The sequence below is a fragment of the Thamnophis elegans genome, chromosome 3, assembly GCF_009769535.1.
Source record: "Thamnophis elegans isolate rThaEle1 chromosome 3, rThaEle1.pri, whole genome shotgun sequence".
In the NCBI taxonomy this organism is placed as follows: domain Eukaryota; kingdom Metazoa; phylum Chordata; class Lepidosauria; order Squamata; family Colubridae; genus Thamnophis; species Thamnophis elegans.
The window spans coordinates 132,559,586-132,631,674 of NC_045543.1; the positions used below are offsets into that span (position 1 = coordinate 132,559,586).

Here is a 72,089-nt window from a genome sequence, read left to right on the forward strand (position 1 = left end):
TTTGTATGTTAGTTCAATTATTGAAAATTAGCCTGTTTTATTTTAAACTCCAAAGCATACTTAAAAAAAAACCCTTGATCCCTCAATAGTCCAGATGACTTCAATTCAGGCCCAGCTTTCCAAGGTCCAAATGCTCAACACCTCACACCATCCAGAAGAAACCAATGATGTATATAGGATGGTGAAAATGTACATCATTCAGTATCAGGAGACAGTTTCTAATTCCCCTCCCCCTCCCCTCTCCTTTCCTTTCCTCCCCTTTCCCTTTTCTTTCCTCTTCCTCCTCTCCCCTTCCTCCCCTTCTCCTTCCCTCCCCTTTCTCCTCCCCTTCTCCTTCCTCCCTTCCCCTCCCTTCCCCTCCCTTTGCTCCCCTTCTTTCCCTCCCCTTCCCCTGTCCTCTCCCTGACTTCCCCCCTCACCTCTCCTTTCCTCCCCTTTCCCCTCTCTTTCCTTTTCCTTCCCTTTCCCCTCCCTCCCCTTCTCCTTCCCTCCCTTCCCCTTTCTCCTCCCCTTCTCCTCCCTTCCCATCTCCTCCCCTCCCTTCCCTTTGCTCCCTTTCCTTCCCTCCCCTTCCCCCGTCCTCTCCTTGACTTCTCCTTCACCTCTCCTTTCCTCTCCTTTCCCCTTCCTCCCCTTCTCCTTCCCTTCCCTCCCCTTTCTCCTCTCCTTCCTCCCTTCCCCTCCCTTTCCTTCCCTTCGTTCCCCTTCGTTCCCCTTCCTTCCCTCTCCAGTCCCCTTTCTCTTCCTTCCCTTCCATTTCCTCCCCTCCCACTCCCCCTTCTCCTCCTCCTTCTTGTATGCCCTCTTCTACTCCACATTTCCTTCCCTGCTTAACAAATCCCAGCATACCATTCAGTATAAAGGGGTATTCACTATACAGATGTTTTGTACTGTCATTCTCGTTGTTTCCTAATTACTGGCCATGCTGAATGGGGCAGATGAAGTTAGGAAAGCATGTTTTCTCCATTAAAGCACTGAATATACCCCACGTTTTAACTTGGTAAGCCCTCAAAATACGTTTTCTAAAATTCTTCCCGGGACCATAAGTTTTCACTATGTATGTTTCTTTTTTACTGGCTCTGCTTTCAGAATCATTCCTATTTTCCTTATTCATCGGCCCAAGAATAACATCCCTTATGCAACAGTGGAACAGGAACTCATTGGAGAATTCGTGAAATACTCTGTTAAGGATGGGAAGGAAATAAACTTCATGAGAAGAGACTCGGAAGCTGGCCAGAAATGTTGCACGTTTCAGCACTGGGTGTATGAAAAAACCAATGGAAGCTTGCTTGTAACAGATATGCAAGGTGAGAATCTTGCTGTTATATAGTGGTTAATGGTAAATGTAGTATTATAGCTGGTATACCCACAAACAGGCCCACAGGGAAATAGTGATTCTCAACTGATGATTGCAAATCTGGGAGTTGAAGTCTACATGTCTTAAAATTGCCAAGTTGAAGAAAGACTGCCATAATAGTTGGCATTCAGTTCCTACCAGGGCCATTCGTCAATTGGGTGTAGAAGTAAAAACAGTCAACATGACAGCCACAATTATATTATTGAAGACTTCACCTGTGTCATATACATACACAGTGGTCAAGGCTGCCATATTGGCCCTCCAGGAATGCCCCCAGTTCCCGCTATTTCCCATAGTCCTTCAAACTGGTATGCATGGTTGTGAACTTCCTCAATGCATCTATTAAAAATGCCATTAATATTCATTTTTTTGGATTCAGGTTTTAATCTAAATATGTCCCACGATTGTCAGGCTTGTTGAGGATTCTGTTCACAAGTCTAAGACAGTGTCAGTTTTTTGGGGAATGTCTGAAGTCTTCTTCACAAAAAATCATGACATATTTATTGTACATTTTGAAGCTGAACATATATATAAAGCACAACCAGTGACGTGCAGTCAGGAGAGGCAGGGGAGGCAGGGCCTCACCACTGTCATCATGAAAAGAAAAAAAAAATTAAAAGGAAAAAGGCTGAGGTAGTTTCTGCCAGAGTCACAGTGGATGACTCTGCTTAATGCTTAACTGTTTAAAAAAGCCTCTAAAAAAAGTGCCCGCTACAGGAGGAGGCGGGAGAACCACTTGCCTCATTTAATCTATCTTTATGATCACTCGAGCAGAGTTAAGCAAGGGTTAAAAGCCGAAAAATTCCTTATGTAGATGAGGCACTTGGTTCTCTCGCCTCCTCCTGTAGAGGGCACTTTTTTAAGAGGCTTTTTTAAAACAGTTAAGCAGAGTCATCCATTGGGGACTCTGGCAGCAGGTAACCCAGCCTGACCTCAGCAGCTCTTACCTTTTTCCTTTTACATTTTTACTTTTTCATCATGGCAGACAAGAGCAGAGTTGAAATCCTCTGTGAAACAGCTGGAAAAGGTATGTGGGTCGGAGGGAGGGGGAGGAATTCAAAATTAATATTATTTGTAAGTAATTGTATTATTGCAAGTAATTTCTCTCTGTGTGTGTGTGTGTCAGTGACGTGCGGTGAAGTTTATGGCTGGTGAGGCAAAAAGAAAGAAAGCATCCCGCCTCTAAAGTCGGACATAGCGCCAGAGCGGCCAAAAGCCTCTTTCTTGACAGCGGCCAAAAGCCGCTTTCTTTCATTTTGCATCACCAGCCATAAACCTCACCGCACGTAACTGATCACAACATAAAAGCAAAATATTTAATAGTAGTAGTAATAGTAATAATCATAACAATTTTAAGAAGATACTTGGTTGATGCTGGTAGCAACCCCTATCAACCATCAGCGCCAATCCATGATATTTGTGATATGTTTTTAAATGTTCAGTTGACTGAGTTTCATGTTTCATGAATAAAAGAGATAACAACAACAACAGCTCTTGCGAGCAATATATTTATATTGAATTTCATTCCCAATAGCAATAGTACTTAGACTTATATGCCACTTTACAGTGCTTCTACAGCCCTCTTTAAGTGGTTTACAGAGTCAGCATGCATATTGCCCCCAACAATCTGGGTCCTCATTTTACTCACCTTGGAAGGATGGAAGGCTGAGTCAACCTTGAGTCTGGTGGGATTTGAACTACCAAATTGCAGGCAGCCAGCAGTCAGCAGAAGTAGCCTGCAGTACTGCGCTCTAATCACTGCACCACCATGCTCAATGATCCCAGGGATACCACCTCGACCTTTTCTTGACAATTATATGGAGAGAGTTTATCAGTAGGACATTCTCAGCTTACAAACATGGGAATCCCATCCAAGTCGTATACAGAATTGGCCTGCTTAGCTTCCCAGCTCAGAGAAGGTCAACTAAGTTCTCCCACCTGATGAGGCATTTAACATCTCCGTGTACCGTTAAGCTACTTGTTTCCTATGTATAAATTACCTGGAAATCCCTTTCTGAATGTCAGGTTGTTTACCATAGTCCTGATTGGTGAATTTCTTGCTTTCCTGCTCAGGAAATATAGACAGTAGCAGAGGTTACCCTTTTTCCTCCCCCGTAAAGGAAGAGTGGCAGAATTCTTTTCAATTTCATCTGAGTCTTTGCCTATTTCATCAGAGAACCTCTTAAAAATATAGTTTTCAGCTGTGCCAGAGCTGTGGATTGCTGATCCCTGTATTAGTGCAAGGAGGCTCCTTGGCTGATTTCCCTGGGATGCCATCCTATGGCCTGACTTAAATGGCCAGTAGAATCTGAAAATGGCTACCATCAGGTTACATTTTCATTTGCCTATCCAGGGTTTGAGGTCTGCAAACAGAAAACCACCTACATAGCAATAGAGACCCTTCCTCAAGATAGTTGGGTATTTCCTTTATTTGGACCCACTCAAATTTGTAACAACATTCAGAATGTGTTGCCTACTTTATTGGCAAAGAAAAGGAATCAATTAGCTGCCTACTGTGTCAGATATTCACTCTCCCACTGATACTACATTGAACCAATATAACAAATGCAGCAATTCCTAAATTATGCCCCTGCTCGAAAGAGATTGAAAACAGGATCAAATACTGTAATATAATGTGTGCCTATATTAGATATGCAGTGTGTATTTCAGCTCACTTGCTATTCTTCTGTTAACTCCTTGAAATAATCAGGGGATACGGTCATGGAGATACTAGTTTTATATATATTTTAACGGGAAATGGAACTATTCTGTGACTGAATCTCTCTCTCTCTCTCTCTCTCTCTCACACACACACACACACACACACACACACACACACACACACACACACACAGCCATTTCTAATTAAGATGGATTGGAGATAAATTGCAACTAATTTTTAGTCCACTATTGATTAGTGTCTAAAACAATCAATGTTCTGTAATCTTAGAGAGATGGAAGGCTGCTGGTTACAGAATGTTGGTGTCTATAAATTTAAATGTTATGTGTGAGAGGCACTGTGGCTCAATGGCTTAAAAGACACCGAGGAAGGTCTATACTCCGATAGTTTGAATCCTAGCACCGTGTGACAGAGTGAATACCCGTCACTCTCCCCAACTCCTGCCCACTTAGCAGCTCGAAAACATGTAAATGCAAGTAGATAAAGAATACCACTTTGACAGGGAGATAACAGTGTTCCATGTTTCAGTGTATGTTTTGCACTGCAGCGTGAAGCCATATGACTGTGGAAACATCTTTGGACAGCGCTGGCTCAGTGGCTTAAAGAAACAGAGGAGCACCATCCCCTAATGTTGGCTATAACTAGAAGAGTAAAACCCATAGGGACTCCATTACTTTCACCTTTTTCCATGCTATGTGTAGCCCAGTGACGTGTGGTGAGCTTTATGGCTGGTGAGGCAAGCGGGCAAAAGCCGCCCTATGTCGGACACAGCGGCAGGGCGTTCGGACGCCCCGCCGCTGTGTCCGACATAGAGGCGTCCTGCATCTATAGTGGACACAGCGCTGGGGCTTTCGGACGCCCCGCCGCTGTGTCCGACATAGAGGTGTGCCCTCTACAGGAGCAGGCGAGAGAACCACGTGCCTCATCTACATAAGGAATGTTTTGGCTTTTAACCCTTGCTTAACTCTGCTCAAGTGATCATAAAGATAGACTAAATGAGGCACGTGGTTCTCCCGCCTCCTCCTGCAGTTAAGCACTAAGCAGAGTCATCCACTGTGACTCTGGCAGCAACTACCTCAGCCTTTTTCCTTTTACATTTTTTTTCTTTTCATGATGACAGTGGTGAGGCTCTGCCTCCCCTGACTGCACATCCCTGGTGTAGCCAATATATTAAGCTGGGAGAGATACAGCATCCACCATTCCCTGTGCTTTGGATCTTCCTGGTTTGGGAGATTAGTCTTCTGTTTACTCTAGCATCACTTATCATGAGGGTGGAAGTCTATCCAGAGGTTTAAATGTTTTTGGTGGCAGAGAAGATGTGTAGCTCAGGGTTGAATGTTGAGTTCTTGGTCTTCTCTGAGCTGGGTTGTTATGAAATCTGGGGCTGAATTGCAGGACGAAGGAGTGAAAAGACAAATCAGTGTTGAGTCATTCTTATGTAGGAAAAGACCCAGAAAATATCTTTCCTAATTCTGCACAGCATTTATTGGATAATTACGTAGTCTGGCAAGATTCCTGTGCATAGGCAAGCAGCAATAAAGAAAGTACTTTGAGTAATTCATCACGTTGTTTTTGCTTTCCTTGTGCCAGACAGTTGTTTTCTTGCAGATATTTCTTACAAATAGATCTAGAATACATCCTCTCTAGCAATAAACACCCCAAGAATCAAATAAAGAATTAGGAAAGAATCAATATTGTGATCATAAAATCATCAAGATAAAAAAAAACATACATCCCAACTGAAACCATCAGGGCTACCTAAACCACTAGTAAATTCCTCTCTTCCATCCACTGATGATGTTACCCAGCCTGGTAATGAAATGTCTTCAGGAATATAAGCAAGCTCAAAGAATACCAAGAACCTAACAAGTTTAAATGTGCTTATTGTTTGTTTGTTTCTTAGAAATGGGATCCAGTCTTCTTCAGGGCAGTTTGTAAATAGCAATCAACCATGCTGGAGTGTTATATATGCTTACATGGAAATACGTTCTGCGAATGAGTTTAGGATAGATTCCTAGAGTGGCAGCGGACATCCCAGGGGTGGGCTACTGGGGTTTTTCAGGGGTTCGGGAGAACCTCTAGCTAAGATTCTGCGCAGCTTGGAAAACCCCCAAATCTCACTCCTGGATGGCCCTGCCCACCTCTCCCCTCCCATGAGTCCCCACGCAGTCCGTTTTGGATGCAGGTAAGTGCAGGGCACGCACGGGGGCTCCGGGAGGGTGACAAATTGGCCTACTGGAAGTTCGGGAAGGCCTCTGGAACCTGGGGAGGCCGTTTTCGCCCTCCTGGAGAATTGAGGAAAACCTCTGGAGCCCAGGGAAGTCAAAAATACCTCCCCCCCCCGCTGTGGTGCAGGAGGCCAACTAGGCCACGCCCACCATGGCCATGCCTACCCAGCAACCTGGCAGAGAACCCCTTGCTAAAATTTTTGAAGCCCACCCCTAGATATCACTGAATATAGCACATTAAGTTCAAGATTGGCCCTTTGCTAATTCCCTCCTTAGCTATTATGAAACAAGCAGTAGAGAGGGCTATATCTTGTTGGTGGGCTACGGAACCAAACCTGGCCTACTGAGTTTTTTCTTCTGCTTATTCATTTCTTGCTTCTCCACCTTGCCTCTCTTGTCTGCAGTGTTCTCACACTTTCTGTGATTTATTCTGGTACTAGCCAATAACCCGGCATTGCCTGGATATTTATTTATAAATGTCTGGATATTTATTTATAAATGTCCAGACCAAACGTAATTTCTACTGTTGGATTTTCCCCCTTACCAGAGGGAGCCCCCTTGTGGCGTATTGTGAAGCAGTTACCATGGCAAATCCACTGGGCTGTACAGTAGAAGCGATTTTACGGCAGTACAATAGAACCATTTTACGGCAGTACAGTAGAAGCCATTTTGCGGCAGTACAATATAAGTCATTTTACGGCAGTACAGTAGAAGCCATTTTATGGCAGTACAGTAGAATCCATTTTATGGCAGTACAGTAGAAGCCATTTTACGGCAGTACAATAGAAGTCATTTTACGGCAGTACAGTAGAAGCCATTTTGCGGCAGTACAATATAAGTCATTTTACGGCAGTACAGTAGAAGCCATTTTACAGCAGTACAATAGAAGTCATTTTAAGGCACAACAGGCTGTAAAGCAGAAGACACATCCCGAGGGGTGTTAGGGATGTCTTACCCCCCCCCCCACAATATTTTTTCCCAGCAAGTAAGTCATCTGTATGGTTGAAATTGCTTGAGGCGTTCCAGAGTTATGCTGGAACATACACACAGCCATTTATATACTGTATATATAGATTCTAGTTTGGAGACTTTTTGCCATAATCGTGGCACTGTGACATGGCTGTGCTTTTGAGAGTAGCCAGTTCATTACTATCTTGTCTTAAACTACATTGAGCACATATTGGAAAACCAATATATACATGAAAATGAAGATAATGGCAATGGAGATAGCGATCATGCATTTTGGGCAAAAGTAATAGATTAGTCAAGCTCCTGCTTAGAACCCAGAAACAGCAATGGTTGGTTGCCAAAACTGTAGAAAAAATGCCAACACTGCATAGAAGCCGTGTTCAGTAGCAGCTCCAGACAGTAGGACCTTAAATAAGAGATATTGAGTAAATTAAAATATGACCGTAGTCTTCAAACAGACATGGATTAGCTCCCGAAGTTATAAATAAGATTGCAAGAAAACTATTCAGTGCATCCAGCCATCACAAATCATAAAACACCTCCATAAAATCCAGGACAGGTTGTATAGAACAAGGTAGGTGAACATCAGTCTGCAAAATTATAACTTATATGGCTCCTGTTCCCCCCCCCCCAACCCCAAGTAATGCATCTTCCATGCCTTTTTTTTCCAGCAAAGCGCTAAACTGAGAGCAAAATAAATTACTTGCCCTGGAGGAATTAAATATTTGTGACAACTGATACATCATATAAAAAAAGCAATGGATAGCATCTGTGATCAGTAGCAAAACCACTAAAAATGACATTGATGCATTAAATGTTTTTTGTACCTGATCTACTTTATGATAATGCTAATTTGCTGTTTGGTTTTTCCAGGTGTAGGAATGAAACTAACGGACGTTGGCATAGCAACACTGGCCAAAGGGTGAGTGTGAGGGAAAAAGCACATTTCTCCCAGGTCTGCTTTGTGAGTTGGGCATCAGTCTTGTGATGGTGTGTAGACTGCAAAATGTAAAGGTTACAGCACAAAGCATCCATTTCGTATCCCAGCTCTTAAAAGCAGGCAAAATCTCAGCCAGCTTTTCCTATCAACTATCAGTTGATCAAATGCTAATGGGATGGATGCTGAAAGTTAAGTCTTCTGGAAGTGGGGTAATGATACACACAGCACAAAGAGAGTTCATATTTATCACATAGATTTATTTCTCTGCTCATTGAAATGACGAGTAACTTAATTGGCAGGCTTCCTTGGAAGACAATGAAAAAGAGAACCAAAAGAATTGGTTTTATTATTTGACTCAAGTTATAATCTATAATAAGAGTGAATGCTTAGATAAAGGTGAAGTTCCCCTCGCACATATGTGCTAGTCATTCCTGACTCTAGGAGGCGGTGCTCAGGGGTGAAATCCTCCCAGTTTGGTCCAGTTCGGCCGGGACAATTGGCACCAGTTCTCCAAACCAGTGGCAAAACTCCCTGGTGACCCACACCCGCTTGGTCGCCGCTCACCTCTTCTGGCCGCTTGACCCGCCCACCCAATCCAAACATTTCTCCCTCCATTCACAGCAGAGCTGCTGCAGCCTGTCCCTTTAAGATAGTCCCCGGGAGGGAGGGGGCCGGGTGGGGGACCATAAAGGGAGCAGCAGCTCTGCTGTGAATGGACTCATACACACATTTTTTCATTCCGGGTTCTGTGGGCGTGGCTTGGTGGTGGGGGCATGTGACTGAGTGGGCGTGACCATGAGTGACATCAAGTTGACCTTTTTGATCGACAAACTCAGCCACTGAGCCGCCACGTCCCTTGAATACTTAGAAGTGAATGCTTAGAAGCATGCAAAAATCGAAATCATACGTATTTGAGGCCCAGCACAGACTCAAATCCTTGTTTATAAACTGTAATAGGACGAATGTACAAAACAGTCTGAACTTAAACCCACCAAAACACATTTTGAATTCATTGAAAATAAATGAATATCTTTCTGATAATCGGATTATGGGTTTCTTGCATATTTAGCACTTGATCAATTTAGACCACAATTGGGCTAACCTTAAATTGTGGCAATGTTTTCATTGCCACAATTGATTTTCAGATCTTCAATGCACCATGATGGGGATGTGGAAAAATGCATTCAACATGCAATCTAATCTTAGTTTCTGAACTCTTATATTTATTATACATTATTTTTGGGGGTGAATTTACAGAGCGAACAACGTTCCACATCTATACAACTGTTCAGATTAGTTTTAATTAGTTGATGAATGACAATTTTAATGAAAAACAGATTTTGGGGAAAATTCGGGTATTAAAGCAGGCTTCTGATCTATTTTGATAAAGAGCCAGAAATGTTCACAGGAAAAAAATACTTCATTGTAAAAGTTGTTTTCGTATACTGCTAAACAGTTTCATCAACTGTTTTATCAATTGGAGACACAAAACTTACATCAAGGTCTCTGCCATTACTGTAAATTTTTAGATTCATCAGCAGCCTTACAAACTGTGATAAGAAAATAGGAAATATTTAAAGATTTAGATTTATTGGATTTATATGCCGCCCTTCTCCCAAAGGACTCAGGGTGGTGTACAACATAAAAAAACAACACATATTACAAAAGTTAAAAAGGAAATTAAATAAAGTATCCAAAAACAAACCCAATTAATATTAACAATAAAATTTTAAAAATTAGATTAAAATTAACAATTAAATTAATCATTTATTTTATGCTGTTCAGGCCAAGCCAGCTTGCTGGAAAAGCCAACTTTTTAGGGCACGTCGGAAGGACCGGAGGTCGGGGATTACGCAAAGCATAATTGTGGCTGTAATGTGTGATATTTCTTTTTAGTTGGTTTCTACAATTTGCTTCCATTCTGGAAAAAAAAAAAAAAGCCCAGTGGGGAAACTTGTTTCACTTAACAACAACCATATTTGCTTAGTGACCACCATGTTCATGTAACAACCATAGTGTTTTCTTAACAACTGCTGCAAAAATTGTCAAAAAAATCATGTCCAGTCAAGCAGTGGAGGAGCTTGGTGGATGCTCCATCGTTGGAGATTTTCAAGAAAAAATTGGACAACCATTTGGCCAAAATGATCAGTGGTGGGTTCCTACTGGTTCGGACTGGTTTGGCTGAACCGGTAGTGGTTTGGCAGCCTGGGTCACTGGAACCGACAGCGACCCAGGCTTGCCACGCCTCCGAATCGTTTTTCCCGGTGGCGTCATAGGCACTGCCATCTTGTTTTTTGCTTCTGCGCATGCGCGGAGCAATTTTTATTGCATTGTGCATGTGCTCACATCAAGTGCGTGTGTGTGGTGCGGCCATAAGCGAATCAGCAGTAATGACTGCCAGAACCCACCCTGAAAACGATACAAGGATTCCTGCCTTGGGTTGGACTAGAAGACCTCCAAGGTCCCTTCCAACCTTACAATTCTATGACTTCTCAATTCCTAGTTCATCATTTTAACCGTAGCAGCACTGATAAATCACCAGTGTCCTTGATGGAGTTCAGAAAGCTACAATGAGAGAGTGAAATATATGACGACAGCCCTGAAACCCATAGAAGGTGATATTTCACCCTGGATCTCTGGAACTGCCTCGGCTCATTTCCATGCTGGTGACTTAGAGTGTCTTTAAAGTACTATATATAGTATCTTACCATAACTCATTATTCACAGATATACCGAAAGCATTATGAATAATGCCTGAATATTTATTTTCCTTTCTCTGATGTAATACATTTCCAATAAGCACATGATAGAGAATTACTCTAATTAATATTCTGTATGTTATTCCCAGCAGTAGCCAGAGGCTATTAATCTCTTCCTAAAGCAAACAGGAGTATTCTGGGAATGCAGAAAGTGATTGTAGAAGCAAACTTTTGGTGGCTCATTTTTTCCCCTCTCAAATCTCTCCCTCCCTCTCTCTCCCCTCCCTCTTTCTTCATTCTTTCCCTCTCTCTCTCCCTCCCCCTTCTGGTCCTCCCTCCCTCTCCCTCCCTTCCTCTTTCTCTCATTCTCTCTCTCCCCCTCTCTTTCTCCTCCCTCTCTTTCTCTCATTCTCCTCCCCCCTCTCTTCACTCTTTCACTCATTCTTTTTCTCTCTCCCCCTCTTTCTCTCTCCTGCCTCCCTCTTCTCTCACACTTCCTCCCTACCCCTATCTCTCATTCTCTCCCCCTCTCTCTCTTTCTCCCTCCCTCTTTCTCTCATTCTCTCTTTCCCCTCTCATTCTCTCTCCCTCCCACTTTCTCTCCCCCTCCCCTCTCTCTTTTTCTCTGTTTCACCCAAAGATCTATCTATCTATCTATCTATCTATCTATCTATCTATCTATCTATCTATCTATCTATCTATCTATCTATCTATCTATCTATCTTGCTAATCTCTCTGTCTATTTATCTATGATGCATTTAGTCCTCAACTTAAAACAGTTCATTTAGTGGCCATTCAAAGTTATAGTGGCGCTGAAAAAGGCAACTTGTAACCATTTTTCACACATATGACTGTTGCCGCATCCCCAGGGTCATGTGATCAAAGTTCAGACAGTTTGGCAACTGACTTATACTTACGATGTTGCAGATTTGAGTTCCAGAGTTGAAGTGGAGACCTCCAAAGGGACACCTGTTTGAAACTATAGCAATAGCAATAGCAGTAGACTTATATACCGCTTCATAGGCCTTTCAGGCCTCTCTAAGCGGTTTACAGAGAGTCAGCATATTGCCCCCAACAATCTGGGTCCTCATTTTACCCACCTCGGAAGGATGGAAGGCTGAGTCAACCCTGAGCCGGTGAGATTTGAACCGCTGACCTGCTGATCTAGCAGTAGCCTGCAGTGCTGCATTTAACCACTGCGCCACCTTGGCTCTTGAACCTTTGGGTGGTAAAATGTAAAGATACTCTACTAGACCAGACTTCATTCTTGAGAATGGAAATAAGAGAAGCATGTGGCGGTAGTGATGATGGAGACTGGGGCCCTTGGTGGGCCCATGGTGGACAATCTTCTTTGATGGCCTTGGTTAAGTGCAGGGAAGGGCGAAGCCATGCTTTCATGTCTCGAGAGCCCTCTCTCCTATGCCTTGGCGTAGTTTATTTAATGCATGATCCTATGTGGTGCTGTTGCACTCACATATGCAAAGAGAGGTTTTGCATCATGAGGGCACAACACTTTTGAGCTTATTAATGCACCAAAGGTGCATTTTCAAGAGGCAACTTGTTTTTCTTTGAAGACATTTTGCTTCTCATCCAAGAAGCTTCTTCAGCTGTGACAGAACAAGGAAAGTCTAGTTGCCTCTTGGAAAAGCATCTTTGGGACAACTATGACCTGGATGAATGAGAATCTCCATAGATATTAAGCTTATTAATACATTTAAGCATGGTGTGGAAACAGTGGTGGATCCTGCTGGTTTAACAATTGGTTCAGTGTTCGCATGTTTTCAGGCGCAGTTTTACCAAAACTTACCTTCCACAATACATCTTGGGTAGTAACACAGCTGAGGTGCAGCAATCCATTCTGCTGTGCTAATCAGCTGAGAGGATATAGTTAAGGTTGTATTGTATTGTATTATTGTATTTGGTTTATTTGTATGCCGCCCTTCTCCACATAATTAAAATACACGAAAATCACACAGCCATACCAGTCGAGAGGGAAGGGGAACTCATCAACCCCAGGCCTGCCGGCACAGCCAGGTTTTGACGGCTTTCCGGAAGGCCTGGAGAGAGGTGAGGGTCCGGATCTCCACGGGGAGTTCATTCCAAAGGGCCGGAGCTGCTACAGAGAAGGCCCTCCCCCGGGTAGTAGCCAGATGGCATTGGCTGGTGGATGGAACCCGGAGGAGGCCGACCCTGTGAGATCTAATGGGTCTTTGGGAGGTAATTGGCAGCAGGCGGTCTCTCAAGTACCCAGGTCCAATACCATGAAGGGCTTTATAAGTTACGACTAGCACTTTGAAGCGTATCCAGAGACCGATCGGTAACCAGTGCAGCTCGCGGAGGATAGGTGTAACGTGGGTGTACCGAGGTGCACCCACAATCGCTCGCGCGGCTGCATTCTGGACGAGTTGAAGTCTCCGAATACTCTTCAAAGGCTGCCCCATGTAGAGCGCATTGTGCATTGGTTGGGCAGGTGGGCCAACCTGATCATCAGAGCAAACCAGTTTGCTCTCACCTGATCGTTGGAGCGACTGGTTCACCCGAATTGGTCCAAACCGACCGAATCCCACCCCTGCACAGGTTTTACTTGCCTGCATGGCCCAGTTTCTGGCATGCCACGTCCCAGTCTGGTCCACAGACTGGGCTTGGGGACCCCTGATCTAGAGGATAGTTGGGGGAACCTATGTCCATTGCTGACCTACAAATCAGGCAATCAGAGACAGCACTGCTAATGGTGAGGTGTTCTGACCCCTCTCCATACACCAAAGCACGCCGAGACAAAGATACTTCAAGGATTTATTAACACACAGACTAGACCTTGGCAGCAATCCAGCACAGACTGACCTTGGCAGCAATCCAGCCTGCCAAGCTAGCCACGATAGCTTCTCCAGCTCTAGTAAATATGTTGATTCCTGCGACGAGTGTGTGGAAAGCCATTCCTTTTATAGTCTTGAGAGGAGCCTAATTACCACCAGCTGAATTCAGTTATCTCCTGTAACTGCGTAACTGTTCTTTACGCCTGTTAGCCCCCCGTTGCCGGGCATCCAGGACCAACTCCCTTGTCTCCTCCCCACTGCTCCAATGCATGATGTCAGGATCACACTCTCTTGTCTCCTACCCACTGCTCCAAGGCTTGACTTCGGGATCACGCTCCCTTTGGCTCTCACCACTGCTCCAGGCCTCAGGCGCCTCCTGGTGGCCAACTAGCCTCTCTGCGCCATGCTCGGAGTCGGAACCCTGTCCAGGGTCCTCCACATCTTCCAGAGCTGACTCATAGGGCCCCTCGCTGTCGGAGTCTGGTGGTAGCTCCAACGGCTCCTGCTGGGCCACAAAAGTGAGGTATATTCAGTTTTGTAGTTAACAAATTTAGAAGGCTATAACAGAGAATCAAAGCACCTGAGTTGATGAACTGGAAGCCTTGTAGGTATCTTCTCCATGCAATCAATGCCTACTGTTATGAAGAAAGATGTGCTTGCGAAAGCTTCCTCTTAACAGTTCATTGACTGCCAGCTGGCAATTCTTTGTTGGATGATTGTTGAATGCAATTATTTTTATGCCATTGATGTACATATTTTTCTCCTTTCCTCCTGGGTCAACACACACATCCTTTTGCTGGTATAAACGTGAAAGATCTGCTTTAGTTAATTTAAATAGAGATTTAGTCTATTTCACCTGTTATCTGGGGCTTCCTTTTAAATTGCTTTGAGGATTGGAATGTTTCTAATATAAATGGAAATGCCTCATTCAAATGTTATCTTTTGAACTCAAATGGATTTAGTAGAAGAAAGTTTGCCAACTTCCAAATCTGAGGATTTCAGCTCCCAGAATTCCCCAGCATGGCTATTGCTGAGGATCCTGGAAGTTAAAGCTTTAATTCAATTGGAAATATTCAATATTGATAAACAATGTATTAGGCCATGTTTACTCTTTCTAGAAGAAAGAATTAACAGCTTGCCAAAGAGAAGTTTCTTTCCATTCAGCAGAGGGCATACTTTCTCCCCTTTTAACAAAAAGCAGTTAAAACACTGAGCAGCAAGTGTTCCCAGGTGTTGGGAAATCAAACTTTTATTAACCAAATTACTAATGAATTTCACTCTGCTAAGTCTAAACAGATGGATTCTTGCAAGGGCCAAATGCTATATAGGAGACAGGTCACTTCCAAATAGCTCATGTAGATCACCGTATCTACTCACTGCTTAGTGCTGAATCTAAATGGAAGCTCTTGATTGATGAACGTCCAACGCAGAACTGGTTCTAATATTGAATTATTTACTGTTTGGGAGGTTTTTCTTCATGCTCATTGAGAGTCTGCTTTCCTGTAATTTAAGACGATTATTCTTTATCTTGTACTCGCTGATAACCTGGCATTGCCCGGGGAATTTATTTATCCCAATCCTGTATTAGACAGGAAAAGGAATGAATTACAAGTGACAATGTAAATGTGGAATGGACTGCCTCCCTCCTTCCATTAACGTCTCCGCAATTCCTGAAGACCAACTTCTCCCTGAACCCTGATTTCTGCGACAATTAAATTAGTTAAAAATGTTGTCCCTGTGCCCCCAGAAGCGTCAAGAAAAATGATTCCACCGTGTTGAAAATGTGTGGAACAAATGTAATTTATAATGTTGGATTTTCCCCCTTACCAGAGGGAACCCTCTTATGAAGTACTGTAAAGCCGTTACCATGGCAATCCATTGTGTTGTACAGTAGAAGCCATTTTACAGCAGTACAATAGAAGTCATTTTAAGATACAACAGGCAGAACACACACTCCAAAGGGTGTTTGGGGTGTCTTACCCCGGCAGTATTTGTTTCCATAGAGTAAGTCATTTGTTTATCAAGTTTGGTTGAAATTGTTTGAGGCGTTCCAGAGTTATGCTGGAACACACACACACACACACACACCTCTACCATAATTTGTTATACTTCTTCATAATGGTCTGTCCTTGCAAGCCTTACTTCAGCCATAGCTCCATAGATGACCAACAACTTCCCACTGTATTTCGCTCTTTAAATTTCTCATGTCTCTCTTCTCCAAAATGTCATCATCTCTTTCCATCTTCCATTTCATTTCCCTTTTCATTTCATTCTCTCCGAACCACCTCAAGCCACTATTTTTATATTGGTGGTCAGTCAATCATTTTGATGTTCAGTTCACATTCTTTAATCTTATTATTCTTGATCCTTTATCTTCCTATTTTACTACAGATGGTTCAAAAATGTCCCTTTCCCGTGGTACTCTTGACTTATCCAACTCACACTTCCCTTAGCATGTAAGCACAAACTTGCTCTTCAGGCAAATGCTCGCTCCTTACAACTATTGTTAGTATGTGTTATTAGCCTTAGTGGTACTTATGCCACATGCAGTAATCTCGGGTAGTGACATCGAACATAGAACCTAAAATATCAGAGTTGTAAGGGACCTTAGAGGTCTTCTAGTCCAACCCCCTGCTCAAGCAGGAGACCCTATACTATTTCAGACAGGTGGCTGTCCAGTCTCTTCTTAAAAGCCTCCAGTGATAGAGCACTCACAACTTTTGAAGGCAAAGTTGATCCACTGGTTGATTGTTATCACTGTCAGGAAATTTCTCCTTAGTTCTAGATGGGATCTCTCTTTAATTAGCTTCCATTCGTTGTTGTCTTGAGTTCTGGCGCTTTGGAGAATAGGTTGACTCCCTTTTCTTTGGGGAAGCCCTTCAAATATTTGGAACACTGCTATTCATGTCAGCCCTGGTGACATGAACAATATCAGCCAATTTTAGCACATTATAATGTTAACTTTGTACATTAATGTAAGCAAATATTAATGCTATCCAAAGCATGCTGATTACTGAAAACTAGGATCTCTGATTTAGGAATTATCTTGCAAGCCAAAAAACTGTCGGCTGCATCCCACCAACTAAGAAGTATATGGTCATGACCAGGATGTACTGTGCTCTAAAAGCATAGTATAGTATAGCCTTTAGAGACAGAGTGGCTCAGTGGCTAAGAGGCTGAGCTTGTCAATCAGAAAGGCCGACAGTTTGGCAGTTTGAATCCCTAGCACCGTGTAATGGAGTGAGCTCCCGTTACTTGTCCCAGCTTCTGCCAACCTAGCAGTTTGAAAGCATGTAAAAATGCAAGTTGAAAAATAGGGACTCCTTTGGTGGGAAGGTAGCAGCGTTCTGTGCGCCTTTGGCATTTAGTCATGCCGGCCACATGACCACGGAGACGTCTTTGGACAGCAATGGATCTTCGGCTTTGAAATGGAGATGAGCATTGCCCCCTAGAGTCAGGAACAACTAGCACATATGAACGAGAGGAACCTTTACCTTTCGTATAGCCTTTATTGTCATGTATACAACAAAATTGGTTTCAGCCTCACGGGTGCAATCCATGACAAAAAATACAAGCAACATAAATAGTATAAAGAATAATCCCTATGCAAGTAATTAGGGGGGAGAGAAAAAGAAAGAAAAAGAAAAAAAAGAAAAATGCTCTGTGCACAGTCACTCATGCCCTCGTCCTTTCTCGCCTGGACTACTGTAATGCTCTCTACATGGGGCTGCCCTTGAAGAGCACCCGGAGGCTTCAACTGGTCCAGAATGCGGCTACACGGGTGATCATGGGGGTCATAGGTGCTCCCATGTTACACCCCTTTTAGGCGGCCTGCACTGATTGCCAGTTGTCTTTCGGGTGCGATTCAAGGTACTAATTATGACCTTTAAAGCGCTCCATGCTCAGGGTACCTGCGAGACCACCTACTGCCACTGGTAGCCTTCCATCGTCCAGTGCAATCCCACAGAGTTGGCCTCCTCAGGGTGCCGTCGACCAGACAGTGTCGGCTAGCGACCCCCAGGGGGAGAGCCTTCTCTGTGGGAGCGCCTTCCCTCTGGAATGAGCTGCCCCTGGAGCTTCGCATAATCCCCAACCTCTGGTCCTTCCGACGTGCCCTAAAAAGTTGGCTTTTCCAGCAAGCCGGCCTGGCCTGAATAAAATAAAATATAGGATTAATTTGGTTGTTAATTTTAATTTAATTTTTAAATTTTTATTGTAAATATCAATTGGGGTTTTTTTTTTGGATACTTTATTTAATGTCCCTTTTAATTTTTGTAATATGTGTTTTCTTTTATGTTGTACACCGCCCTGAGTCCTTGGGAGAAGGGAAGGGAGAAGGGCGGCATGTAAATCCAATAAACCTAAACCTAAAAAGAAAAATAATTAAACGTTTCGTGTGTGTGAAGTGTAGTGTGGAGTGGTTGTGTTTAAGAGTTTTGACAGCCCATAAACTATTTTTTTAGCAGTCTTATACCATAGCCAACTCCGTTAAGATAATGCTCAGCTAAATTTCAAGGACTTTTCACAGAGACCCTTATCTACCTAGTTAGGGTAAATATTTATTTTTCTTATGTGAAAAACCTGGCACAGGTTTTTGGTTAGATTTCATTCTGTGGCTTTCGGCTCAGTCCTTTGAGCTATTAGAATTATTTTGAATTTTGTTTTGTTCGATTAAACACTCCCTGCATGGTCTAGTTTTATAATGGCAGGGAGATGGCCGTAGTTCACTTTAGGTCTGTGGAAGTGCCAGGAATCTGCAGAGTGTACAGATGTTTTTCCATTGCAACCTGCCCCATGGAGAGCTTGCCTTGGTAGGAGATTGTTCAAATGACAGGCATGTTCTTTATAGGAGATTTGTCTTGACAGAACTGGGGGGAGGAGAAAGAGAGATTTCTTACAGCTGTTAACATCAAACTACATTTGTAGCTTTCGTTTCCCCTGGATTTGTGTACGGCATCGTCTGTTTTTGTCACAGAGTGCTGTGAATGTCTCTGAAAGAAGAGAGATGGAGAGAAAAAGAGGAAATATTAAAGGGAAAAGTAAATGCAATTATGATATTTCAAGAAGTGTTTCCCTAATATTGTTGCCTTTCTAAACAATTGTTATCCCTCCTCCCATTCCTGGAGTGTGTGGGGGGGGAAAAAAAGGAGGGGGTGGTGAGAGCAAACAACAAAAGATTTTCTGCTTTCCAGCATGATTTACGGTATTTTTCAGAGTATAAGAGGCACCGGAGTATAAGATGCACCAGATTTTGAAGAGGTAAATTTTTTTTAAAAAGTTTTTGCACTCTGCAGATCTCCCAAACCCTATGCATGCCTCATTTTTGTAAAAAACGGGGCATGCATAGCCTTTAGGAGGCTTGTAGAGTGCTCCTGGGGGCTAGGGCAAAAATGAGCAAAAAATGGGTCGTTTTTCGCTTGTTTTTGCCCTCCCCAGCCCCAGGAGCAATTTGCAGGCCTCCCAAACCTCTGCATGTCCATTTTTGTGAAGGGGGCATGGTGTTTAGGAAGCCAAAAATGCTGCATTCAGTGTATAAAGACGCACCCAGATTTTTACCCTCTGTTTGGGGAGGGGGGGGAAGGTGCATCTTATACGCCAAAAAATACAGTAGCTTCAGCTAGGAAAAATGTGAGCTGCCTAATTTCCTCGTCACAAATCCTGGATGGTTTTTGGGTTTGTTTGTTTTTCGCAACAGTCACCACAACGCTTGAATAAAGACTTCTTTTGGAAAATGGAAATGTTGAATGAAAATTAACCTAGGTAAAAATGAGATACCGCTGTTAGTTCTATAACATAAGCTGGTTGGTGTGGCTTGGTGTGGTGATGATTACCAGCAATGGCTGGTACAAAGAACACACATTTTGTCATTTCAATCTAAGAAGATTAAGCATTTTTGTGGAATCATTTTAAAAATAAATAAATACATGAAGCTAGAGGATTTAAATCCATTTTTTTGTGTGTCTCTCCTTTTGGCAGGTACAAAGGTTTTCAAAGGCAATTGCTCCATCTCTGTTATCGATCAGTTTAAGATTCTCCACCTGTGCAACAAATATTGTGAGATGTTAGGACTGAAAACCCCTTCAAAGCAGTAGTCTGAAACAGAAAAAGGCCGCAGTCCTCCAGAATCAAGGCGCAATCCAATCCAACCGTTGCAAAAGAAAAGATTGGTCAATGCGCAGACTCCAAAAAAAACATAAGATCGTCAGTTTTTTCCTGCAAGGAAATATTGATGACTTTTATCTCCACTGCAGGACATCTTGGAAATGTATATTGATTTGTTTTGTTATTTTTCTGCAATGCGCCCATGATGGCCCTTTTTCCAAACAACCTTTGTAGCATGTGAGTGGATGGCATAAACAGACCAGAGAAGATCTATACCGCATCTCTTGGTGGCTGTGCTAAACTTGGGAGAAATTGAATTTAATGGATTCCTTCTATATAAGTCAGCTGCTACGAAACCAGAGACATACACGTAGGGTATTTCAAAACACTTGTGAGAATATATTCCACGTTTTTCTTCTTGTAGATTTGCTGCATCCTTCAGGTACTGCTTTTTCTAGGTCTTTCTAATGCTTGCCTCGCCAGGTAGCACAAAGGATTGGCAGAAACTGTATGTAGAAGAGGAACATAACTCTGGAGTTCATATGCATTTGTTTTATTTGCACTACTTGGAATTGAGAGCTGTGTCAAATATGGTAATAATTGTATTTATAAAACTCAAGAGTGGGTTGTCTTCAGGTGACCTGAGAGCTGCATGGAACTCATGACCACGGTCACGTTGTTTTATAGAGTCCTAGAGTTGGCAGTGACCTCAAATGGCAGCTAGTTTAAACCCCCTGCTCAGTTCAGGATCTGTCATTTGGAAACCTCATATCCCTAACTTTCCCGGATACAAGTCCTGGCACCTGCAGATGCTGCCACTAGCTTTCATGTAGCATAGTACGACTTAGTAGATCCAGGCATTTCCCGTCTCATTGCTGGCAGGTGTGTAAATGAAGAAAAGAGAAAAGAAGAACAGCTGTAGGAACAGCTGCACAGAAGAAGGTATATCTGCAGTAACTATACTGTAAATCCCATTAGATCTGTCTATGGAGATTCTCAATCCTCCAGGTCATGCTTGTCCCAAGGATGTTTGTTTTTTCAAAGGCAACTGGACTTGGTTGATGTTTTCTTTTGAAGTCTTTGAACTTGAGTTCTCTGAACTTCAGTTCTCTGAACTGAAGAAGCTTCTTGGATGGGAAGTGAAATGTTTTCAAAGAAAACACCAGAGAATTCAATTGCCCTTTTTTGGGGGGGGGGATCCTTTGGGATCCCATTAGATCCAACAGAAGTTCTGTTCAATCTGATATCCTGTTTTGTGCCGACAACCATATCTGAAACCAACATCCTCCTTGCCTTGCTAGAAATGCTGTAAAACATGGAGTTTCCATCAATATTTTAGGACGAGGAGATTCCCAGTTTAAAGCAAATTATGTATCATGTCAATATATAGTGTAGAAACCTAGCATTATTTGACTCTTCACAGATCTCAAAAGAGACTCAATTGATTTCAAAAGAGGCTAAATCATTTTACTACATCTGTTAAGTATATCTTCGATCTTAACCATCTCTGTCTTTGTTCTTTCTTAATGGTTTGCATAGTAATACTTGTTACTGTTATGCTTATGTTTCCAATTAAATTCTTTCCTCCAATTAATTAGGATTTCACTTTATATGAGGCAAGACTGTGCCAATATTTTCTGTTTCCTCTGCATACATTAATGGCCTTTGATAATGAATTCATTATTAAATTCCATCAGTCATTTAAAGCAGTTGCTTCTGGTAAAGGAAATATTAACCACGATTCAGACATCATATTGATTAGTTTCAGAAAAGTCTTAAGTATAGACATAGTAAAATATTTCATTTGTGAATGTAGGGTAGCCTATCTCAACTTATTATCAACTGTAGCTGTAGCTATAGTGGTAGCAATTATTATTAGATTGTACTAAATTAGCTGTTCAGCAGTATAAAGATGTGCAGAGAAGAAGATATCAGTAGAAAGCTATTTTAATATCTGTGTGTCACTATTCTGTAGGTTTAAAATGATAATTATTTCAACATTAAAACAAGTGAGCAGGGCAAAACAGATTGAGTTCAGCTAATTGTTGAATATAATGGTGTTCTAAAAGCAACATTGGTTTATTTGATTTGTGCTATTATAAAGCACCTATCTGAAGCACCTTTTAATTTTTTATTGGATGGCTGATTGGCTTTTGTAGATGCTCATGTACTTTTCAATTAACAAGAGGTGAATAACAATGGACACAGCATGCTTTGATGAACACAAAATGATTGATATGAGAGGGTTAGAAAAATACCCCTTCTTTGTAATTGTACAACAGCATCATGTTTCTCAGTCTCAACAACTTTAAAATGTGTGATTTCCTGTGGGCTGGGGAATTCTGGGACTTGAGCTCCCCATATCTTAACATCGCTGAAAGTTCTGGAGAATCGGTAGCAGAAATTTTGAGTAGTTCAGAGGACCGGTAAATGCCACCTCTGATTGGTTCCACCCCCATCTATGCTCTGCCTCCCGAGTCCCAGCTGATCGGGAGGGAATGGGGATTTTGCAGTAACCTTCCCCTGGCACACCCACCAAGCCACGCCCACAGAACTGGTGGTAAACATTTTTGAATCCCACCACTGCTGTAGATGGAGATCAAAGAAGTTAAAATGGCATCCACGACTGGATAATTACAGCCTGCTCTTTTTTTTATATGCATCACAGATTTTAAAAGGAGGCAGGGCTCCAACTGGAGATATTTAGCTGCCATCTTGGTTCTTTTGGTTCTTTCTAAACCTGAGGAAATATTGTATGACCAGCAATCGGATTGGAATAATTTTAGAAATGTGGACTGCATTTACTAAGTTATATGTTTAATTAACTATTTATTTTTCTATTGTTAAGAAAAAATATTTAGATGTTGATAATGTCATTATGCAATTATAAAAAATATATGTATGTAAGACTAGATTTTATTAACATATGATACATGTTTGCTTTTATGGACCTTTTCTTTTTGCATATCTAAGTAAGTCACAATATATAAAGAGTCTGAGGCTAGTAATTATGAGCAATTTAAAAGAGGTAAGAAAATAATTAGCTAGTTGGGACATGATTATATACACTCATCTATATTTTTTGAATGCTGGGATGCAATGGGCAGTCTTAAAAATGTACAAATTGCATATATTAAAAATCGAGGTTCTCAAAATGCATCGTGTGAGGATACTTCAGTTGCAAAATCTTATATTAAGAGGCATGGTGCCTGATTTCTTCTTATATTCATACAAAAATGTGAAAATAAGAAGAAATCATTCATCAAAGCAATTGAAGCACAGATCCTAGTAATGATTGAGTGAAAATGTGCTCGCAATAAAATGATTCAGTTAAAATAGCTACTGTATGTCAATTGTACTTTATGGAGACATTCACAATACTGGCGAAGAAATTGTAGATCTGGATCTACAATAATTCCTGACTTTATCTGATGCAATTTTCAGAGTGCCTAAACGGACAGATTTCTGATCTACATCATTCTAAGCAATTCAAACCCTTTTCAAAAATTTGAATGGTGATATTTTGCATATTGTTCACTATATAATTTCCAATAATGATTAATCTTGAACCAGGTATTTAAAATGTTGCTCCATTTGATGAATCATTGAGGTATATGAACCAGACACATTCTCCATAATTGCTATCTACACTAAGAAAGAGTTCTCTACAGTATCTAAAATATCCCTTAAATTATAGTGATTTTCTCGAGGTGAGCTTGACTCCTGATACCTACATGTCTGCATCCGTGTACTCTTCTTGTAAACATATAAAAGTTATTAAATATTCTTCTTGATGTATTTTTATTTTTATTTTGCAATCTACACTACCATCCGTTGTGGCCCGCCAGCGGCCAGCGGAGCTGGTAGCAGACTCAGACAGTGAGGAGGATGGGGAGGAACATGGGCCAGTCCTGGAGTCTGGGGAAGGCTCTGATGAGGGCTCTGCGTCAGAGGCAGAGAGGGGACCAGGGCCGTCCGACAGTTATCAGCTGCCTTCGGAGTCAGATAACAGTGGGGCAGAAAAACAGCTGTTCCAAGTGTGTGCATACGCAAAGAAGGGAATAGCTAAGGAACAAGGGTCGACTCGGGAGTAAAGGCACAGGTGGACAGTGAATGGCCCCTCCCATAGGGAATAAAGAGGAGTGAAAGGGGAGGGGAGTTTGCAGGAGACAATTAGTTTGCTTCATTAGGGTGAAGATCTATTCCTGACTTTTTGCCAAGTAATTGCTGCTACATTGTGGCGTTTGGAAGATATCGGCCTGGCAGCTCTCCAAGGTCTGTAGTTGTGAAATCTCATGAAAGACTATTTGCTGGGATTTTGCTGGAGAGGAATTCACTTTAACCTAAATAAAAGGGGTTTTATTGGGATGAGGAGTCTGCTTCATGATCTTGGGTGGCCTATGTCAGTACACCATCCTGAGATTTCCAGATTGTTTCTCATTGTGCAATTCTTGTGTTGCTGGGTCTCAAAAATATTCAGAGTTCCACTCAGTGCTTCTATCTCTTCCCTACCAATTAACTAAATGAAATTCACTACATTCACTGTTATTTGCATAAAAATGTGTTCAGTCTTCTACGTATCACTTATATCAAGAGTTCCCCAACTTTTGTGAGAGGGCACACTGGAAGCTGGAGAATGTGGACATGACCATCTTACAATGCTGTTGCCATGTTTGTGATTGTATAGAATAGAATTCTTTATTGGCCAAGTGTGATTGGACACACAAGGAATTTGTCTTTGGTGCATATGCTCTTAGTGTACACAAGGAGAATGAAATACATTCATCAAGAATTAAAAATACAACACTTAGTGATAGTCAAAGTTACTAATAAGCTATCAAATCGTACTAGGAAACAAAAACAATATAAATTGAAAGATTCAAGCAACATGATTATATTCATAATTGGGAAAAGATAGTTACTATTCACAAAACATGAAGTTATCTACAAAATGTATCTATTCACAAAATGTGAAGTTACCACCCCAATCCCAAAATACCATCTCAGATTTGTCATTTTTTTCTTGGAACGATGGGCACAATTCCGAGTAAAGCATTAGGCTGACATATATGTCATTCCCTTAGATGACATCTACAATGGATTCTTAGCCATTTTCAGTTTACTTTTGGTGAAAAATCATCCCATAGTCACTTTTTGAAGCTAAAGATGACCCTTGAGGATAACTGTCAGCCTTACCAGGTAGACCAGACAGGAAACATCATCAAATGAGCTGATTTTATTTTAATGTAAAGCCATATTAACAGAAGTTAATATGTTGTAAGTCTGAAAATGCAATTCTCCTACCATCTCTTTTACAGCTCAAGAAACTAGGGAGAACTTCTCAGTCTTTTGCCTTATCCACTATCCAGCTGTGGGTGACATTGTCTCTTATCTGATTGTTCCATAGACACCATCTCTTCATCCTGTCTCCCAAGATCTTCCCCCGCATACCATTACAATAACACTAACTTTCCATTTATGGCTTCTTCAATAAAATTGTTTTTTTAATTAAAAGAACTCACAGAAAGTAGCAGTATCTGGTTGGTCTTGTTTGAGTTGGAAGCTAAACAGGTCAGGCCTGGATGATAACTGAGCTGTAAACTAGACCAGGAACATTCTGGAAGTAGACAATGACAAACTACTTCTGAATTGTTGCCAAAGAAAGTAACAGATATGTCCAGTAAGCTGCCAAGAATTGAGCATGACTCAAAGGAACCAACTTAATTAAAATAAAATCTCCTAGAGCATGGAAAATAATACTGGGCATGGTAGCACCTGTAAACACCCTGTTGGGGATCCAGCCCTCACAGTGTAAATACCTGAATTTGTTGGGATCCTTTGTGGATACCAAAATCTAAGGAAAGTTTAACAAGTGTCATTATCAACAAATGCTGTAATCAGTTGCCATGACAATTGGCAGCATTGCATCCATTATTTAAACGGAATAATAATGAAACAAATTGTGCAGGAGCTCATCAGTCTTATAAGATCACCATGACATGTCAGAAAGAGACGAGATTTTTTTTTAAAAATTGATTCTGCTTTGAAAAGTATCTGGGACGATTTGCCCTTTATGTATCATACCAAAAAGTTCCTTGTAGGTCAATCCTTTGGATGTCTATTGAGAATTAAGGATAATTATAACTGCAACCTTACTGCTTTAGGAAAAGTCATATATAACATTCAAATATAACATTTCACACAAATTGGTGCGATGCAGGGATCAACACATCTATTTTTATGAAAGTTGACCTCCAGCAAATGGAGAGCAACATGGCTGTACCAGAAAGGGTTGGCCACAGGAAGGCACATCCTTATCACTACTCTGCTGGACTACAGGTAGTCTACAACTTACAACAAGTTTCCAAGTTTCCAAGTTTAATAACATTTGTATGCCGCCCACTCCCATTGGGACTCTGGGGGGCTCACAACAAGACAAAGAAACATTTAAAATTTAAAAATAGAAAATACAATATTAAAATTCCACACCATCCATTCCATCTAAGCGGGGCCGGATATCAATCAACAGCCCCAGGCCTGCCGAACAGCCAGGTCTTGACGGCTTTACGGAAGGCCGGGAGAGTGGTAAGGGTCCGGATCTCAGTGGGTAGATCGTTCCACAGTTCATTTAGTGACTGAAGTTACAACGGCAATGAAAAAAAAGGGGACTTATGACCATTTTTTGTGCTTACGACCCTTGCAGCATCCTCGTGGTCGCATGATCAAAAATTCAGACGCAGCTGATTCATATGTATAACAGTTGGAGTGTCCCAGGGTCATTTGATCCCTTTTGTGACTTTCTGGCAAAGTCCATGGAGAAGCCAGATTCCCTTAACAATCATGTGACTAACTTAACAACTGCAGTGATGCCCTTAACAACTGTAGCAAGAAAGGTTGTTGTTAGGTAAGCTCCCCGTTGGGAGAGTGAGTATGTTCAGCGAAGCGTTGTGAGAGTTGTGTTGGAGAATACACAAACCAGCATACAGAGACACTGCAGTTTAAATAGGCTTTTACTCTCGTGGAAATAGAGGTATCAGAGTCCATCAAACAGTCCAAGTCATACACGGATAAGACAGTCAGTCATCAACGTCTTTCAGTTAAGGGATAATAACATAGTCCAGTATCATATAATCAGTTAGGCATTCACAAAGTTTGCTAGCAGTTGCAAAAACTTACAATAGCTCACGGCACTCAGATCAGCCCAGCATCTAACAAACAGAGAACTAACAGTCGTTCTGGCTCCCTCTTATGGCCGATTGAGGAAAACAGCAAACAATCACATTTTACAGTATGATTTAAGCAAACAGGTATAACATTGTTACATGATTTATATATTGCCAACCCAACCATTAGATTATATTCCTAACAGTTGTAAAATGATCCAAATGTCAGGGTTCCAAGTAACACCCCCAATGGAAGGAGACTCCAAAGCTTGAGGTTCCTCAAAGTTCCATTTTATTAGAGATGACATATTGGCACATCTGGGGAAACCCGAATCTGAAAGCTTCCTGGTTTTCCCCACCCAAAAGAAAGTTCAAGTCCCTGCCCAGCACCCACATGTTCATCCCATGGTCCAATCAGGCACCATCCCAACTGGAGATGCCTCCCAGTCACGCCACTCCAGGTGCAGGGCAGGATGACTTGACTCTCTGAGAAAGGAATGTTATTTTGATTATATCTACCCCACTCCATATAATCCCCCCTCACAGTTTCCCACTGCAATAAATGTGGCAGGCCTGAAGGCCCAGTGCAAAAGATGGCTTCTAGGCCTAACACCAAATGTCACTTAACAAATGTCTCACTTAGCAATAGAAATGTTGGGCTGAAATGTGGTCATAAGTCAAGGACTACCTGTACTGAAATAGGTAAAGTAACTCAGAAGGAACAACTGATTCAGAATGCAACAGAAGGATGGTTGGTAGGTGGATCCCATCACTGCAGAAAAAACACCTGTTATTGATCGTCACATTGGACTTCCAGGCCCTATTCAGAGTGCTGTTTATTACCTCTAAAGCTTTACATGGTACAGTGCCAGGTTACCTTAGAGATGGCCTTTTCCAAGATGAGAGAGCTGATTGTACAAGGTCACCAAGAGAGGTCATCATCCCTGTGTGAATGCAGGAGGGACATGGGAGCGAATATGAGTCACCTCATTTGTGGCTCTCACTCTGTGGAAGATGGTGTTCCTGAAGAAATGTTTGATCACTCCCCCTCCAAGCCATTAGCCATTTTTAGAAAGGAAAACCATGCTTTAGGAGATCTATTCTTTATTATGACGTCTGCTTGTTTTTATTGATGTCCTTGTTCATGCTGTAAATTTGAGATTTGAGTTTTAGTACATGAGTTTTGATACGAAGAGTTACGAAAACACTGATAGAGTACTTATAAATGAATAAAGGTAGGAAAGCGCCAAAGAATGGAGGCATTTGAACTCTGATGCTGGAGAAGACTTCTGCGAGTCTCTTGGACTGCAAGGTGATCAAATCGGTCAGTCCTGGAGGAGATCAACCCTGACTGCTCTTTAGAAGGCCAGATCCTGAAGATGAAACTCAAATACTTTGGTCACCTAAGGAGAAGGAAGGACTCACTGGAGAAGAGCCTAATGCTGGGAAAGATTGAGGGCAAAAGAAGAAGGGGACAGCAGAGAATGAGGTGGCTGGATGGAGTCACTGAAGCAGTAGGCGTGAGCTTAAATGGACTCCAGAGGATGGTAGAAGACAGGAAGGCCTGGAGGGGCCTTGGATGGGTTGGACACAACTTTTCAACTAATAACAACAAAGGTAGGTAGGTAGGTAGGTAGGTAGGTAGGTAGGTAGGTAGGTAGGAAGGAAGGAAGGAAGGAAGGAAGGAAGGAAGGAAGGAAGGAAGGACGGACGGACTTATGAGTTGGTTTACAACTAGTTGCTGGAAACTTACGTCCAGCTGCTGAATTGTACTTACTACCAAATCAAACAAGGAGATTATGACATGGTAGATCTGAACTTCTGATGGTTGGGGGGGCCCCCCTTGTAGTCAAGTGACTCACATAAGGCATCACAGTAAAAGGGCTTCATTTACAACCATTTGTAGCATTCCACAGTGACATGACATTATGAAAATTTGGCAGAAAACTGGCAATTGCTTCTGGTTTTTGGTGCAAATTTTGGCAGACCATGGGTTCATTTAACGACTACTGAAAAAAAGATTGTAAAGTCAGGCACATGCCTGATCAGTTTTACGATGGTTACAACTTATAACTGAAATGGACAGACTCCATTACGGTTGTAACTCAAGGACTACTTTTACATTCATAAATAATATTGTCTAAAATCAGGTCTACTTTAAAAAAAAAGATCAGCTAAAGTGAGTTTGGCAGTCTCGGCTCCAGATGTGAGGTTTCTTAGGAACATATAGTGAGACACTTTTCTGAATGGGCCATTATTATGCTTCACCGGAGGAGACAGTTGGTTAACAATTTCTCGAATTCCTGAGGAGACTAATTCTAATGCAGAATTTTTCAGCATGTTGATTTTTCAATTTTTCAGCATGTTCCACCCAACTCTGGGAGATGAAGTCTACACATCTTAACACTGCCAAGTTTGAGAAACACTGTCCTAAAATGTGTGTTAAGGTGCAGAATAATTCATTAAATATAATAAGGGAAAATGGTAGAATCAGTAAGTTCTTGAGCCATGAACTGGAGAGTTAAATTTAAAGCAACTTGTTGTAGCTTTGGCACCAAATAGTTCTACAAATTAATTAATTAATTAATTAATTAATTAATTAATTAATTAATTCTTCCTCTCTCCCTCCCATGCTTTTCTGGAGGTATCTTGTCTAAACATTTTAAGCTGCTTTAATTCTGGTGCTGAATTTTTAATTTAGTTTCAATATATTTTGTGCAATAATTGCTTTGTATTATTGTCTATTTTATCATTTAAAAGCTTGGCATGTTCCACGTTCACAGTAGAAAATGCTATGCGAATGCCTATTGCATAAATAGACATGAAATGCAATTTCAGCATGATTTTCAATAGTGCAAGAACAGTAACAAGAAAAATACATTTAGCCTTTGACATAAGAAACTTGGCTGATTGGAAATGCAACTAAAAAGAAGTCTAAATTGCAGATTTATTCCCAAACTCCTTGCAGCTGTCAGGAACTTTTAATAAATGTCAACTTTGGGTGTTATTTGAGTTCAAAAACACAGATTTGAGATGACTGTTTGAAGGAATGCTGTGACATTCTGGGGCAAGGCAGCATTTCGCTTTAAAAAAACAAACAAAAAGAAGGCATTTGCTTTTAAACGGTGGTTAAATGTTACGATGGTTTTCTACCACAGCGCTAGTACATGTTTAGTGCTTTCAGAAATGTGCTTGGATGTTTTAACTCCTCAATTGCCTAGAAATCATGGCATCTCTTTTCAGTGCATTCCCTCAAATTCATATCATCTCTTATGTAGCGGTGGGCTTCAAAAACTTCAGCAACGGGTTTTCTGCCACTCCTTTGCTGCAGAAACTGTATTGGCTACCAGTCTATGCAACTGAAAATGCTAATATTTAGTATTTTCACCCCCCTCCCCTCCAGCAGGACCTCCTGATCCTAAACGCATTTACACTAAGGTGACCAGATTTTCAGATTGGTAAAGAGGGACACCTTTGACGGGGGGGTGGGGGGAGCTTGATTAAAAATTTTATACGGAGCAACAAAAATTTTCATACAACGCAAAAATAGTATTGTAACATTTTTTTTATTTCAACATAACTGCAATTTACAAATATAAATTGTAACTGTTGCCAAACATCAAAATTTTGATCGTGTGACCATGAGGATGCTGCAACGGTCGCTAAGTGTGAAAAATGGTAATCAGTCACTTTTTTCAATGCTGTTGTAACTTTAGTCACTAAATGAACTGTTTGAAAGCTAAGGCTATTTCAAAGTATTGTGCATAGAATTTTTTAAAATGGTTTATTTCAATTTATTTTGGATAGAATCTTTTTTAATAGTCTAAGACAATTTTAAAAAAGAATCCACACAGAATAAAACTATTTTAAAAAATCCTATGCACAATAAATAAAATATTATTTTAAAATACATTAAAAAAATAAAAGAAAAAAACCCGGCTCACTTACCAGCAGGCAGGCAGTCCAAGTCAATCCAGAATGATGTCGATGTTAATACAAAGAACTGAGCAAATTAAAATGGTGAAATTAGTCCCAGGGAAATATTTTTCAAAGAAATCTTGCCACCATTTTTCCCACACGAGCCGACTTCCAACCTCCATGCCCCTCCCCTCCGGGAAATCCAGGAAGGAACAGTCGCTACTTCTCTAGCCAAAGTATTTCCTGGAGCTCTATGGTACTGGGTCATCTTTTCTTATAAAAGGAATTAAAAGGGGCGGGGGGGGGGGTTTCCGTTTCTTGCTTTAACATTTAATATCTTCAATGAAAGTAACTGAGATATAGAGAGGGGTTATACAGAGTGTCTTTTGTCTTGCCCCGGTTAGGATTTCTTAAGCAATCCACTGCGCTTTCAACATGAGAGCCAAAATCGTGGACTTTTAAAACACCACAGGACACGGGACAAATTGTTTAGAAATCGTGACTGTCCCGCAAAATTGGACATCTGGTCACCTTAATTTACACCCTACCATTTTACCTTCTGACTTATAAAATGCGAAATATTTTCAGATGTATTTTTTCATGTAGCGATTGATTCATATGAAATTTTGTAGCACAGGGAGCCCTGACTTATGACCACAATTGAGTTAAAAATTTTCTCAAAAGCTGGAGCCCAAATTCTAAATTCAAAAAAAGCCTAAATTTAAAAAAAAAAACACCAACCAACAAATGTTCCCACAAGGGTTATTTAAGGCATATTTAAATGCTTAAACATAGTATTTGCTTCTGTGCCCCATTCTGATTATACTCTCTGCTAGATGTTCACAAAGACCAATAATTATCCCTTTTAGGATGCCGTGCAAAGTGTTTTTTCCCCCCATTCTTTTTGCTTTTGATCCCCCATGGAAATGTCTTAAGAGCAATACTGGCAGAGCACAGGACTCTCTTGAGGGACAATTAGCAAAAGAAAGCCAACTAGCTCTGCTTACTATTCTTTTCACCTGACTGGAGAATTTCTCAAAAGAGCTTCCTTTGACTTTTGAAGCAGGAGCAGCCGTTTCCCTGGGCCTTCCTCACTTTCACATATTTAGCTGGCTTAAAATTTGCCATTTGGTTTTTGGTGTTGCAAACTCATTAAAACCGCAATGTGATTGGGTTTCAAGCAAGCTCAGCTTGCTTAAGACTGATCTTTTGTAACTAAGATCTAGGCTAGGCTCATCTGTTTTGTGTGAAACCGATGGTTGGATTTCTACACTTGCAAAGTTTTTTTTAAAAAGTCTAGTTATTGTGTAAGTCACTATTTCACCTTATGCTGCGTGTGGCTCTTTGCTCAAGGTTTATGGCTTATTATGTCCTAATCCAAAATGGCTACCAGATGAGGTATTTCAAATCTATCCTGTTTCCCTGAAAATAAGCCCTCCCTGGATAATAAGCCCTCCCTGAAAATATTGCTACACAAGTGCAAGTAGATAAAGTAGATACCACTTGGTGGGAAGGTAACAGCATTTTGTGTGCCTTTGACTTTTGATCATGCTGTCCACATTTTTGTGTATTGAGGGAAAACGCAGGAGCCAGGAATCAAGGACAAGATGTTTATTGAATACAGAGAAAGATGACAGCGATTCAAAAACCACGGAGATCGCGCCAGGGTATTTATACTAGCAAATGTAACCGTTAGAACTGTCAGAACTGTCAGAACCAATCAGGGGCCGAGTACTCGGCCAATCAGGGGAGGTAGCTGGCTAGCAACAGACTATGCTGCATCCCAGCCAATCAGGGCGCAGCATAGGCTGTTGCCGGCCCTTTGAGAATATCCTGGATATTCAACACACATGACTACAGAAGCATCTTCAGACAACATTGGCTCCCTTAGTTAGGAAATTGAAATGAGCATCATCCCTGGAGTCGGACACAACTGGACAAGTGAAACCTTTCCCTTTTTAAATTGTTGTTATTATTACAGTCAGCCTAAATCGATCCACTGAAGGATAAAGTCATCATCACTGAAGGCCATGGATTTTAATCTTCTGGTCCAGTGCAGGTTCCAGATACATGTAGATGTAGATGTGGATATGAGACTGTGGAGGGAGATGTAGAGGTAGATGGACTTTCCAGTCTGAGTTGGAAGAGAGTGACTGGCACAAAGTCGCTCAGCTCTCTTTGGTTCCTAATGGGAGGCCTAAAACCTTTTTGCTCCTACTCCAGCACTTTCCAGCACTGCAACATGGTGGCTTGTATGGGCAGATATGTGCAGAATTATAGCCTATGAGTAGTTGTGATCTTTGTCTCTTTCAAATCATTCATGTGGTTGAAATTGAATTCCCTAGACCAGTGATAGAAAACGTTTTCAGCTCTGAGTGCCCAAACGGGAACATGTGTGCATGTGCATCCATATGCATACGTCAGAGTGCCAGAAATCCAAAGACCAGTTGGACGGTATGTGCATGCCTGTTTTTTGGGCGTTTTTTCAGGCTGTTTTCATGCCATTTTGGGGCATTTACAGGCAGTTTTTCGGCCTGAAAACACCCTGAAAACCATCCTGAATACATCCCGAAAAAGTCCCCAAAACGACCCAAAAAATGGTCTGTTTTTTAAACCAGAAGAGCAGCTGGCGACAGCATGCATGCCCATAGAGAGGGGTCTGTGTGCCACCTCTGGCACATGTGTCATAGGTTCGCCATCACGACCCTAGGCTCTTGATGGAATGTTGAAGCTTGCATTGCAAAGGTTGCCTGGAATTGATTTTTCAAGCACAGAAATTCATGCTGAGCTTTGATTCAAAAACAAAGACTCAGGACAGGAGGAGAATTCTTGGGGAATGGTAGCGGTACAGATATTTGAGACCATACATCAGCAAAACCAGCTTTCCCTTTCAGCTTTTTAATAGATTCACCATGCTTTATTTCGTTGCTTGGACAATATATTCTTACTAGCTTTCCTTGAAAAGGAAAAAAAAAAACACTCTCAATTTTCCTGAGCTAGAATGATTTAAGCTTTTAGAGGGTTTACCTTTCTCTGTACATTATCAGGGTTATGTAACTTATAGCAATTATAGGGACTTAAAACTCATGGTAAACAAAACAAAACCTTTTGATTTTGATAAGTCAGTCTCTGGGCATAATGGCTCAGTGGTTAAAGATAGTGAGATTGTCAACTGGAAAATTGACAGCCCAGGTTCAAGAACCAAGTGCCACACAAAGGGGAGAGCTCCTGTTCCTTGCCCCAGCTCCTGCACCTAGTAGTTCGAAAACATGCAAAGGCAAGTAGCTAAATAGGTACCATTTTGTTGAGAAGAGACATGGTGGTGCATGCACAGAAGCAAAAAACAAGATGGCGCCACCTATGGCGCCCCCGAGAGAACCAGTTTGGAGGCATGGCAGGCCGAGTTACAACCTACTCAGGCGAACAAGCCTGAACAGGTAGGAAGCCACCTCTGGTAGATACGTTATTCGGAACCCAGCCTGGAAGGTTTGCTTTGGTAGCAATCTTCCCACTAAACTTTGCACCACCTTTGGTTTCTGAGTTATCTTAAAAAAAAAAAACACCTAAGACAGACTGCTTTGTTAGAGTAACTATATGGAAATACTTTGCTTCACTAATCTTCCTACACCAGATAGGGCCTATTTGGCACATCAACACATGCTGAATAACTTTCCTAGATCACAGCCCCCACTTCGTTTTCCACAGAGGTTGCAAATCTGGGAGGATTTCCAACTCAGAGACCTGTCATTTCATAGGAGTGTCACCTTATCTGGAACCAAAGACCTGTCTGTCTTGCTAGAAACTATCTGAGCTTGTGTCTCCCCCCCTCCCCTGTATCCTATCTCTTACAAATTCCTGGGCTTGGTTCAAGACTTGTATGGCATTTCTTGTCTGACCTGATTTGGCAATATGCAACTCAGTATTGTTAGTGTATTATTATTATTATTATTATTATTATTATTATTATTATTATTATTATTATTATTATTATTATACAATTGTATCACAGCGGCCAGTTGTTTCGCCGGATTTGGCATTGGTTACTAGTCGAGCCCCACCCAGGGGCCTAGGACGTCGTAACGTATTTTCGTAATATGCGTGCAGATCCAAGCAGTGCGGCTTTTTGCATTTGACTGATGGTGATTTTCTCAATTTTTAACTGTTTTAAATGTAATTCCAGTGCTTTTGGAATAGCACCCAGTGTGCCAATTACCACTGGAATTACCACTGCTGGCCGAGTATTCAGCACCGATATTTCAATGCAGTTTGGCATGGAAAAATGCGCCACTGTATCCATAAAAAGGGGCAAAATCACTGCATGTGAGGGAATTGAAATGCCCAATGGCCAATTAATTAAATGCAAAGAAAATGAAGCCTACAAATACTTAGGCATTCGGCAGTTGGATAACATCAAGCATGGAGAAGTAAAAACTATTGTCAGGCGAGAGTACACCAACAGAGTTAGGAAAATTTTGAAATCTAAATTGAATGGTGGAAATACAATCAAGGCCATAAATACCTGGGCAATACCAGTTATAAGATACACAGCTGGTATAGTTAACTGGACGCAAGCTGATTTGGACCTTTTGGACCGAAAAACCAGGAAACTAATAACAATGCACTACAGTTTACATCCACGTGGTGATACTGATAGACTATATCTGCCACGAAAAGCAGGTGGCAGAGGATTATTACAAGTGAAGCAAACAGTTGAAGAAGAAAAACATGCACTGGCTGATTATTTAAAAGAAAGTCAAGAACATCTATTAATCGAAGTAAAGAACAAAAATCTACTGAAGGCCCAACAGACGAAACAAGAATACAGAAAAGATGTGATAAAATCAAGAATGGAGAGTTGGCAGAACAAAGCACTGCATGGCCAATTTCTGGAAAAAATAAAAGATAAAGTGGACAGTGAACAAACTTGGTTATGGTTAAAAACAGGTACATTAAAGAAAGAAACAGAGTCACTAATCCTGGCTGCGCAAGAACAAGCTATCCGCACAAATGCCATTAAGGCCAAAATCGAAAAATCCTCTGATGATGCCAAATGCAGACTTTGCAAAGAAGCTGATGAAACTGTTGATCACATACTCAGCTGCTCTAAAAAAATCGCGCAGACTGATTATAAATTGTGGCACAATTCAGTAGCACAAATGATCCATTGGAACTTGTGCAAAAATTATAATATTAAAACAGCAACAAACTGGTGGGAACATAAGCCTGAAAAAGTCACCGAAAATCAGATAGTCAAGATCTTGTGGGATTTCCGTATACAAACCGACAAAATACTGGCGCATAATACACCAGACATCACACTGGTTGAGAAAAATAAGGTCACAATCATAAACATCGCAATACCAGGTGATAGCAGGGTCGCCGAGAAGGAACATGAAAAAAATCGCAAGATACCAGGACTTAAAAATCGAAATTCAACGACTATGGCACAAACCAGCAGTGATAATTCCAGTGGTAATTGGCACACTGGGTGCTATTCCAAAAGCACTGGAATTACATTTAAAACAGTTAAAAATTGAGAAAATCACCATCAGTCAAATGCAAAAAGCCGCACTGCTTGGATCTGCACGCATATTATGAAAATACGTTACGATGTCCTAGGCCCCTGGGTGGGGCCCGACTAGTAACCAATGCCAAATCCGGCGAAACAACTGGCCGCTGTGATACAATTGTATAATAATAATAATTATTATTATTATTAATATACTGCTCCACAAAACATAAAAAGACAACAGCATAAGTTACATTTATGTTTTACCAACAAAGAAATATTAAAAAAAACACTTAATCTCTTCCCTGGTATAGCTGACAAACTGAGGAGAGCAAATGGCTTAGAGTTGTGATGGCAAACTGGAAGTGGCATGTAGAACCATCACTCTGGACATGCCAGCAGTCACCCATTGCTCTTCTGGGTTCTTTGCACGTGGGGGAGCACTGGAAACCAGAAGAGCAGCTCCCTAGCGTGCATGTGCATGACAGGAAGCTGAGCTTTTGGTTTCCGGTGTACCCATGCATGCTGGCCAGCTTTTTTTTGCACGCGTATTCGCACCAGAAACCGGAAGACTATGTGACTGGCGTGCATGTGCATGCTGTAAACTGGAAGCTCAGCATTTCAGCAGCGCGCACGTGCATCAGGGAACTGCTCTTTCAGTTTACAGCGCTCCTGCGCATGCGCAGCAGAAAGCTGCTCTTCTGGTTTACGGTGCTCTTCCCCCACGTGCGCTCTCCCATTTCAGTACTAGGTGCCGAAAAGATTCGCCAACCCTGGCTTAGAGGTTAATGCATCTACCTAATATGCAAGGAGCCCAGGTTTGAATCCCAGAAGGTAATGGCTACCTGATGAGAGCTTGAAATAGTCTCCCTTTATTTCTTTGTCAGTAAAACACAAATTTAACACAAAAATATTTTGTAGCGAAAGCAACTGCCTGTGAAGGCTCCTGGTTTGGGGCTGAAAGGCGAAAATGGGAGCAGTATGCTACGTCCCATAATTGGGTAGACTAGGTTGCCCTGATTGACTGGTCCCCCTGGAGAAAAAAAAGGACAGCTAATAGATTCTGGACAACTGATGGCAGAGACACACTGAGGCAACCACAAAACAACCCTTTATTTCAGTAACAGCAATAGACAACGATAGAATGGCAACTTCAGCACCACGCTCTGCTTGACAGCTATTTATATTTGAGCTGTCAAGCAGAGCAACCAATGGGCTTACAGTAAAAGTCCCGCTCAGCCAATGAGAGCTGTCCTTTGGTTACCTGGCTGACAGGTTGCAAGTCGAGGACTTGGTGCCGGTAGTAGGTCGAGGACTTTCAGCCAGTCGCAAGCCGAGGACTTTGCAACAGCAATGTGACACCGCGAGTTTGACACCTGTGCTCTGTTTCCTTCTGAGACTTTTGCTTGTATCTTCTAATTAGACCTACAGTACTCCTTCATTTACAACAATTGACCTCAAGACTTCCATTGCTAAGCAAGACAGTTGTTAAGTGGGTTTCGTCTCATTTTACAATCTTCCTTGCCACGGTTGTTAAGTGAATCTGGCTTCCCCGTTGACTTTGTTTGACAAAAGGTCACAAAAGTTGATCCCATGACCTCAGGCCATTGCAACAGTCATAAATACATGCCAGTTGCCAAGCATCCGAATTTGGATCACATGGCCACAATGGGATGCCACAATGGTCATAATAGCAATAGTTAGGCTTATATACTGCTTCAAAGGGCTTTCAGCCCTCTCTAAGCGGTTTACAGAGTCAGCATATTGCCCCCAACAACAATCTGGGTCCTCATTTTACCCACCTCGGAAGGATGGAAGGCTGAGTCAACCTTGAGCCTGGTGGGATTTGAACAGCCAAACTGCTGAACTGCAGTGCTGAATTTAACCACTACGCCACCTCGTAAGTATGTAAGTATACATACGTAAGTATAAGTATGAAAAGCAATCGTCAGTCACTTTTTTCAGTGCCATTGTGACTTTGAGTGGTCACTAAGTGAATGGTCATAGGTCGAGGGCTACCTGTAGATGGGATTCATCTGGATGTGCCTGTTGATGGATGATTTGTCACAAAGACAAATCTCCCATCTTGGTACCCACCAGGTTTTCCGCCTGTCCTTTAAATATTTTTTCAAAGTAAATAATAAAGGAAACTGAGGCAATCTAAAGTGAAGCACCATTTACCAGCCTTATCTTTATTTCCTAGAATTCCTCTGTCCAGAGGTGGCACCTTCTAGATGCATCTCTGGTCTGCTACATTGTTTCCCTGAAAATAAGCCCTCCCCAAAAATATTGCAACACAGCAGCAGCCATGAGTTACCACACTCACCACCTCCCACACCTCAAAAATAATAAGACCTCCCTGAAAATAAGGCCAAATGCTTATACAATACAATACAATACAATACAATACAATACAATACAATACAATACAATACAATACAATACAATACAATACAATACAATACAATACAATACAATACAATACAATACAATACAATACAATAACAGAGTTGGAAGGGACCTTGGAAGTCTTCTAGTCCAACCCCCTGCCCAGGCAGGAAATGCTACACCATTCCAGACAAATGGCTATCGAACATCTTCTTAAAGATTTCCAGCGTTGTGGTATTCACAACTTCTGGAGGCAAGATGTTCCACTGATTAATTGTTTTAGCTGTCAGGAAATTTCTCCTTAGTTCTATGTTGCTTCTCTCCTTGATTAGTTTCCACTCATTGCTTCTTGTTCTACCCTCAGGTGCCTTGGAGAATAGCTTGACTCCCTCTTCTTTGTGGCAACCCCTGAGATATTGGAAGACTGCTATCATGTCTCCCCTAGTCCTTCTTTTCATTAAACTAGGTATACCCAGTTCCTGCAACCGTTCTTCATATGTTTTAGTCTCCAGTCCCCTAATCTTCTTTGTTGCTCTTCTCTGCTTATTTCGAGGGTCAAAAGAAAACAAGACCCTGTCTTATTTTTGGGGAAAGACGGTAGAACCACTGAAACAAACACAAAAAATAGATGAGGGGAAGGCTCTTCATGTACTGTTCCGATGTTTGCCTCTCCTGCTTTTTTATTGACAAAACAACTCACTATGTGTAAAAGTTGAGGACTATATGTATATGTATAAGATAAAAGTAAAAGTTCCCCTCGCACATATGTGCTAGTCGTTCCTGACTCTAGGGGGCGGTGCTCATCTCTGTTACACAACTGAAGAGCCACCGCTGTCCGAAGATGTCTCTGTGGTCATGTAGCTGGCATGACTAAATGCCGAAGGCGCACAGAATGTTGTTACCTTCCCACCACAGGTGGTCCCTATTTTTCTACTTGCATTTTTACATGCTTTCAAACTGCTAGGTTGGCAGAAGCTGGGACAAGTAACGGGAGCTCACTCTGTTACGCAGAGATTCGAACCACCGAACTGCTGACCTTTTCATCGACAAGTTCATCATCTTAGACATTGAGCCACTGCGTCCAATTGCAGCAGTGATTTCATCATATGCTTTCACTGGCTGTCTCCACAAGGTTTTGTACAGCCCTGATAAAATCTTCCTTCCTTCCTTCCTTCCTTCCTTCCTTCCTTCCTTCCTTCCTTCCTTCCTTCCTTCCTTCCTTCCTTCCTTCTTTCCTTCCTTCCCACTCTCCCTCCCTCCCTTCCTGTTATTTACCTCTCTCTCCAAGATGCCATACAGTTTAATTATAAGTAAGGCTCTTTTGTCCTCTTCAGCTTTAATAGCAAAAGCTTCACAAGATTTTATTATATTAGCATTATAAAATTAGCATTCATTCATTCATTGATAACTAACTAAATCCTAAAACCTCAAACATAAGCAGAGTTTCTTTTTAATGGGATGTTCTGCTATTTAATTGCTCAAAGAGCTTTGGGAAGTCTTTTTATATTTGTCCTCTAACAAGGGCTTATCTTGAATTCAAATCTCTCCCCCACATAAGCTCCCTGAGCTTTCTTTAAAAAAAAATTGGCAGCTCCAACCCAACGTATTCTATAGAAGGAGGTCTATTTACTTCAGAAAAATCTGGCTAAATATTCTTTATCCTTCCATTAATCCCTTATCTAAAGGATATCTAGCTAGATATTTTAGCTAGAGAGCATCCTATGGGATGGGAAAGGGATTGGAGACAGAAGGCACATAAGCATGCTGATTCCATGGCAGCCATTTTATGAATGGATGGATGAGCTGTCAAAGCATCCATTTTGTGGAATAGCCCCAAAATGCACTGAACTCAGAGTGATTGTCCGTCATGCAGGTCAAGAGCCGAGGTGGCACAGTGGTTAGGGTGCAGTACTGCAGGCCACTTCAGCTGAGTGTTATCTGCAGTTCGGCGGTTCAAATCTCACCGGCTCAGGGTTGACTCAGCCTTCCATCCTTCTGAGGTGGGTAAAATGAGGACCCGGACTGTGGGGGCGATATGCTGACTCTGTAAACCGCTTAGAGAGGGCTGAAAGCCCTATGAAGCGGTATATAAGTCTAACTGCTATTGCTATTGCTATGGTTATCCCAAAGGTGCTTTTTTCAGGAAGCTGAAGAAGCTTCTTGGATGAGAAGTGAAATGTCTTCAAAGAAAAATCAGAAAGTTTAGTTGCCTCTTGAAAAAAAAGCACCTTTGGGATGACTCAGAATCTTTTCAGTAACTGGCCCTGCTCTTCCCTGAGATCCTAATAGTCCCTATCCTTCTAGCCTGGTGTTGCGTCCTGTCGACGCAGCCGACAGGCGGGGCCGGAGCCACAGGCTCCTGATTGGCCCTGGTGCGCCTGCCGGCTGGCGGGAAAACCACTAGCTTCCTATTGGCCAGCCACTTGACAGCTCTCATATATAAAGAGCTGTCAGGCGGGCAAGCGCTGTCCGAGTTCTGAAGTTCTGTTGTACTGTTACCTGTTGAATAAACCAGTTATATTTTACCTCACGCCTCGCTTTTAATACCTTCCAAAAGGTCTTGAAGAGCCAAGGTGGCGCAGTGGTTAAATGCAGCACTGCAGGCTACTGCTAGATCAGCAGGTCAGCGGTTCAAATCTCACTGGCTCAGGGTTGACTCAGCCTTCCATCCTTCCGAGGTGGGTAAAATGAGGACCCAGATTGTTGGGGGCAATATGCTGACTCTCTGTAAACCGCTTAGAGAGGCCTGAAAGGCCTATGAAGCGGATATAAGTCTACTGCTATTACTGCTATTGCTATTGAAGACTTGACTTTTCCTCCAGGAGTTGGGTAATGTGTGGCTGGACCCAATATTTGGTGGTGGATATACAGTGTTGTGTTGTATTGAGGATCACCAGGAATTTTTGCATTATTTGTAACTGTTTTCATTGTTGTTTATGACCAAACTAGAAAGCCACTGACCCATCTATAACTAGTTTATTAAGAAGTTTGGGAAGATATTTTCTGGTCCTATGGAATGGAACTAGTAAATAAGTAATCTCCTGATGTGATTCTTTTTAGAAATCCAGAGGTTTAATCTAGATCAGAGAGGCAGGAAGAAGCAAAAAAAAAAAACCCCAAAAAACCCTTGTTGATTCACAGGGATGTTTTAATTATTTGTTCAGATGGAAATGAAAGATTCTTCTTCCAACAGAGAAATTGCATATCATTGTGTAGATGCTTGTTAGTTGGCTATATCATCATCCTTTGCCAGCAGTGTGCAACAACTGCCAAAAAACCAAAACAATTCTTGGCTGCATAAACAGAGGGATAGAATCAAGATCACATGAAGTGTTAATACCACTTTATAATTCTTTGGTAAAGCCATACTTGGAATCCTGCATCAGGTTTTGGTTGCCACAACATAAAAGAGATGTTGAGACTCTAGAAAGAGTGCAGAGAAGAGCAACAAAAATGATTAGGGGATTGGAGGCTAAAACATATGAAGAAGTGTTGCAGGAACTGGGTATGTCTAGTTTAAGGAAAAGAAGGACTAGGGGAGATATGATAGCAGTGTTCTGATATCTCAGGGATTAGCACAAAGAAGAGGGAGTCAAGCTTTCTCCAAAGCACCTGAGGTTAGGACAAGAAGCAATGGGTGGAAACTAATCAGAAATTTCCTGACAATTTGAACAATTAATTAGTGGAACAACTTGCCTCCAGAAGATATGAATGCTCCAACACTGGAAGTTTTTAAGAAGATGTTGGATAATGATTTGTCTGAAGTGGTGTAGGGTTTCCTGCCTAAGCAGGAGATTGGGCTAGAAGACCTCCAAGTCCCTTCCAACTCTACTCTTCTCTTCTCTTCTCTTCTCTTCTCTTCTCTTCTCTTCTATTCTATTCTATTCTTTGCATCAAAATGATTCCTCTCATATACCCTGTGGGTACCAAATGGTTCTTCTTGCTATAAAGTACGGGGTGATGTATTTAAGCCGTGTAAATCAAAGACTTGAGAGGTATTTTGGAATGAATGAATGAATATATCTGAAGTCCAGATTGCACAATAGATGTGTAAATGCAAGCTTAAGATGTTTGAAGAATTTCTTTAAAGTAGAAGCTGCAAATATGGTACACACACATTTATAAACACTTTTATTATATCAAATGAATTGGTAAGCCAGAATTGGGCTCCCCTTGAGCAGAAAAATAAATTAATAGAAAAACTGATTTTGATAACATTGTTCAGAGACAGCTGTGATTACACCAGGATAAAAACCTAGTAAGAACATACAAAAATTCTGATTACATAAAGTAAAGTTTACAGTACAATCAATTGATAAAAAGTACAGTGAGTTATTGTTAGATATTTAGTAGACATTTTGTCTATATAGGAGATGGTGATATCAGTGATGCTTTTGATGAAATTTCCAAATCAGATTGGAATAGTACAGTCAACAGTGGAAATTAGAGATTGAATATTAACATGCCCAGTTAATTGTATTTGCAGCCCTAATTTTATTTCAAAGTAATAGACCACAAGATAATGGAATGTTTATTTTGCAGTTATGGGAATGGATCTTGGCTACTTTTCTGCCAAATTTCAGACACTGTGAGAAGTTGGCTGCTATTTTCTTTAACATTTGGCTAAATGATTAACGTATTCACAGCTGAGCGGCCTGCAGCTGAGTCCCAAAAAGAATTATGCTTCCATGATCCAGCTTGTTTATCTAAGATCAATGCAACAATACAGCTACTGCTTCAGGCTAAAATAGCCATAACTATTAACTTATTAATAAATGGAATGAATACTTAATAATGTCATTTGGATTGGAGAAGAAAGGGGGGGGGAAGAGTGACAGTGGTACATAGGCTGTTTGTTCTCAATAATTTATATAACCATTTGCTCTTGAGCAGTCCTACCATTGATGAACATACGTTTGAGTCATGCCATCTCAGCAAAACTAGCTGGATTACACGTACTAATAAATAATATTATTTATTGCTTGACATTTTGGCAATGGAAGTGACATGTTATTGCGGTATTCTCTCATAGCTGCCAGATAATGCCGTTTCTCAAATATTCTTATCTTCCTCTGTTAGCATCAACACCTCCTCCTCCTCCTCCTTTTCCTGCACCGGTTGGTTTATCTAACAGTAGCTATTTAGTGTGATAATGGCGTTTGACAGATTGGATACAAACACCATTGTCACACTCCAAAGCTCCAGCAGGAGAGAAATCTCAGAGGGATGAAATATTCATGATGCTAGATTTATGGAAAACAGGCAAAAGGACCTGCAATAAAGAGAAAAGAGGTTAATGATCACAAACGGAATAAAGACAAATTGGGAAAAAAAATATCAACAGAAATGACACCAATTTTAAAAAGAGAAATAGCTGTGGAACGGTTTAGAATAAATTACAAACTTAACCTTAGTGGCAATGTTGCTAAATTATTTTACTTTGTTTTGTTTACATTCTTTTCATTTCTTCCTTTTTATTCTTGTAAGCCACCTAGAATAGACCCACCGCAAGATAGGCAGCAAGTAAATTTAACAAATAAATAAACAAATTCTTCAGTGATTTAAGATTTGCCTGGGACTGAACAGGCTTCTGGCAACTGTTCTGATCAAAGTCACTTTATAGCTCCGTGATGGTGTACCTATGGCAGCTGTGCTGGCAGTGACAAGCAGAGACATCTCTCTGGGCATGCCAGCAGTCACCTGATGCTCTTCTGGTTTCCGGAGGGCACATGCGTGCTGGCCAGCTGGTCTTCATGCATGCATACATGCCAGAAACCGGAAGACCAGGTGACTGGAGCACATGTGCACACCAGAAACTGGAATCTCAGCTTCCCAGCGTGCACATGGGCACAGGAAAACTGTTTTTCTGGTTTCCGGCACTTCCCATGTGCGCGCGTTCCCGTTTCAGCACTCGGTGCTGAAAGGTTTGGTCAACACTGTTATAGCTGTTGAAGGAGAAGATTATGGTGTGGTTGTCAACATTTCTGCTTAGTCAACCAATTTTTCAACTTTTCTATTGCACTTTTCAACTTACTCATTAAATTACTAGAACATAGCAACAAAACTCACTATAAGATGATTTGGAGCTATAGGCTAGACCTCAGAAGAAGAGATTTTGAAGAACCCTAATGGAAAGGAAGTCTATGCAAGGCAAAACCTATCTAAGTCGAATTGGAGGTCTCATGAAATGTGATACTGAGGAGGTTATTATAAATAATTCCAACAGGAAGGAAAAAATGGAAGAAATTTACGGATACATGAAGACGTCCCTAAATGTTGTTGTGGGAAAGGGACAAATATAACAAATGGAAAGGATGCAGTGGCTCAGTGGTTAAGACACTGAGCTTGTCAATCAGAAAGGTTGGCAGTTCGGCAGTTCGAATCCCTAGCGCCGCATAATGGAGTGAGCTCCCGTTATTTGTGCAAGCTTCTGCCAACCTAGCAGTTCAAAAGCATGTAAAAATGCAAGTAGAAAAAATAGGGACCACCATTGGTGGGAAGGTAACAGCGATCTCGGCATTTAGTCATGATGGCCACACAACCACGGAGACGTCTTCGGACAGCGCTGGCTCTTCGGCTTAGAAACGGAGATGAGCACCGCCCCCTAGAATTGGAAATGACTAGCACATATGTGCGAGGGGAATCTTTTATAAGAAATGGAAGAACAAAAACATAACCAAAGAATATGAGACTCCAGAAACAGTAAGGACAATGCCAGAAGGCTAAGCATTCAGAATGATTTGAAGCTTGTAAGAGACACCTAGAAAAACTACAAATAAGTTCTTTGGCTATGTTAGAAACAAAAGGTGGACCAAAGTGATTGCAGATGCCCTGGGAGGAGAAACAGGCAATGGTGAGGAATTCTGTTTTGACTTTCATTTCTTGGAAGAAAAATGGAGTTGGCCATGGTTATCCTATTGGCAGAGGAATTTAGGATAGACAAGGGTAAGAGTGAACTCAGGTAATTTTAATTAATTCAACCCTCCAGAGCATTGGTGGGATTCAATTTTTTTTACTACCGGTTCTGTGGGAGTGGCCTTGTGGGCATGGTGTGGCTTTATGAGCGTGGCTTTTTGGGCACGGGAGGAGAAGGATACTGCAAAATCCCAACTCCTGGGGGAAGGTTACTGCAAAATCCCATTCCTTCCCCACCACACTAACCTGCTTTCCAGCTGCTTTCTCCAGTGCAGGGCAGCAAAAGATCAGCTGGGAGGCAGCCAGGGCGGGGCCAGCCTATTTGCAGATTCTCCGAACTATTCAAATTTTCCGCTATTGGTTCTCTAGAATCTGTCAGAACTGGATAAATACCACCTCTGCTCAAAAGTTACATACAGTGGTGGAATTCAGCCAGTTCGCACTACTTCAGGAGAACTGGTTGTTAACTTTCTGTGCAGTTTGGCAAATTGGTTGTTGGAAGAAATCCTTAGGGCAGAGAACCAGTTGTTAAATTACTTGAATCCCACCACTGGTCACATGGATTATATTGCAGGCTCATAAAATGGGGTGCAATTCATTTTAACAACTGCCTTGGTGAGCAATGGAAATTTTGGGTTGAACTGTGGTTGTAAGTTGAGGACTACCTGAAATAGGTTCCTAGCATCACCCAAGCATTGTTTTGTTACAACAATGGCACTAAAAAAATCTCTGTAAATTGCTGGTGCAGAAATGACTTTTCTACAGAACAAAAGGAAAGTCTCATGAAATAGAGGTGGCTTAATAGTGATTCAGCAGGAGTGCTTATAATCAGATTTAGCTACACTTTAACAAGTCAGAGAAATAAAATCGTGGCTGTTACTAACCCTGGATCTTCTTGGGTCACACAATTGTTTAATTGACAAAAGATTTTAATATTAAAGCTACAATAACATAAAGAGATAATTGGAACTAAGAAAAAGTGTGAAAAAAGAAAAAAAAAGAGAAAGTCAAAGAAAGGGAAAGAAAAAGAGAAATATTTGAAGAAGTGACTTTTGATCTTTGCAGCAGTTACAAAAAAATGGTTATTACCCTTTCCACCCTCTGAAATTATATATCTTCTTCCCTTCTTCTCACAAACAACTCCTTTTAATCAATAAATTCTGAAAGCACCAATTCATTTTTGTCTGTTTTCAGCAAAAAAGTCCATAAAGACTGTTATACTTTTATAAAAGTAGTTATTTTTCCTTCCCCAATTGCTAGCCATCACTGAGTGATTATATATCAACGTAATGATGCTTGCCTGATGTTCAAACAGTGTTTCTCAATCTTCGGAACTTTAAGATGTGCATATCTGGCTGGGGGAATTCTGGGGGGTTAAAGTCCACACCTCTTAAGGTTGTCAAGGTTGAGAAACAAAGGTAACAATGTCCATTACTATTTCTGGGTTTGAAGCAGAGGTGGTATTCATCAGTTTCTGACCAGTTTTGGAGAACTGGTAGCGGAAATTTTCAGTAGTTCGGAGAACTGGCAAATATCACCTCTGGCTGGCCCCGCCCCCATCCATTCTCTGCCTCCCGAGTCACGGCTAATCAGGAGGAAATTGGGATTTTGCAGTAACCTTCCCCTGGAGTGGGGAGGGAATGGAGATTTTACAGTATCCTTTCCCTGCCACACCCACCAAGCCACGCCCACCGAATCGGTACTAAAAAAAATTGAATCCTATCACTGGTTTGAAGAGACATATAATAGCCCAGGCAGCTTAGCTTTTGGAAACAGAATTACAGTTTATAAAGAGTATATTTACTACCTAGAGAACCAGTTTGGTGTAATGGCTATGGCATTGGAGAGTGTGAGTTCTAGTCCCACTTTGGATAGGAAGTCAGGTGGATGATCTTGGGCCAGGTTCTCTCTCAACCGTAGGAAGCAGGAAATGGAAGGCCACTTGTGAAAGCACTGAAATCAAACACACACACACACACACACACACACATTAATTGTCATTACCTTCAGTCTCTCTTTCTTTATTGGTTTGGAGTTTTCTTTAGTCTCCGACCTTAATATTAACACAGTTTGCATATATAATCAATAAAAGCGAAGATGCATTTAAGGAAACTCCCAGGGCATTTGCTTTGAATGGGCAATCCTCCATTCTCTTGACCTCCCATGCTCTGCAAACAGAAAAAGAAAAAGAGCTTTAAAAACCAAAGATAACGTCTTTAGTATCCTTTTTACTTTTACTTTCTTGAAGACCGAACCGTTTTCTTTTTGCTTTTTCCATCTGCAGCACGCATTTTGCTTTTCATTCAAATTTCAATAGTCCTTTGGAAAATAAAATAAAATAACAAAGAACAGTCTTTAACCAGGCTGATTAAAGTGCTATTGTGAGGAGAGGCCATTTCAAAAATAATTAGTTTGCACTAGGAATCGGCATTTCCTTTTAGTAAAGGTCCACTTTTTATCCTTTTTTTTTTCCCACGAAGAAAAACCCAGTGAAAGGATCTGTTTTGTCAACCTTTTGAGAAATAAAATGGAGAATTTATCAGGGAACTGAAAGGTAACATTATCTCGCTATTGTCGGGAGCCTGGCTTTCAATAAGGTAGAAAGTCTTTCTTCCCCCTGCCTGCCACATTTGATTGAATGCTTCTGAAAGAAAAATGAAGGTAATTGAAGATAGTTTGGTTGAGAATCAAAGACTGAAATAATAAAGACATCCCACTGATTCGGGGGAGAATGCCCGAATAATGTTTCATCCAAAACAAGCACTGGTTTGAATGCATGCATACAAGCCTTTGCTTGCAAACCTAGCACTAACTTGTAATGAAATTATTCACAAAAGGAAAAGCGTTTACTCTGAATGCCGAAGGTACCAGACTCAATTCCCAGGATACCGTGTTTCTCCAAAAATAAGACAGGGCCTTATTTTCTTTTAACCCCTGAAATAAGCACTTGGCCTTATATTTGGGGGAGGTCTTATTATTTTTGAGGTGCAGGAGGCGGCAAGTATAGTCACCTCATGGCTGCTGCTGTGTTGCAATATTTTCAGGGAGGGCTTATTTTAGTGCATGCTCTTAAAAGCCCGATTGGGCTTATTATCTGGGGAGGTCTTATTTTCAGGGAAACAGGGTATCTAGGTAAAAAGAAACGGGTTGCAAACAACAGAAAGATCCTTCTCTACCAGAAGAGCCACCACTAACATGTAATGTTAAAGTCAGTGAAAAATCTCATGTTCAGCCAGATTTTTGAGTGTGATCCGAATTCTCCGTACGTTTATTTATTTTATTTATTTAGTTAGTTTGTCACTGATGGGAAACCTGAACAGTGCCTTTGGATGGACAGTACTTGGAGATGCCCTCTTACTTATTCTCAATGGCCAAAATGTATTTACACAAGTAAGGAATTAGGCTCTTTTTCTCACTTGCAATTTGTAGCTTTACTAGAGCTACGTATAATCTATAATCTCATGACACGGGCCTTATTCAATTCTGTGTTCTAAATAGGCTTATGTCAATCTTTCATGTTGTGGAAAAGCAGTAGCCTTTCCTGCTTCATTCAACACTGAACCATGTGTTACAAAATTGTATTGTATTTATTGTATTTAATAGATTTATAGGCCGCCCAATCCCGAAGGACTCCGCATTGCTCTTCCCCATTTTTGGGGAAATGGTGTTTGTGTGACCTCTCCAGTTTTGATCATTCATTATTACACTGAATGGAGACTTGTTGGGTAGAAGATCAACCAATCAGCATTCTCACAATATCCTAAATCCCACCCACTCATCTCCTGTGCAAGAAAGATAATCTATTTTACCAGCCAGTCTATTCAGCAAGGAGGATAAGCAGTAAATCACTATCCTTGTAAGATAGGAGTAGTGCTGAGCTAGGCAACACATCTTTTATACCCCACTTGTGAAAAAGTAGAGTACACTGTGCACACAAGCACAGCCTCAGGGTTAAAAAAAAGCCAAGATGGCGGCTACAGCCATGTGATCAAAGTCTGGCTGGTTTTTAGACATGTTGCTCAATGTACCCGTCTAGTTTCTTCACATAAAAAAAGAAGTAGATATGTAAATTTGAGAAAGGAAGTTAGATAGTTAGATAGCCCAAGTCTCAACCACTGTTTAGAAAGAAATTAAAAAAGGAAGCTACATTAATTCTCCTTTTTCTCCTATAGAATCCTGGACCATAAAAAGGAGCATATGAGCTGGTAGAAGGTCATAGCAAGTGTAGCTTAGCTCTTGAGAGGAATGTTTCTGCTAAGCATGGATGTTAAGTTGACTTTTATGTAGGCGGTCACCAAATCCAGGTTCAACACTATATGAATCTTTTCCGCCTGGATCATTTATCACATCTCTCTGAACTGGCACAGTATCTGTAGTCCTTTTGGAATCAAGGAGATGCCCAAGAGACAAGGAATGTTGCAGGTCCCATCCCTGAGGGAAGGACCCAGAAGAAGGGCCTTCTCCGTGGTGGCTCCCTTGCTCTGGAACATCATTCCCCTAGAGATTAGAATGCCCCCCACTGTAATACTCTTCCAGAAGGCGCTAAAGACCTGGTTCTGCCTGGGGAACCCAGAGCGGGGTGGAGCCTATTAAATAGCTCGTGTGATCTGGGGCAGAGGATGGCGGGGTGATTTTATTATGATTTTATTATATTAATTTACTTGATTCTTTTTATTAGTTTTGCTGTTTTAAATGTGGTTTTACATTCTGTAAGCCACCTTGAGTCACCCTGGGCGAATAGGCGGCAATATAAATTTAATAAATAAAACAAACAGACAAACATAAGGATCTATGCACTTGAATCACGTATGTGTGTGGTTGTGTGTAAGTGTGCGCAGAGGTTCTAGCTTGGTAGTCTAAATAAGATGAAGCAAAGGAATAACGGAGGAAAAATGGCATAGACATAATCTGCAGAATGCACTGCCACCCGAGGATTTATTTATTTATTCATTTATGCCATTTTCAAAATATGGCTGGAAAAATGAGTGGGAGATTTGGCTACCAATGACTACTATCTTTGATTGCTAGTTACTACCCACGTAAACACTGGCAATTGCTGGACATTTCATGGGAGAATGGCTATCGCTGGGTTTTTAAACTCCCATGATATATCTCTGGTTGAGCATTGTCTGGCACTGTGGGCTGGCCATTTGCCAGATCTCATAGCACTTTCCTTATGTTGTTATGAGATGAATGCAAGAGATACATAGAATTACTCATTTTGTGTTCACCAAAAACTATTCCCCAAATTGGGTACCTTTTTAGGAAATCTGGGAATCAAGTTTCACAGAGGTCTTAAGACAGAAGATTAAAGATGGGCCCTCAAAAATGTTTCACTAGAAAATGTGTGCGAGGAGCCGAGTTAAATAATTGCTAATAATCTATCCTGCAGGTTCTCCAAGAGATGGAAGATGTTGTTATTTCGTGTGTGATGCCATCCGAGAAGCCGTTGTGTTCTAAAAATACATAAACAGAACCTGGAAAATGTGAAATCATAGAAAGGGATGGACAGGCAAGTTTAGATAGAGGATAGCTAAAGTGAAACGTATCGGCTCTATTTAATATAGGTGTGCATCCACTTTGTTGCTTATTGAAGAAATATTTTCCGATAGCCATTTAATTGGTTCCTTTTTGAGACTTTTAAGAAAAAAAAAGGACCAATTAAATGGCTATCACAAAATGCTTCTTCAATTAGTAACAAACGGGATGCGCACCGATATTAAATAGAGGTCTAAATAAACGTACAAATTAAGATCAAGAATGACAGAATCCACTTCAGGGATCAGCAGGGATCCGATCCATTTGCTGGAGCCTGCTGTCCTCAGATATCTTGGATTATGGAAAATAGGAAGAATGTACATTAATCAGGACAGGGAGGTGGTGGCTCAGTGGCTAAGATGCTGAGCTTGTCGATCAGAAAGGTTGGCAGTTCAGCGGTTCAAATCTCTAGAGCCACGTAACGGAGTGAGCTCCTGTTACTTGTCCCAGTTTCTGCCAACCTAGCAGTTCGAAAGCATGTAAAGATGCAAGTAGAAAAATAGGAACCACCTTTGGTGGGAAGCAAGCAATAAATGAAGGATAAAAATATGTTCTGATGATTTATCGTTATTTTAGAACTGCATGGTTGCATGATGTGCGGTTGGATAAAGAGTTATATATAAGTATAAAGTAGAAGTCTGCAAATTATTGCTGGTCATTTCTGGACATCAAAAGAATCTTTTAATCAGGTTCTTGATTTCCCTCTGGTGGAATTTTGGTTGAAAGAATGATGCGAATGCAGAATAAAATTTCTGCTCAATCCACTGGAGACAAAATACCAATCAAATACATTGCTATCTTTGGACTGCACAGAAGGAAATATTTGAAAAAGCTTCTTGTTGTCATTTATACCTTAGAACTCAATGAAAATATCAAAATATGCCTATTATAATCAGTCCTTCAATTTTGACAATGACCAATCAGTTGGATTGCTTTTTAAATAGCACCATTGTTTTATTTTCTTTCTTTTTTTAGTAAGAAATGAGCCATTCAGTGTTTAATTCTTTCATAACACTGGCTGCCATCAGGAAGAGAGGGAAGAGTGGCTGGGACTTCATACAAAATCCTCCTTTTTCTTTCATACATGGGAAATTCCAACTTGAGATTTTTCATCTATGGTGGAAAATCTGGGATCTTTCAAGAGTTCACATCCCTGATATCTGGTTTATTGAATTAATTTTGTTTCTCTCTTTAATCACCCTTTCATTGACAAAATGAGACATTGGGTTGAGAATATTTCCTTTATTCCTTGCTTCCTTGCTTCCTTGCTTCCTTCCTTCCTTCCTTCCTTCCTTCCTTCCTTCCTTCCTTCCTTCCTTCCTTCCTTCCTTCCTTCCTTCCTTCCTCTACTGATTGTCTGTGTAACCCCTAAAGCAATTGGTATCAGGACAATAAACAACCCTGTAAAACCCTATAGGACAATTCGATAAATATCCCAATATTATTTTGCTATGCTTCACTAACAGAGGTTTTCTTGAAGAGCAAGTTGTTTAGCTTACAAGTCCTTTTTAAGGAAACATACCATAGAAATCACTCACCATTCCCCATAACGCTGTCCAATCCTATGATTTTCATCCATTGTTAAAGTCCTCTCCAAAACCAAGTGAACGTCTGCCTCTCATATTCATGGCTGAACATTTACAGTATTAGGGCAGGAGTTCAGGGTGTCTGTTTCTAAAAACTCGCTCTGCCTGGCCTTTATGGGATCCGGGGCTTTTAAATAAACAAACCACTCTGATAAGTCACATTAAAATATTGATCCTTGTGGGATGGCTCTCAGTTCTCTACATAAATGAGGACTGCTAGTTAGACGTGGCGGCTCAGTGGCTAAGAAAGGTCGGCAGTTCGGCGGCTCGAATCCCTAGCTCTGCATAATGGAGTGAGCTCCTGTTACTTGTCCCAGCTTCTGCCAACCTAGCAGTTCGAAAGCATATAAAAATGCAAGTACAAAAATAGGAACTACCTTTGGTGGGAAGGTAACAGTGTTCCGTGTGCCTTCGGCATTTAGTCATGCCAGCCACATGGCCACGGAGACGTCTTCAGACAGTGCTGGCTCTTCGGCTTAGAAACGGAGATGAGCACTGTCCCCTAGAGTCGGGAACAACTAATATATATGTGCAAGGGGAATCTTTACCTTTACCTTTAGTTAGACATATGGACAGACACACAAGCAATAACAATAACAGTGACAATAATATTCCCTCTCTTTACTTAGGTTTAGATTTAGAATAACTTGAGGGAAGAAATAAAAAATGAAAGATAAAGTGAGGCAATATGTAGGTACTTCCAAGCAAGGTAACATGAGTCCTGTACATAAAATCCTGTAAAAGGTAACAATTGCAGGTGTTTTATGTTCTGATATGGAAGATGAGAAGATTAGTGGTATCCTTCAGGTGTATTAGAATACAAATCTTACTTCTAGCCATCCTGGCAAACTTTTCCCTGACAGTAGAGAAGGCCCTGACTATTTTTATTTTTCTTGCAGGAAAAAAATATAGAATATACTGTGTTTTTCCAAAAATAAGACCGGGTCTTGTATTAACTTTTGCTCCAAAAGTCGCATTAGGGCTTCTATTCTGGTTAGGTCTTATTTTGGGGGAAAATACGGTAGTAAATTCATCTATCTAGCTGACGATCTTAACTGGGGCTTATTTTGGGAGTAGGGCTTATATTATGAGCATCCTGAAAAATCATGCTGAGGCTTATTTTCTGGTTAGGTCTTATTTTAAGGGAAACAGGGTACTTAAAGCATTTTTTTAAAAAAATCTCTAGATTCTTTTCAGGAGCTGTAAAGTCATCATTGGGTTTAATCCTACTCTTAGAATGATTTCTCGTATTTCCAATTCTAGTTTTTATTTTATGGCATTTTTGTGACAGTGGTTAAGTGAATCACTGCAATTAAGTGAATCATGCAGTCATTAAGTGAATCATGCAGTCGTTAAGGAAATGTGGTTTCTACCATTGACTTTGTTTATGGGAAACTAGATGGGAAAGTTCGAAATGGTGATCACATGACCTCAGGACAATGCAATTGTCATAAGTTCACTCCAGTTGCCAAGTCCCGGATTTTGATCACATGACCCTGAGGATGCTGCAATGGTCGTAAGTGGGAAAAATGGCCACAAGTCCCATTTTTCAGTGCTCTTGTAACTTTGAACAGTCACTCAGTGAATGATTGTAAGTCACGGATTGCCTGTACATAGATCCACAGATCACCATAAAGGTCAACAAGATTGCTAACATATCTCATACAACTCTTACAGAAGATAATGCAAACAGCAAGGAACAGCAGTCTTAAGAGTTGACTTGTTAAAATGCATATTCTCTGTGACATTCCTGTTTTTTAAAAAGAGAAGTCTTGTCCTCTCACTAAATCAGCTGTCTTCAACCTTTGTGGCTTGGTGACCTGCCTGAGTGGGAGAGGGGAAATAGCAATAGCAATAGCAGTTAGACTTATATACCGCTTCATAAGCGGTTTACAGAGTCAGCTCATTGCCCCCAACAACAATCCGGGTCCTCATTTTACCCACCTCGGAAGGCTGAGTCAACCCTGAGCCGGTGAGATTTGAACAGCCGAACTGCAGAACTGCAGTCAGCTGAAGTAGCCTGCAGTGCTACATTTAACCACTGCGCCACCTTGGCTCACCTGGTCTGCACAAGTGGTGAGCTGGCGCACAAACAATCCTTGTGCAAGTGCGGGCCAGCACCCATGGGTGCAGCTCGATTTGAACAAGCGGCAGGCCAGCGTTCACATCATGGGTGGTGCTCACTTATTTCCCTACCGGTTTGCAAATGTGAGTGCGTGCACCCTCCACATACGTGCTCGGCCTTCCACACATGCGCTTTGGCTTGAAAACGTGCCTAAATAGGACAGTGTACAGCCCACAATTTCCACTACCAGTTCAGGTGAACCGGTCCAAACTGGCTGAATACCACTTCTGGTTCACGTACACGAGTGCCCACTAGCTCACCGCTTGCGCAAGTGAGCTGCATGCGCATGCACTCTGGCCAGCCGCTCGCTTGACCCATTTCTAAATAGGCCATGGCCTGACAGTGAGCTGTGGTTCAGGGGTTGGGGAGCCCTAATCTATATGGTCTGAAGAGCACTGAACACCAGTTTAAAAAAAAGGTTTAGCATTGTTCCACTAGAATGAGGAATAAATATTAATAAAGAGCTGGCCGAACTTGGTCATCAGAAAGTAGGCCCCAACAAACAGACAGGAGGAGGAGGTGTTTCCAGCAGCCAATAGGAGCTAGTTGCGATGTCACAACCATCGTTGCTGCCAAAATGCCAGAAATTGTGCATTCAGCAAGGTTGGGATTGGGAGATGGAAAATATCAGATCAATATGACATTAACTAAAAATGAAGTTACACCGCCCCAGGGATGCACTGAAGGTAGCAATCTGAGGACATGTCCTTAAAGCACTGTTTGCAACTTAAAGTCCCCACCACCAGCTTCAAGTTGCCAAATTTGAGAAACATAAAGAATGGTGAGCAAAGCATCTTTGACAAGCCAGGAGAAGAATGGTGTCAATGAGTCCTAAGGGAGGAGGCCTAATGGTTTTAAGGATCTTGGACAATACCTCAGTCGCAGCTTTGGGAAGCATCTGGGGGTCCTGGAAGCCAACAGCACAAGAATTAAATATAAACAAGAAGCAATACTTTCTGCATTGACTAGGGATATTATGAGGATTTTAATTAGAATAGCAGAGTTGGAAGGGACCTTGGAGGTCTTCTAGTCCAACCCGCTGCTTAGGCAGGAAACCCTACACCACTTCAAACAAATGGATATCCAACATCTTCTTAAAAACATCAAGTGTTGGAGCATTCACAACTTCTGCAGGCAAGTTGTTCCACTGATTAATTGTTCTCAGTGTCAGGAAGTCTCTCCTTAGTTCTAAGTTGCTTCTCTCCTTGATTAGTTTCCACCCATTGCTTCTTGTTCTACCCTCAGGTGCTTTGGAGAAAGCTTGACTCCCTCTTCTTTATGGCAACCCCTGAGTATTGGAACACTGCTATCATGTCTCCCCTAGTCCTTCTTTTCATTAAACTAGACATACCCAGTTCCTGCAACTGTTCTTCATATGTTTTAGCCTTCACTCCCTTAATCCTCTTTTTTGCTCTTCTCTTCACTCTTTCTAGAGTCTCCACATCTTTTTTACATCGTGGTGACCAAAACTAGATGCAATATTCCAAGTGTGGCCTTACCAAGGCATTATAAAGTGGTATTAACACTTCACGGGATCTTGATTCTGTCCCTCTGTTTATGCAGCCTAGAACTGTGTTGGCTTTTTGGCAGCTGCTGCACACAGCTGGTTCATATTTAAATGGTTGTCCTCTAGGACTCCAAGATCCCTCTCACAGTTACTACTATTGAGCAAGGTACCACCTATACTGTACCTGTGCATTTCGTTTTTCTTGCCTAAATGTAGAACCTTACTTTTTTCACCATTGAATTTCATTTTGTTAGATAGTGCCCAATGTTCAAGTTTGTCAAGATCCTTCTGTATCTTAAGCCAGAAAGAAGTGCAGAGAAGAGCAAGAAAGATGATTAGGCGACTGGAGGCTAAAACATATGTAGAATGGTTGCAGGAACTGGGTATGTCTAGTCTAATGAAAAGAAAGTCTAGAAGAGACATGACAGCAGTGTTCCAATATTTGCGGGGCTCTTACAAAGACAAGGGAATCAAACTATTTTCCAAAGCACTAAAAGGCAAGATGAGAAACGATGGATGGAAATTAAACAAGGAGAGAAGCAACCTAGAACTAAAGAGAAAATTCCTAATGATGAGAGCAATCAGCCAATGGAACAATTTGTCTTTGGAATCTGTGGGTGCTCCATCACTGGTGGCTTTCAAAAAGAGACTGGACCATTGAAATTACCATTACCAGAGGGTCTCCAGCTCGAGTAGGGGGGGTTGGATTAGACAACCTCCAAGTCCCTTCCAACTCTATTGTTCTATGTTTTATGTTCTTAGACTCTTCTGGGATGGATGAATGAATGAAAGAGTCTTAAGTTGCTCTTGTTGAATGCTGTGTCCTGTTTTTCAACATGAGCAACCAGACTCAGGCCTATAGTTCAACATATATTTCAGCAGAAACAAGCCAGGATGGGCAACCTCAATGATTCAGAAAATCCTAACCCAACAGATCTGGAGGGTACCAGGTTGTTGGGCAGATGTACACACAGCAGACTTCCCAGAGATGTTAAACTCTAACACACAAGTTGTGGTTATTCAGATGCATTGTTTGGATGCTTCTGCAATTTGCACCTGCTGATGCCTCAGAAGACTCTGTGTAATGTGAAGCATCAAAGCAGGAAGAAGTTCAGGGAAACCCCCCCCCCCCCCCAATCCCTGCTGAGTTCCAGGAGCGCATCATTGCAAAACGTTTCCAAATGCGCCAATGCCCTATGTTGAAATAGATAAGGAGAGAGCTCTTTTATTTGCTTGCAACTGATAGCAAAGGGGACAGAAGAAAGAAAGGAGGAAAAAGAAAGAAAGAAAGGATGACCAGCTAATCTGGCCATTTGGTCATCAGACTCCAGACCTCTGTGACAAAGCTATTCAAACAAAACTATTCAAACAGATACTGCCTGTGCAGATGATATAGAGCATACCCCCCCCACACACACACATACAGAGGAGGAGAGGGAAGGGAGGAAGAGAAGGGAGGGAGGGAGAAGGGAGAAAGGAGAGAGAAAGAGAAGGGAGGGAGATGGAGAGAGAGAAGGGAGGGATGGAGAGAAGGGAGGGAGAAAGAGAAGGGAGGGAGAGAGAGAAAAGGGAGAAAGGAGAGAGAAAGAGAAGGGAGGGAGATGGAGAGAGAGAAGGGAGGGATGGAGAGAAGGGAGGGAGAAAGAGAAGGGAGGGAGAGAGGGAGAGAGAGAAAAGGGAGAAAGGAGAGAGAAAGAGAAGGGAGGGAGAGGGAGAGAGAGAAGGGAGGGAGGGAGAGAGAAAGAGAAGGGAGCGAGAGGGAGAGAAGGGAGGGAGGGAGAGAAGGGAGGGAGAAAGAGAAGGGAGGGAGAGAGGGAGAGAGAGAAAAGGGAGAAAGGAGAGAGAAAGAGAAGGGAGGGAGATGGAGAGAGAGAAGGGAGGGAGGGAGAGAAGGGAGGGAGGGAGAGAGAAAGAGAAGGGAGCGAGAGGGAGAGAAGGGAGGGAGGGAGAGAAGGGAGGGAGAAAGAGAAGGGAGGGAGAGAGGGAGAGAGAGAAAAGGGAGAAAGGAGAGAGAAAGAGAATGGAGGGAGAGGGAGAGAGAGAAGGGAGGGAGGGAGAGAAGGGAGGGAGGGAGAGAGAAAGAGAAGGGAGCGAGAGGGAGAGAAGGGAGGGAGGGAGAGAAGGGAGGGAGAAAGAGAAGGGAGGGAGAGAGGGAGAGAGAGAAAAGGGAGAAAGGAGAGAGAAAGAGAAGGGAGGGAGATGGAGAGAGAGAAGGGAGGGAGGGAGAGAAGGGAGGGAGGGAGAGAGAAAGAGAAGGGAGCGAGAGGGAGAGAAGGGAGGGAGGGAGAGAAGGGAGGGAGAAAGAGAAGGGAGGGAGAGAGGGAGAGAGAGAAAAGGGAGAAAGGAGAGAGAAAGAGAAGGGAGGGAGATGGAGAGAGAGAAGGGAGGGATGGAGAGAAGGGAGGGAGAAAGAGAAGGGAGGGAGAGAGGGAGAGAGAGAAAAGGGAGAAAGGAGAGAGAAAGAGAAGGGAGGGAGATGGAGAGAGAGAAGGGAGGGAGGGAGAGAAGGGAGGGAGAGAGAAAGAGAAGGGAGCGAGAGGGAGAGAAGGGAGGGAGGGAGAGAAGGGAGGGAGAAAGAGAAGGGAGGGAGAGAGGGAGAGAGAGAAAAGGGAGAAAGGAGAGAGAAAGAGAAGGGAGGGAGAGGGAGAGAGAGAAGGGAGGGAGGGAGAGAAGGGAGGGAGGGAGAGAGAAAGAGAAGGGAGCGAGAGGGAGAGAAGGGAGGGAGGGAGAGAAGGGAGGGAGAAAGAGAAGGGAGGGAGAGAGGGAGAGAGAGAAAAGGGAGAAAGGAGAGAGAAAGAGAAGGGAGGGAGAGGGAGAGAGAGAAGGGAGGGAGGGAGAGAAGGGAGGGAGGGAGAGAGAAAGAGAAGGGAGCGAGAGGGAGAGAAGGGAGGGATGGAGAGAAGGGAGGGAGAAAGAGAAGGGAGGGAGAGAGAGAAAAGGGAGAAAGGAGAGAGAAAGAGAAGGGAGGGAGATGGAGAGAGAAGGGAGGGATGGAGAGAAGGGAGGGAGAAAGAGAAGGGAGGGAGAGAGGGAGAGAGAGAAAAGGGAGAAAGGAGAGAGAAAGAGAAGGGAGGGAGAGGGAGAGAGAGAAGGGAGGGAGGGAGAGAAGGGAGGGAGGGAGAGAGAAAGAGAAGGGAGCGAGAGGGAGAGAAGGGAGGGAGGGAGAGAAGGGAGAGAGAAAGAGAAGGGAGGGAGAGAGGGAGAGAGAGAGAAGGGAGAAAGGAGAGAGAAAGAGAAGGGAGGGAGAGAGGGAGAGAGAGAGAAGGGAGAAAGGAGAGAGAAAGAGAAGGGAGGGAGAGGGAGAGAGAGAGAAGGGTGGGAGAGAGAGAAGGGAGAGAGAGAAGGGAGGGGGAGAGAAAGAGAAGGAAGAGAGGGAGAGGAGAGAGACAGACAGACAGACAGAATTGACACTGGATTACCCCAGCCTGGTTTCTTACCAGAAGCAGCCAAAAGGGGAAAGCGGTTTTCAATAATTGCTGATGGCTTGTCATGATCGGAGGCTCAGCCGTCCCAATGGGTTATATATTGGAGTCTGGCAGGGAACCGTTGCGTAAAAATGAGGTCTTGGCCTCGCAAATAGTCCAGAGAGAGAAATGGGTGAAATGCTGGGGAAGAACCTTCAAATACTAAGCAAGCAGCAAACAAAGAGACCCAACAATCAAATTGGATCAGGCCTGCACAACTCACTTTCTCTGCAATGAAACGTTTTAAGTAAGAGTTATTGTTGTGCAAGACGTACAGAATTAATCTAGCAGACTCTTCTGCTTTACCTACTTTTTGAGCTGTAATTGGCACTGAGAGCATCTTATGTATCTTATAATCTCAGTGCCAGTTTCCCTTAAAAATGGTAAGGGAAAAAGAGATATTAGTAACACAGCTAAAACAAATGTTTATATTTCATCCAAATGCCGAGACATCTCATTTTCTTCTGCCTATCACCTATAGCAGAGGTGTCACACTCGAGGCCAGGGGGCGGGATCCGGCCCATGGGGTGCTTAGATTTGGCCAGGGAGACCCCCCCTGGAAACAGCAAAGGACCGGCTCGCAGTGCCTCTGCCAGCAAAAACGGAGCTTGGGAGAGCTGTGGCTGGCCCTCCTGCACTCTGTTTTTGCTGACAGAGGATTGCAGGAGGCAATTGAACCTGAGAATGGAGCTTGTGAGGCTGCAGACACCCTTCCCAAGCTCCATTTTTGCTGGCAGAGAGTTGCACGAAGCTGCTGCAGCCAAAAACGGAGCTCGGGAGCCCGTTTCCGCTTGCAGAGTGCTTGGCCCACCACAGACACCACTGATATGAATGATGTCAAGCTGGCCACACCCACCTCGAGGTCAAACCCAACCCTGATGTGGCCCTCAATGAAATCGAGTTTGCCACCCCCTGACCTATATAGTAAGGAGGTGACTCCCTGTATCTTTTTTAATGGAATAATTGGCAGAGTTGTAGCAGGAGCGACTCATACAAGCCACAAGAACATCAAAATGGCTTCCGCGTAGTGATATTGTGGCAGCAATGATACAATGATGTCATTGCAGCTTGATGTCTGACACAAGAACATAAGGCCTGTTATTTGCATACTGTTCTGACCTTGGCTTCCCAAGAGCATGAAGCAAACTCTTTGTTCCGACAAAAAAACCTCTTTTATTAATTTATTGTGAATTCTGCTCATTCACATCCAGCAAAGACTTTCAAGGGAGGATTTACAGTCACAGACCTTATCTGGCTTGGAGAGCGGACAGGCCGATATCTGCAAAACTTGCCAAGGGGTCTCAGAGAGTCACAAACCAATTAAGCAAACTAATTGTCTCCTGCAAACTCCACTCCCCTTTTGCTCCTCTTTTATTTCCTCTGGGAGGGGCCATTCATTGTCCACCTTTTTTCGCCCTCCACGAGCCTCTGCGCGCACTCTGCACTTACCTGCATCCAAAACTGGTTGTGTGGGGATCCTGAGAGGGGCGGAGTGGAGTGGGTGGGGCCAGCCAGGAGTGGGATTTGGGAATTCTGCGAACTGCACAGAATCTTAGCTAGAGGTTTTCCCGAACCCCTGTGATCCCCCAGCAGCCCACCCCTGGTTTCAGAGTCCTGTGCTGCCAAATCCTTGCCAACCTACCTGCCCGCCCCAACAAGAGTCCAGAAAACAGCACTTAGCTAAGGATCTCATACTATTACTGTGTTGATAAATATGATTTTCTTAAATTATGGAGTTGGATTTCCCTTTGCCCCCAGTCTGTAAGGTAACAATATCTACCAAAACTGGTGAACCGCTTCTCGGCGCCATTGAAGCCCTCCTATCACTTGGGTTAGCCAATTGCTTGGGATGGATTTCTTTCCCAGGAACAGCTGCTGTCTCTGTCTGTTAATTCCTTACGGGATTGAATTGAATTGAATTGAATTGATTTTATTTGTAGGCCGCCCTTTTCCCTGAGGGGACTCAGGGCGGCTCACAGAAAACCAGGAAGGGGGGAATACAGCACTAAGACGACAACACATAATAAAATAATAAGCAACATGCATACAACATTCGGGCGGGGTAATGGTCCTTATCCCCAGGCCTGACGGGTGAGCCAGTTCTTCAAGGCCGTGCGGAAGGCCTGGACGGTGGAGAGGGTACGAATCTCTACGGGGAGCTCGTTCCAAAGGGTCGGGGCCGCTGCTGAGAAGGCCCTCCTCCTTGTGGTTGCCAGCCACAGATGAACCTTTGGCTTCTTGTTTGAGCTCAGTGGAGAAAGCGAGGGAGGGGGAAGCAAAAGGGAAAGAAATAAGCACCTTTGATTTCTTTTGCACAAATAAGAATGCAAGAGAGAGAGAGGGAGAGGGAGAGGGAGAGAGAGAGAGAGAGACAGACAGACAGACATCTATTGCCTATCTGAATGTCTACCGTGGGGCAGAGACATTGTGTGCATGGTGATACAAGCACAAATGATACATATCTGTATTTGTATCCTTCGTGCAATGAGGATCCGGTTTCTATGATGGCTTTGTGCTTTCTCCCATCAGCTATGATTGCTTGCATTCTTGCACTCTGAATTCTTGGTCCATTATGCTGGGGAAAGTCAAGAGAAGCCAAATTGATTGAGAAGGAAGCCTTGTTTATCAGAAGCTTTCAGAGCTAAATGCATGGACAGTTTCATTTTGTCATGAATAATTCCTATAAATGTCTCTACCCAGATATCTACAACTCCATATGGTCTTTTAAGATAAGGTTCCCCCCAAGATAAAGGCTGACCTACCAGCAAATGGGTAGATGGATTGTCAAATTACAGGTATACAGGTATTGACTTGCAACCACAATTGAGTCCAAAATGTCTGTTTGTTAAGTGAGACATTGGTTAAGTGAGTTTTGCCCCATTTTACGATCCTTCTTGGCACAGTGGTTAAGTGAATCACTACAGTTGTCAAGTTAGTTACAAGATTGTTAGGTAAACCTGTTTTTTCCCATTGACTTTGCCTGTTAGAAGGTTGCAGAAGCTGATCATGTGACCCCGGGACAATGCAAACGTCATAAAGATGGACCAGTTATCAAGCATGTGCATTTTGATCACGTGACCAAGGGGATGCTGCAATGGTTGTAAGCTTGAAAACCGGTCATAAGTCACATTTTTCAGTGTCATTGTAATTTTGAACGGTCACTAAAAAAACTGTTGTAAGTCGAGGGCTATATGTATACCTATAAGGTAAAGGTAAAGGTTCCCCTCACACATATGTGCTAGTCATTCCTGACTCTAGGGGGTGGTGCTCATCTCTGTTTCAAAGCTGAAAAGCCAGCACTGTCTGAAGACATCTCCATGATCATGTGGCCGGCATGACTAAACGCCGAAGGGGCACGGAACGCTGTTACTTTCCCACCAAAGGTGGTTCTTATTTTTTCTACTTGCATTTTTACATGCTTTCCAACTGCTGGGTTGGCAGAAGCTGGGACAAGTAACGGGAGCTCACTCTGTTACACAGAGATTCGAACCACCGAACTGCTGACCTTTTCATCGACAAGTTCATCATCTTAGACATTGAGCCACTGCGTCCAATTGCAGCAGTGATTTCATGATGTATGATAAATCATCATGTGCTTTCACTGGCCGTCTCCACAAGGTTTTGTACAGCCCTGATAAAAATCTTCCTTCCTTCCTTCCTTCCTTCCTTCCTTCCTTCCTTCCTTCCTTCCTTCCTACCTACCTACCTACCTACCTACCTACCTATCTACCTTCCTCCGTCCCTCCCTTTTCATTACCCTCCTTGCTAAGGCAAGGAATAGGGGCAGTTTTTATATCTTCCAACAATGGAAAATTAAAGGTGGTTCAATTCACCCAGGCTTCTATGAGACCAAGCCACTGGAACTGGATATTCTGATGTTTCGGGTGAGAAGGATTGGACTTCTTTTCACTCCTATTTTCATTTCTCAAAAGTAATCTGCACTTTTTCTCCGCTTCGTTACCCAGCAGTGAAACAATCACTACAGATAATGAATAATCGTGACTTATTTTTCACAGACCATCTGCGTACAGCACTCTTTACAAAGAGCAGGTTTCACAGGTTAGGTTTTGCAATCTAAAAATAGGTCCAGGGAATCTTAGGACAAAAGATAGGCACAATGAGGATGGCAAGACACAGGGCAGAAATTCTGGATTATTTCAGTAGCCCCTCTGCATTGGTGGTTAACAATTGCTATATGAGAAACTTTAGAATCCTAGGAACACAGAATGATGAAGTTTGCTTAAGTTAAAAGCATCCATAGGATCTTGCTCCTTTTGACATTGTAACAAAAAACAGTGTCATAATGTTGTGTTGCAAACTCTGTCCATCTGGGACCCGCATGCAATGGTGTGGCACCTATAAGGGGTGGGGGGGGGGGAATGAAGCTTGCAACTGTGGAACTGTGGTGCTGCTGGTTTCAATCTGATGTCCATTGTTCCCTCTTGACATTGATGTTAGTGGCACATATTTTCTGTGTTCAAAAAAGAATGTGTGAATGAAGGACTAGGTCAATCCTTATTCTATCTTTATCTCCAGCTTTCAAGGTTGTGTTCCCATGTAGAATTGTCATCCTTTTTATGATTTATTCATTTTTTGAGACCTTCTGAGAACAAACAGATATTTAGTCCTGAAAAGAAGATGCCTTGTAGCTCAGATCAAAGAGGCTGAAAGCACTGAATCACTAAATAACATATTCAACTTCTTTGATCAAAAAAATCAGAAGTGTTATTCAGCCAGCTCTGACTATGACTATCATTACTTATGATTCTTGATGAATGTATCTTGTCCTTTTATGTACACTGAGAGCATAGGCACCGAAGACAAATTCCTTGTGTGTCCAATCACACTTGGCCAATAAAGAATTCTATTCTATTGTATTCTAACTTTGAGAACATATCCATAGCTGAGGAAGCATCGCATGAATGCAGATGGAGAATAATTGGATGGAATAATAGACTTGGCAGATTCGCAATTCACACTGGCTTCGTCTTGGAACTTCAGAATGGAGTGCCAACATCAGATTGAGAAGCTCAGCAGAGATAGGTATTCGGGGTAGAAGTACCATAGAATTATAGGACTTCAAGATTCTATAGAGACCTTGGAGATCTTCTAATCCAACCAATGCCCAAGGCAGGAATAGACACCCATCGAGCACAAGGGCATTCTTACAATTTAAGACAATTTAATATCCCAAAACCATGTATCCACATCTGTAAGGATTCGGAGGTCCAGAAGAAGACAACTCATAGTCATAGGGTACAAATAAACAATCATGAAACAATCAATATCAATATAAATCGTAAGGATACAAGCAACAAAGTTACAGTCATGCAGTGTAAGGAGATGGGTGATAGGAACGATGAGAAGACTAATAGTAATAGTAATGCAGCCTTAGTGAATAGTTTGACAGTGTTGAGGGAATTATTTGTTTAGCAGAGTGATGATGTTCGGGGGGAAAAGTGTTCGTGTGTCTAGTTGTCTTGGTGTGCAGTGCTCTATAGCCTTGTTTTGAAGGTAGGAGTTGAAACAATTTATGTCCAGGATGCGAGGGGTCTGTAAATATTTTCACAGCCTTCTTTTTGACTCCTGCAGTGTACAGGTCCTCGATGGAAGGCAGGTTGGTAGCAATTGTTTTTTCTGCAGTTCTAATTATCCTCTGAAGTCTCTGTTTCTCTTGTTGGGTTGCAGAACTAAACCAGACAGTTATAGAGGTGCAGATGACAGACTCAATAATTCCTCTGTGGAACTGTAGAACTGTAAAAAGTTAGACTGTTTAGTTAATTAATTGCAGCATGCATGAAAAGTCCAGATTCATAATCAGCAAGGATTGAGAGTGGAAGAGAAATCCATTAACATTTCCCATCTGTATGGAGCTTTTCAGAAGAATTGTAACAGACGGCTTCAACGTTTCAAATCCACTGAGATATATGAAAGTTCTTCTTTTCCAGAGCTTTGCTTGAGCAAGCATTGCAAAGCGTGAATCTTATTTGCAAAACAAAAGTCCCAGGTGACATTTGCCCCATATATTATTCATGATCTATTGAATTTTTCAGCATACAGAGCCATCCTTGTGTTTTTTTTAAAAAAATTACTGCCTTGTTAATCTCATTAATATATTAATAACCACTCAGGTCTTACAAAATGGGAATTATCCTCCCAAAGAAAACACATATTTAATGCAATTAAAAGATATAAACCCTTAAGGTCATGAAAACAGCACCTTTACCTTCAAGACAAAAATTTATTCAAGAGGCCTGCATAAGGAAGGTGTAATCTTACCTCCCCAATGCAAGATCAAAGGACTATTTCAGAAGTTTGGAGCAATACAAATTTGTAATCGCACAATCATAAAATTAGGAAGTCGGAAGGAACTCTAAAGGTCACTTAGTCCAACTCTCTGCAAAGATACAGGTAGTCCTCAACTTAAAATTTTTCATTTAGTGACTTTTCAAAGTTACAACGGCACTGAAAAAAGTGACTTATCACCATTTTTCACACTTATGACTGCTACAGAACCCTCACCCCATAACCCCATGGTTATGTGATCAAAATTCATTGGTTTGGCAATGGACTCAGATTTATGACGGTTGCGGTGGATCATGTGATCCCCTTTTGTGACCTGCTGACAAGCAACATCAATGGGGATGGCAGATTCATAGAATGACCCTGTTACGAACTTAATATCCGCAGTGATTCACTTAACAGCTGTGACAAGAGAGGTTGTAAAGTGGGGAAAATTCATTTAACAACTGTCTTGTTTAACAACAGTAATTTTGGCCTCAATTCCTATCACAAGTGAAAGAGTACCTGTATAGGAAAACCAATTTAACTATCCTTGAAAGTTTCAAGACTTTCCTTACAATCTCCAAACTGTTGTGTCCCATCAGCACCCAGCGGAGTTGGTTGCAGACTCAGACAGTGAGGATGTTAGGGAGGAATATGGGCCAGTCCTGGAGTCTGGGGAAGGCTCTGTTGGCAACTGTCACAAATACGAGTCAATAGCCAAGTGGCTGAATTTTGATCACGTGAACATGAACGGTCATAAGTGTGAAAAAGGCCATAAGTCATTTTTTTTGGTGCTGTTGTAACTTTGAATGGTCACTAAATGCACCTCTGGTTTCAAGTCTATCTGTTGCTTTATCATTTTTTCCAACCAAGTGTGTATTTTCGTCCAATATTTTTTAGCTTTGGGGCATGCCCACCACATATGGTAGTATGAACCAGATGATTGATTACACTTCCAGCACTTAGCAGATCTATCTTTATACATTTTTGCCAGTCTTGTCAGTGCAAAATGCCATCTAAAAAACATTTTATATAGATTTTCTTCCTTTCCCCCCTCCAAGGTTTTTATTTTTTATTGCAATTTTTTACATATTGTCAGCCTCTGCTTTGCTGCTGCTTCGGCTGCCATTGAAACGGGGAGGGGGGGCATGGTATTTGGGAGGGGTTTACTGATTGTGCTAGAGGAAGATTCTGGAGTTCTGCTGCCTGTCGGACTGTGCATGCGGAGGAGGTTCCCGCCAAGGCCAACGGCACCGTCATTCCATCTTGGTGATGCCTTTCGAAGTTATCTCACACCTGACAATTGGGAGAATTATGATTGGACTGCAACTGGGATGCCAAGGGGTGGGAAATGGGTTATTTTATATATCACTCGCTTTCGCGCCTAAATAATCAGTCTTCGCTTTGCTACGCTTCTGATCATTTATAATTAGTAAAAGTACACTTGATTTCTATCAATGGAGTCTTGTGGTTTTCTTTCCTAATTACTCAATGAAGGAGTGCTGACACATATTTTATGAACAAACTGTTGTCCTGATCTTTTCTTTTACATCCACTCATATACATAATCCATTTTACATCTTATCTCTGTTTCCAATTTCAGCCATATTATTCTCTTTCCATTTTTTAAAATCTTAAACCTATTTTCTTCTTGGTACATAAATAATATCACTAATCGCCCTTAATTTCTAAACTCTTACTATAACATCAACTCCATCGCTAGATATGTTACTCAAATTCCCCATCCCACTCGTTAACATTTCATCTTCGTCTCTTAATTTAAATTGTCTTCAAAGTTAAACCAAATCGCCATTGCACATTTCACAGATCCTCTGGTTTCTCTTCAGATCGTACAAATCTTTTACAGATTTTCTTTCTATGCAGTTGACATAGTCAAATTAATACTTCTATCCCATAATTTCTGCCATTTATCTAATTCTGTTGCATATCCAAAGTTTTTAGCCCAGGCAATCAGCAACTGATACGTTTTTATGATGGTTGCAGTGGCTCAAGATCATGTGGTTCTCCTTTGCAATCTTTCTAGGCAAGTGGAGTTTATATAACAACTGTGTGATTCACTTAGTAACTGCAATAATTCGCTTAACAATTGTGGCAAAAGAAGATATGAAACCGGGCACAACTCCCCTAAAAACCGCAGAATACCTGTTTCTGATAACTCTAGCTCTCTTCAACATGCATGTTATGAAGCCACTTATCCAAATTATCACAAAATACATGGAACAAGCCAACTGAAATTTACATTTTTTCAGATTTCTGAAACCATACTACGATCTATCCATGCTTTTCTACTTCTTCCCAATCCCCCTTTCCCTCTGTGCTAATTTTCAGCCTGAAGAAGAGTTACACAAAAATTTGGATGGTCCTAATTTGGTTTGATATTTCCATTCCAACAGATCAATGAAGCAGCAAAACTTTCAGAAATAAATCAAATCACTTCAAAACTACTTTGTGTTAAAAGTGTGGTTTCAATCTAATTTGTAAATTTATACCTAATAAACGAATTGCAAAGTTTGCTTAATTTTTCTTCTGTTTTTTTCATTTCAATGTCAATCAACAATATATTTAAGGATTTAGAGAACTGAACACTTTTTTTTAGTGAAACTTAAGTTTTTATTCATTTGGCCAATGCTTTTAAATATTTTAAATTGTGCTAAATGCTAATTCCAGGTACAAAGTTTCCATGAGTTTTTAAAAAATGGATACGTGTCAATGTGGTTTTGGGTGTGTCGTGTGTTAACCAATGAGTGATAAAATGAGAGGGGTATATCCATTTAGCTTTGAGTCTGTAAATGACTAGCATTGGCTCCTAGTACGTCTGAGATCAATGTTTCTGATTATCACATCAGCTCTTTCATCTGCTGTTCCTCCCTCTGACCTATGAACTTTTGGAACAAGTAGATTTTGTTGCGAACGAGTCACCCACAGAAGTACAAACATTTCAACCTTTGGATCATTTCAGATTTGATGCCAAAAATATGCTTCAGAGCATGCGGGAAGTACAATTGCATAGCTACATCATGACCCCATCAAAGAGCTGTGGTTTTGTCTATGGAAATTCTCAATCATCCAAGTCATGGTTATCCCAAAGATGCTTTTTCAAAAGGCAAGTGGGCTTTCTTTGAACACGTTTCGCTTCTCATCGAAGAAGCTTCTTCAGTTCTGGGAGTTTAAAGAGTTTTGTACTGTACTCAATGGTGGGTTTCTATTTTTTTCCCTTCCTGGATGCTTCTGCACATGCGCAGAAGTGTCCGGGCGGGTGGGCGGAACCTCCCGCCGCCGATACTACCGGTTCGCCCGATCCTGGCCCAAGTGGGAGCAACCCACCTCTGACTGTATTTCTGTATCCTGAGATGGCAGCCTACAGCTGCTGTGAAATTCAAGAAAAGATGCAGCTGCTTTAAACAGTGGCAGATAGGTGCTATGTTTGATTTCCAACTGTGTCATGCGTTGAGGACTACTGCACTGTATATTGCCTATTTTTATAAAATTCTCAAGCTAGCTTTGTTGGAAAACAAAATGTATGAAGAGAAAATGGTTCAAGAGGAATGATTTGACAAGAGATATGCTCGAAGAGAGAATCAGTTTTGGATGAAGGAAGACTTAATATGACAACACATCAACTGATTCTCCTTTCAAGCATATCTCTAATCAGGTCACTCCTCTTGAACTACTTTTCTTCATACGTTTTGTTTTCCAACAAAGGTAGCTTGAGAATTTTGCAAAAATAGGCAATATGCATTACAGGTAGTCCTCAACGTATGACACAATTGGAAATCAAACATAGCACTTTTTTGCCACTCTTTAAAGCAGCCACTTCCTTGAATTGCATGGCAGCTGTAGGCCGCCATCTCAGGATAAAGAAGTACAGTAGAAAACCCTTTAAACTCCCAGAACTGAAGAAGCTTCTTGGATGAGAAATAGGCAATATGCAGTATTGATAGGCCTTGACTTTCAACCACAATTGTCCGGAATTTCCTTTATTAAGCAAGGAGTTGCTCAGTGAGGCGTCCCTGATTTTACGACCATTTTTTTGCCATGTTCAGCAAATCCCTGGAGTTGTTAAATGAATCACATGGTCATTAAATGAATCCGGCTTCCGACGTCAAGTTTGCATGTCAGAAGCTGGCTGGGAAGGACCAGTCTGGGATGCTGCAACTTTTGTAAATGCAGGCTGCTTGCCAAGGACTGCTTGTAAATCACTTTTTTCAGTCTCATTGTAACTCTGGTTGCTAAACGAATGTAAGTTGAGGGCTACCATAGTCATAAAGTTTAAGCAGAGTCTCCTGTGGGTTTTCGCTACGTTAAAGCGATAGTTTTTCATAGGTGTGTATGTGTGTGTGTGTATGGGGTGGGAGTTAGAGGGAATAGTTTGCAGAGGGAAAATGACATTTTTCAAATTGGAATGTCCACAGGTCACACACAACCAATATTTGCCAGCCATCGATTCATCTCCATTTGTTGTTACTCTTTAACGTGGAGCTAAGGTTCAAAGTTCTGTCCTTTTGTTTAAAAAACTGATTTCATGGCGGGGGCATGTCCTCCGGCTAATCTAACAGATGACAAGAGAGCCAAAAAGAGGGAGGCGGAGGGTAGAGAAATAAGGCAAAACCAACCAAGTGGAATTGCCTCTCATACCGACACAGAAATGGACATATGTTACAATTAGGCTCATGGACACGACATAACGTGGTTAAAACGAGCACATGATACAGTATAGGAATTCAATGGTGAAAAGAGTAATGTTCTACATTTAGGCAAGAAAAACGAAATGCACAGGTACAGTATAGGTGGTACCTTCCTCAATAGTATTAACTGTGAGAGGGATCTTGGAGTCCTAGTGGACGACCATTTAAATATGAGCCAGCAGTGTGCAGCAGCTGCCAAAAAAGCCAACCCAATTCTAGACTGCATAAACAGAGGGATAGAATCAAGATCCTGTGAAGTGTTAATACCACTTTATAAGGCCTTGGTAAGGCCACACTTGGAATCCTGCATCCAGTTGTTTTACATCGCCACGATGTAAAAAAGATGTGGAGTCCCTAGAAAGAGTGAAGAGAAGAGCAACAAAGAGGATTAGGGGACTGGAGGCTAAAACATATGAAGAACGGTTGCAGGAACTGGGTATGTCTAGTTTAATGAAAAGAAGGACTAGGGGAGACATGATAGCGGTGTTCCAATATCTCAGGGGTTGCCACAAAGAAGAGGGAGTCAAGCTTTCTCCAAGGCACCTGAGGGTAGAACAAGAAGCAATGTGTGGAAAATAATCAAGGAGAGAAGCAACTTAGAACTGAAAAATTTCCTGACAGTTAGAACAATTAATCAGTGGAACAGCTTGCCTCCAGAAGTTGTGAATGCTCCAACACTGGAAGTCTTTAAGAAGATGTTGGATAGCCATTTGTCTGAAGTGGTGTAGGGTTTCCTGCCTAGGCAGGGGTTGGACATCTCCAAGGTCCCTTCCAACTCTGTTATTCTACTCTACTCTACTCTACTCTACTCTACTCTACTCTACTCTACTCTACTCTACTCTACTCTACTCTACTCTACTCTACTCTACTCTACTCTACTCTATTCTAAATGGGATACATCGCACAACCTCAATTTTACTCCGTGTGAGCTTTCACGGCCTTTAGGCATGTTGGTAGAAGATGCCCATTGCAAAGACATGTTTGATTTGATTTGATTTAATAAATTTATAGGCCGCCCAATCCCAAAGGACTCCGGGCAGCTTACAGAAAATAAATTTTAAAAAGTGAAGAGTTAAAAACAAACGGAAGAAAACAGATTAAAAGAAAGCACATCATGCACCCAGTCTAAGGTCAAGAGGTCAACAGCCCCAGGCCTGTTGGAATAGCCAGGTTTTAATAGCCTTTCGATGTTACCAG

At 41.8% G+C, this 72,089-nt stretch overlaps 1 long non-coding RNA gene across 1 annotated transcript; it reads right to left on the reverse strand.

The window, feature by feature from the left end:
- Positions 1–42,874: 42,874 nt before the first annotated feature.
- On the reverse strand, positions 42,875–52,888 carry LOC116506615. The gene is made up of 3 exons (XR_004255054.1): positions 52,758–52,888; positions 47,686–47,849; positions 42,875–44,038 (listed from the first exon to the last, which is right to left on the reverse strand). It is a non-coding gene; the product is annotated as an uncharacterized LOC116506615 (long non-coding RNA).
- Positions 52,889–72,089: the final 19,201 nt, after the last annotated feature.